The 72,089-nt window shown below is 36.8% G+C and overlaps 2 protein-coding genes and 3 pseudogenes across 2 annotated transcripts; 1 reads left to right on the top strand and 4 right to left on the bottom strand.

Moving 5' to 3' along the window:
* Positions 1-2,742: 2,742 nt before the first annotated feature.
* LOC121133574 lies at positions 2,743-2,862 on the bottom strand (annotated as a pseudogene).
* Positions 2,863-4,372: 1,510 nt separating this feature from the next.
* On the bottom strand, positions 4,373-6,095 carry LOC101841172 (annotated as a pseudogene).
* A 5,198-nt stretch (positions 6,096-11,293) lies between these two features.
* On the bottom strand, positions 11,294-11,934 carry LOC101840903 (annotated as a pseudogene).
* Positions 11,935-29,028: 17,094 nt separating this feature from the next.
* LOC121133486 (olfactory receptor 8B3-like) lies at positions 29,029-29,961 on the top strand. Its single transcript, XM_040730113.1, has one exon. The coding sequence runs from the start codon at positions 29,029-29,031 to the stop codon at positions 29,959-29,961; it is 933 nt and encodes a 310-aa protein (XP_040586047.1).
* Positions 29,962-43,959: 13,998 nt separating this feature from the next.
* LOC106021093 (von Willebrand factor A domain-containing protein 5A-like) lies at positions 43,960-63,859 on the bottom strand. The gene is made up of 6 exons (XM_040730247.1): positions 63,701-63,859; positions 63,367-63,455; positions 63,031-63,175; positions 46,731-46,874; positions 44,521-44,647; positions 43,960-44,039 (listed from the first exon to the last, which is right to left on the bottom strand). Exons 1-6 carry the CDS (start codon positions 63,857-63,859, stop codon positions 43,960-43,962), a joined length of 744 nt encoding a protein of 247 aa, XP_040586181.1.
* Between the last annotated feature and the right edge of the window lie 8,230 nt (positions 63,860-72,089).

The raw sequence follows: 72,089 nt of genomic DNA, 5'->3' as shown, positions 1-72,089 counted from the left end.
TCATGCTGGAACTATCTATAAATATTAAATACCAGAAATGGATGTTGAACTGGTATTAGTTATTCAAATAAAACTCATTTTGAAACACACTTGCAGCATCAACTAAATTGTAGAAGGAATACATATGAAAAATGTCATCCAATGTTTTACATTCATGTATTTGTTATTCACAAAGCCTGTTGTGTGAGTCAGAACCTTATTATATTAATATTGCATATGGTTTACATATGGGCATCCACAGTCTGTCAATATTCGGTGTATTGAATAAAATGTATTAAAAATTCTGTTAAGCCAGTAGCAAATTCTCATAATTCCAGCTCTCAGGAGGTTAAGGTCAGAAGGTCATAATTTCCAGGACAGTTTACCTTAAATACCAACTATATTTTTTAACTAGTGCTCAACTTAGTTAGCAATAAAATTTCCGGACACTGGAAATAGAACCCAACCATGTTACTGGCCTGGACAAGCAGGTTCAGTAACAAGGTCCTGAGGGGGGAGAATCATAAGATTAAAATATAAAGAAAAAATTTAAAAAGCATCCAATATCCCCATCCTTACTTTTTCTTACTTTCATGGCCTACTTTTTCACTGGTTGTTGTTACATGCACAAATATATATGTCTATGTACATATATTCCTAAATATAACTGGGCCAGCATGCCTAATGTTACTTTACAAATGTATTTTCAGGGCTGACCATTCAATATTGGATATCCAATTTGTTTGCTCTCCTCTGAAGAAAATGATTTCTTCTACTTTCAGTATTCTTTAGTTAACTATCTTGTGGACTTTTTCCCATTTAATTTATATTTTATGAATTGTAACTAGACTATATCATGTTATGAAAATTAGTGTGTATATCTTTGTCTCAGTTTGTGTTTGTTGGTAGTAAACAAGGTATAACTAAACGTTGTTAGGCACTTAAACACTATAAAATTTGCTAAAACACTATAAAATTTTTGTCTATGTTGTATGTATAAGTTTTAAAAAATCTGTTTAGATATGTAAATGAGTGAATGAATCAATATATACACCCTCATGGCATAATCAATAAATTTCTCCTTCAGAGCCCAGAAATTCAAATAAGATCTCCCTATAACTAAATGTGCTTGCACAGTTAAGAAGCAGGGCCACAGACCATATAATTATGCTATATACTCATCGAATAACAACAGGAATTGAAATCAGTGTGTGTATTCGCGTCTGCAGCATAGCATGGCAATTCAGATAGATTTAATTGAGTTAATCTTACACTAAGGTGGAGAAAATTAAAAAATAATGCTGAACACACTGTAATGCCTGTTCTGACTTCATCAGTCTTCCTGAGGAGTGCATGCCCTCATAGCCATTGCAATAAACACTGTCTCAGAGGAGCAGTAGCAGCTTGCTTATGGAAGTGGTCAATTAATTAAATTCAGTGTTTTACTAAGAAACTTACTTTGCTGCCATTTTTTTAGGAGACTCGCTTTTTGTTACGGGTTTAAAATTTAAAGCAGATTATCAATTTCCTAATACTCCAGCCAAAGTAGATAACATGGCTTCCAGTGCAACTCATATTTGTGACCACATCAGTAACATTATCTTCTTTTCATATATATTCTGTAGTCATTTGTACAGTATTCAAACAAATACAAACTTTGTTTTACAATAATTGACAGACTAAAGTAGACAGGTGACAGATACAAGACCTCAAGTCTGCACAATGAACACAGGCAAATAAACAGTGTTGAGAGCAGAAACTCTGAAAACATATATACAAGTAAAATTATACAGACATACAGGTTGCATATATATGTATGTAAGAGCAATTAATGAAAAAAATGACATGTATTAGGAAGAGATCAAGGAAGGTATATGAAAGGGTTTGGAGAGATGAAACGGATGTTTGAAAGGATATGATATGTAATCTCAAAAAGTAAAACGTATGTGTAAAAACATCATTTTGTTGTAAAATGGTAAGAGTAGGAAATGGTTGGAAAATATGACAATTGAGTGAATGCTTTTTGAGAAATACAAATACGTGAATAAAAATTAATTTAAGTGTTAAATCCAGTAAGTTTCTTTCCTTTAAACATTTCTCCATTTGATATTTACAAAAATCATTTATACTTCCAAAGGTGAATTTTATAAAGAAAATGAAAATATGAAACAAAATTATAGAATTAATTGATCTTCTCTAAAAAAGCAATTGACACTGTTTTTAGGGCATTTTGTATTTTTGTACTGTATATTTTCAAAAGAGAGTTATTACCCTGTTAACGTCACATTTGATAACTGAATAATAATGAATTCCATCAAGATTTCCCCCTATGATTAGTGTTGCAAGTCTCAATGACTTGGGACTGATCCAGACCCCCTGAATGTGGGTGTCAGTGAGGAGGCCTAGGCGATCTATGGGGCCTTGGGTAGTAGATCTATATTTATCCCTGGCATACAAATGGACTTTGGGTGCCCATCTTACAATGAGAGATGCTCTCTCAGCCTGGACTGTTGCGGGAGGGCCTAGGCCCTACCCTGGATGACATGACAGACTATGGAGATCCTCCATGAAGGTACTCACCCTCCCTGGTGAAAGGAATGGGGATAGGGGAAGGGGGAAGGGAGGCATTGATGGGAGGGTGTCGGAGGAAGGGAGGGAGAGGGACCTGGGATTGACATGTGAAGCAACCTTGTTTCCAATTTAAATTTAAAAATAAGAAAGACATAAAAATGCACATTTATTCAACTAAGTAAACAATTATACAAAAGGTATGATATATAAAAGCAAAAAAAAACCTGCTTCCAAGTCAACTGTTTTGCAAATGGATTAAACTTGAAAGAACAGACACTTCAGTTGATCTAAGCTAAAAGGTCAAGAAGCTATAACTTAAGAATTACCATAACTCCTTCAATAAAAACTAAGCATACAGTAGGAGTCATTTAAGGAAGCAAGTGACTAGTGATGTACTTCTTAAAATTAGCCATGCTTGATATTTGAACAAGGCAATTAAGAAAACAAATTACTTAGGATCAATTTTATAAAACTAAAAGTAATTGAAACAGTACATGTTGCTACAATCATAAAAGGAAGGACTTAGTATGGAATGGCATCAAATCAGTATTTCTAGGTTCAGTCATGTTTTGTCTGTATTTTTGTTATTTTTTGTTTGGTTTGTGTTTTTGTTTTTGGTTTGATCCATGGGAAATATTTTTTGTTTGTTTTGTTTGTATTTGGTTTGCTTTGTTTTGACTTGGTTTTATCCATCAGAAACACTAACATCCCTGTTGATTTTTATTAGTTTATCATGGAAAGCTTAACCAAAGCTTCCTCAACACTTAAGGGGTTTTAAGTGATTAAAGCTCTATAAAGCAAAATTACATCTGATAAACTTTCTGTGTGATTTTAATGGATAATTTCCACACTGACATGTCTTGTTTATTTAACATGTCTTGTATCCTTTGACATATCCCAATACCAGAAACCTCTCAAAAAAGAACTCAGATATGTTTTTATTTAAAGACATCAGTCCTACTTTGATACAATCATTACCTAAACATTCAGGCACTAAAGACATGCTCCTCTTAAAAAAAACAACAACAGCAAGAGTATATTTTAACAAATATTGAAGCTGCAACACACTTGCACTCAGTTTATCTATCATTAAGAACCAAGGACAGACAAACCAAAAATTTAAAATTCTACTCTTTTTTCTTTAAGGAAATAATAGTAATAGCATAGACAGAAATACAGAGAAAATGATGATAGGCGTAAAAGAGTGAAGGTTTTTTTTAAAAAATGATAGTCATTGGAAAATATGCGCACTATCAATCTAGCTGAGTTTCAACACATTATTTGTGTTGGAAATTTATTTTAAAAATACAACTGAGCTTATTTATACTCAGATTAAATATCAAACAACCGAGAGATAAATGTGTACTGCATATTCTTTACAGATGTGCTGTTTATTATATTCAATAGCAGATACAGGAATAGCTATGTGTGTTAAACAATGGCTTCGGAAACCTGTGTGATTGTGTTAAGAGGCTGTAAATACAACTGAATATAGAATGCTGGAACCTTATGTCACTCGAATATTGATTGTGACCTTCCCTCCACAAAGATCTGTGAGCACTCTATTAAAGCTATAATCAATGATATATATATATATGCATATATATATGATTTGAAAAGCAAAGTGATTGGAAGAAAAACTGTGTGTAGTAAGGAAAAATAAAATAACTATACAAACCTAGGAAATAAAATTTAATCCTTGTGGCAAGAATGAAATACAGCAAAAGAACTCCATCTGAACACATACTACTCACAGGATCACTCAGTGGTCTAACAAGCACAAAGAGGGTTAATGTCTGAACAAAAACTCCTTCTCAGTATTTTACTTTAACATCTTTGTTTTTCAACTGTAGATGAAATGGTTCATCATGGGAACCACAATTGTGTAAAAGGTGGAAAAGATTTTTCCCTCGCCCAGAGACCCTGTTCTGGAACGCTTAAGATACATGACTGCATATGATCCAAACAACAGCAAGAGAGCAAGTGTGTGTGAATGCTGGTGCTGAAAGCTTTAGACCTGCTCTCAGTGGAGTTTAGTTGGAAGACACTGGAGAGAACAAAACCATGTGAGGTAAAGAAAGATGATTGCAGAAAAACTTGTTTGTCCCTACAATGTAAACCTCTATCTCACTGACACTTGTGCTGGTGTAAGAGAGCTGGAACAGAAGCTGGAGGTCACAGAAATAATGATTGATGGTGTTTCTGCTGCAGAGGACGATCTCTGAACACATCTTGTATGGATCATGGCATCAGAAAACCCCATCAAATATGACCCAGACATAAGATAGGACCACACCTTACAGGATATGGCAACGTTATACTCGAGTGGATTGCAGATAGCCACATAGTGATCATAAGCCATTCATGTTACCACATAACATTTAAAAATGGCAAAAACTAGAGAAATAGAGCTGAGTCATGCCTCCCATATAAGAGATAATATTCTTCGGTAATATGAAGTTCATCAGCATTTTGGGTGTAATAACAGAAGAGAAACAGAAGTCAATGAAGGAAAGATAAAGAGGAAGAAGTACATGGGGGTGGGTATGTGAGAATTTAACACAATTAGAATGATCAAAGCCAAATTGCCCAATGAAGTTATAATATACATTACAAGGAAGAGTATGAAAAGGGAGTATTTGTAACCCAGGCTTGAATGTAAAACCCAAGAGAACAAATTCCATTACCATAGAGTCATTTGCCAGAGCAAATTTTTGGTAAGAGAATCTTCAGAAGTGGGAAAATTTATGCTGAAATTAGAGGAACACACAGAGCATTCAATAATTACTTTTTCATATACAATCTTGAAGAACATACTGAGAATGTCTAGAAATAACCCACATGAAATAAGTGATTCTGTTTCTTGCTCTAGTGTAATATGGAGTTAAAATGTCTCCCCACTGGAGTCTCTGGTCGAAATACATGTGAAGAATACCACAAACCTGTGTATGTTCATAATCTTATATTCTCATACCCCAGCAGATATCTTTAACAACTGAACAGGGGGGATTTCTTTATTGCTTCATCCTGTGCCAAAAATAGAGAAAAGCAAGACACATGTGTTAAGAAAATTGATACATGTAGAAAAATTTGGTATCTGTCCATTGAGAGGCAGATTTTGTTGAAATGTGATGTCCAGTGACTCTGAACATTCTCTGCCTGGTTGTATGGTATATTCTTCTGTTAAATACAAATATCAGCACAGAATAAAATGTGGAGAAAAGATGAAATGAAGAAACCTAAGAGTCACACCAATGTGAAGTCACTATGCAAGTCAGAAAGCAGCAATATTAAGAGGAAACACGTCATTATCACCATATACGTTTGATTTAATAGGATATATTTGACACAAGCAGACCTGATATTGGCTGGTGGGAATTATGAGAAAGTAAATCGGGTGATATGTCCAAGGTGAAGAAGAAAATCATGTTGATTCCTTAATGTAGTTATTTTACTCTTCTGAAGGCAAACAGCATGTTCCAATCCTTTTTCTTTGCTTCTAAAAGAAGGTTGCTCAGGTTGGTTTTCTGAAACCACTCAGACATACCTCTAAGCTCTTCCTCATAGGCTGAAATGCTGCTCTTTTCCAACGGCTTTCTTTTTATCACACTGAGCACTTCTGTGACTTCAGAAGCTTCAAATGAGTTTAATTTTATGATGCACTTTGAGTATGAAAGATTGAAGCTGTCTGTGTCTCCTCCAAGGGTGCAGATCTTTGAAAGGAAAACTTAATGAGGGGACATGTGCTTGCTAGAACACGATATCTTTATTTGCATGTCCTTCTCTTTGGGGCCATACAGCCTTTGTTCTTAAGCTAATATTGAACTCCTATTTCTTAATCATCTTCATCTCTTCAGGAAAATCAATTATTTATGTCTTTACTCATTCCCACACTTTAAATGTTGCTATTCTGTAGAAATTACCCCCAGACTTTCTAATTAGTTTATTAAAAATTGTTCAAGGAGCTCATCAACATATTTCAGATATTAATCTCTCTTGATGTTTCTATAAGCAATTACAAATCATTTTTTTCTTGTTATAAGGAGGAATCTCAAGATCTTACATACATTATGTCAAACAGATTTTTCCATCTCCCCCAAAATTTCTTTTTGACGGGTTGTATCTCTTCTATGCTTTTACCATTACTTGATACTGTGCCTATGTGTTTTAATTCTTAAAACCAATATGCTTAGAAATAAGGTAAGTATTTTATACACTTGCCTTAGAAAAATGGAGACTAAAGTTCTGGGGACATTTTTTTTTCAAACCTTATCCAACACTTCCAGTGTGTGTGTGTGTGTGTGTGTGTGTGTGTGTGTGTGTGTTTGCAAAATTTATTTAACATGTGAGCAACTAAATTCTTCTTTGTAAAATATGGATAGTAAATGAAGCATGTATTTATTGGATTATTGTTATAAATGGAAAAGAAAAATAGAATTAGATAAAATAATAAAATAACTTTCTTTAAATTAGAAATAATAAACTATTATCTGTGAGTACAAGTATTCTTGCACTTATGAAAGGATTTTGTCTAGTTTCATTCATCATAAGTTGGAAAAAGACTAAGGGAGACAAGAGAATATAGCTGACTAAATCAACTAAGTAGGGGTTATATGGGCTCACAGAGACTGAAGCAGCAAGCATACAGCCTGCATGGGTGTATACTAGGTCCTCTGTGTATATGTTATGGTTGTTACCTTGGTGTTTTTGTGAGATGCCTAACAGGAGCAGCAGATGTATCTCTGACTTTTTGTCTCCTCTTGAGACTCTTTTCTTCCTATTGAGTTGTCTTACCCATCTTAGATATGAGAGCTTTCACCTTGTCTTATTGCATATTATTTTGTCCTGTTTGATGTTGTCTCATGGAGAACTGCTTTTTTTTGCTGTTGTTTATTTCAAGAGCAAACTGAGGTAGTGTGGATATGGGTAAGAGGGGACATGTGGCAGAACTGGGAGAAGCGATAGGAGGGGAAACCGAAGTTGGGATGCATTGTATCAGAGAAGAATCTGTTTTCGATAAAAAAGAAAAACAACTTGAACTGAAAGTATATTTTTAAAACAGTGACCAAAAAAATTGCTACTCCAGCCTGGCGTTGGTCGTGCACGCCTTTAATCCCACCACTTGGGAGGTAGAAGCAGGCGGGTCTTTGTGAGTTCAAGGCCAGCCTGGTCTACAAGAGCTAGTTCCAGGACAGCCTCCAAAGCCACAGAGAAACCCTGTCTTAAAAAACAAAAAAACAAAAATCAAAAAGAATATTGCAACTCCAGACATTACTGAATGAAGAAGGATGTGCTGTAAATGTGTAAGGTTCTTCTATTGGGCCAATCCATCAAGATCATGGATGTTATACTTGTTTTAGTTTTAAGTGAGATTTACTTGGACATATACATATAAAATATTCTCCATTGCAGAAACGTATCTATCTGATGTTGCTCTCTCTTCTTCTTCGTCTTCTTTTTTTTTTTTTTTTTTTTTTTTTGGTTTTTACGAGACAGGGTTTCTCTGTATTGTTTTGGAGGCTATCGGTCCAGCCCAGCTTCGAACTCACAGAGATCCGCCTGCCTCTGCCTCCCGAGTGCTGGGATTAAAGGCATGCGCCACCACCACCCGGCCTGCTCTCTCTTCTTTACCTAGATTTATTTTTATTCTCAATACATGAATAAACAAATTCTGGACCTGCATTATTTGAATATTGATTATTGATTGCATATGAATATTCCAGTACCTTAAGTGTTTTAGCATACTGAGTGTCTCTTCTAAAAAACTGTATCAAGCATAGTTTAGCAAGCAGAACATTCCTATGTTATGCCTATATGCTACAGCAACTAATTTGTGAATGCGACCATGGTCAGCCACTTTCAGCCAAATCTTCTTCACAGTGATGTACACTCAAAGACTTGAGAAGAGAGAAACAAATTAAAAATTAATTATCCATTGAAACTAGGGTTGTTTCATAAATTACAGGGACTAGTGACTAAAACGATTGCTGGCAAAAGTATTGATTAAGCATGATTATCTAAAGAATATATACATGCCATCTTCGCTAATGCTTGTGAGAGAGCAGAAATAATATTTGAGCCAGAAGAAAGTGGTGGAAGACAGTGAAATTTTACATTCTGAAAAAGTCATATCTATTGAAAATACAAACTCATAGCATATGTAGACAGTGGAATTGAATCTACACACACACACACACACACACACACACACACACACACAGAAGTTCACATTAGCAGCCTGGCATGGATGGAAGCAGGGTCAATAAACACTATCTTTCATTGCTAAACAATGTGCTAAAAATAGATTGTGGAAGATGGGGAAACAGTCCCTATAATTGTGTAGTTTCTGGCAGCCCCACTAGGTTACAGTTGATAGTGCCTATCTAATAAAAGCACGTAGATGGCCCTCATTAAATATCACAAAAAACAACAAACCCAACATCATTAATCTGGGGAAAGTTCTGGTAAACAGAAGGTTTGAGTAATGATGATAGGAATATTAAAATATGAGTGGAAAGAAAAGAGATAAAACAGAGTACATTTTATACATGAATAAAATTGTAAAGGAAACTGTTTTCTTCGTTGTAACAAAAAACCCACCATGCTTTTTAAAAATAACTAGATAGTGAATATTTTTCATTCATGTGACCTTTGTGACTGTATTGCTTAAAGGGGTAGTGCTTTTGGTAATATTATTATTACTTAATAAAAATAAATCAGTGTTTCTAAACCCAAAATACACTTTACTTTTAGAGACTTACAGATAAGTAATATAGATCTTTAGCAGGAAAAATATATGTGACTACGTGATCAAAGACTAACACTGTAGAAGGGGATAAAAGAAAGACAGGTAAATTATAGTTAGTAATTACTTGATGGCCTCTATCATTAACCCAATAAATATTCATAGACATATCACAGCTCTTAAAATTTTGTCACTGAAAAATACCATGTAAATTCACAGTGGCTTTGTAAACAACTGATGAAAACTTATATTTGAAGAATATTTATGAACTGGTTCAAAGTTCTTACATTGGCTTAAAATTGTGCTTCAGAAGAGAAATAGTGTTGTATGATAACAGTTTGGGTTTTATTTTATTAAAGTAGACACCTTCATAACCTATTGTTTAAGCTATGTGGTTACTTTAATGAAAAGTTTATAGCAACTGGCAAAATTAAAAGAAAGAGTGAATCATAGTCCACTAATATAAGGACAGCAAATATACTTAAAGTAAGATATAAAGTTGTTAATAAGAAGTTGAAGTGCAATAAAATACATCTTTTGAAAGCTAAAATGAAAGACACAGCATACCCACACTTTTAAAAACTGCATGGCCATGAAAGCTCCCAGAAATAAGTATATTATTTTATTTGTTCTTTGAGAATTTCATATAATTTGTTTTAGCATAATAATTAGACTTTATAAATCTTTTCTATGCTTGGGAAGAGCATAGACCCTTAAGGGAACAACAAAGTTGTCTCTGTACTCTATCAGGTGAAGAAATGTATTTGAAATGTCTGTGGTAGGAGTATGCAGAAAAACCATTGAGCACTCACGAAGGAGAACAAGTCATCTGCACTGAGTGAAATATCAATGCTTAAATATGTAATTCTTATGCCAATTGTGGCAAGTGATAGGTCTTTTGTTAAGTGCTCAGATTAACTAATAATGAAATATCACAGTGCAGGAAGAAAAAAAGAAAAGCAGTATATCTTACTTATAATACAAAACTGTGTATTAGTTTTCATTACTTAAATATAGTCAATCATCAAAAAAATTTTAACAAGACTTTAAGGTTTTTGCGTGCATGTTGTATGACATGAAAATAAACATGTGCATCTTTCTCTTTGTGTTCCTATTTATGATGGTGAGTTACAGGATACAGGATATTTCTAGAAGTTGCTGGCAACTCTTACAAAGTGCTAAAGTAGTATAATTTTTCTCTATTTTGTGCAGATGGTTGATCAAATATCTAAATGAGTACATGAATCAAAATGCATCTTCCCATGCTACAATCAACAAATATCTATGTCAGAACTCAGAGACTCTGAGAGTGAAAAGAAGAAAAATTATAGGATGTGTTTGTAAGAAACAATATGAAATAATATGAAAGTGATGTTAAACAAAAATTTCACAAGTGCATAGAGATGTAAGTGTATATGTTCATTATGTCTGCACTGTAACATTGAAAGTAAGGCCAAGAGGTGAAGGAAGAATAAATCATACTAAGATCAGAGGATCCATGAATAAAAAAATAGAACACATCTTTCTTAAATAGACATAGAAAATTTTCATGCCTACCTACCAGGATTTTAATATACTGCTGTCTAATATGTGTGTGTGTGTGTGTGTGTGTGTGTGTGTGTGTGTGCGTGCGTGTGCGTGTGTTAGTATTATTTCATAAAATCAGAATGGGTACATTTATACTTTCTTTGTTTACTAGTCCTGTTTTTTTACAATCTGAACATTTGTTTCATGAGTTTTGTAGTTGAGTGAATAGGGTCTAGAGAAAGAAATGATCTTAGTCCAGTCTCAGTTAAAGACTCTTGCTACTTGAGTCTGGCAATCTAAATTCTTGAAAAGGGAGAAGAGTACTGGCTAGACCTTGTACTCTTATCTTCATTATAAATACACACACAAAGCACAGAACACACAGAGAAAATATTATAGTTATGAGGTAAGAAATTATGCACATTATGAGAAAAATTATACTATGAAAATGAATATGTAAACAAAATTGATTCAAATGTATATTCCCCAGTAAGAAGTAAGAATGATGATGGTGGGCACAATGATGTCTTCTCCTCCTGCAATTAACAGTTCTAATTCATTGACACATGTGCTGGTACAGGAAAGCTGGAACAGAGGGAGAAGTTCAGAGAATTTTAGTGGTTGATGTTTGGTGATATTCCTACTACAAAATTTCAATTTCAGCATGCATCCAGGATGAATCATGGCACCCGTAAATCACAACAAATATGCACCAACCATAAGATATATACACACTGAAGGGGACATGACAGTGTTCTACAAAAGCGGTTGCAAATAGCCACAGAGCAGTCAGCACATAACATTCAGAAATGGCCAAAAGAAAAGAAGACCTGGGTCATGCATCACATGTAAGAGATTATGTTCCTTCTAAAGGTAAAGTTCATCACAATCACAGAAGAATAACAGAAGTCTATAAATAACAAATTAAAGAGGAAAAAGTACATAGGGATGTGAAGGTGTGAACTGAGGACAATTAGCATGATCAAATTCCCCAACCTAGTGATCATGTACATTATTAGAAAGAGTAAAATCATTGGTATTTGGATATCAGGCTGGTCTATTAAACTCATGAGAATAAACTTAGGTACTAAAAAGCCATTTAAAGGAGACATTTTCTGTGTGATAATCTGTAGAGTCAGAAAAGGTGAAGTTAGAGAAGAATATAGAACATTCAACAATTATTGTCATCCACAAACTTGAGAAACACACTGAGAATATCGGAAAATTCCCAGCTTGAATCCTTTCATGCTTCCATTAATGAAATTCTGTCCCTCATACTAAAATCTTATCTCCTTAATATGACAAAGAACAGCATCAACATCTTACAAATATGAATCTAGGGCTGTCATAGTCCAGAATGAAAACTGAGAGAAAAAAATTCAGATAGCAAAGACCAGGAACATTTTCTCACCTGTCTTCTTGTTCATTTCTTTATTGCTTCATCTTCTCTCTGATACATGGATAAGCTATAGTACCTGGTGTCATTTCTCATCAAGATTGGACTGCTGTAGGGTTTTTTTTAAGTGAACATCTTTTTGATCAAAAACAAGCAAACAAAGTCAGTCTATGAATGGTTAGAATAATACCAATGCCTCAAGAAAATTCACATATCTAGAAAAATTGGATGTTTCTCAATTGTAAGACAATTACACTTCTCTCTGAGAGTCTACTGGGTCTTGGAATGTTCCTTTTGTACCTTCCTAAGATATTATATGAATATTAGGATTGTTCAAAGTAGAGAGATAATTCGCATTATGTGTTCTAAGTTTTCTTTCTATATGACACCACTATTCAAGTATTTAAAGCAATGTATTTAAAGAGGAACTACTGCATAATCTCCCTATATGTGATATATATATATATATGTGTGTGTGTGTGTGTGTGTGTGTGTGTGTGCGTGCATGTTTGTACCCAGAGGGATGGATGTTCACTGCAGAAAGCAGAAAGCGTAAATCAGGCGATTCTATGTAATGTAAATACGGTTCAATTTTGAAGCATGAATAGATTCCCCAATCTAGTATTCAACACATAAGCTCTATTTCATGCCAGAGCTCGCTTATAAAATACATCTGAAATTATCTTGCTAGCATATGTATACATATTCAAACACTCAAAAGCATAATAATTTTGAGGGGTCCATAGGTAAATTAGCTTCATCATTTGACCTGCTTACAAGGAACATCTTTTTCAAATAGAAATAATATGTATATACACATCATTTTTCATGTTAGTAGCATTGCAATAAATACGCTGAATAAAATATCATAATTAGAATTAGCAAAGTTAGTGTTGAAACTCAACAGGCTTAGATGACAAAAGCTTGGTTATTCCTGTTCACTGTCATTAACTCTTATTTGGAGGGTTGTCATCAGGCTCTTGCCTTTCAGTCGCTTTGATTCTATGAAGATACTGTACTAGGATAGTTTGTCTTAATTCTTACACATCTGTCTAAACAACTGCTCTGAGATAATAAAACTCCATAATTCAGCATCATGATAGTTTCCCCTTTTCACTCTTGATACTTATAAAAACACTAGAGATTTTCACGATTTAATTTTATAATGCATGTGAGACACACAAGGTAGATTTCCCAATCCCTCTGGCATTCACATGATAGACAGCGAAATGCCTGTGCTTCCTTGGGAATTCAAGATTACAGTCATACCTGCCACTCTCTTTTTGATTGTATACCATCTGTGTTTAAGCCATTACTGAAATCCTATCACCTTTATCTCTGCAGAGACATTTATTATTTGTCACTTTTCTTTTCCAAAACTTTAATGGTAATAGCTTCTCTGGGGTTGTACATTGTAGGCTGGTTATCCTTCCCTCTGTCTAATATACACTCATGAGTGAGTATGCACCACGTTTTTTTTTCTGTTTCTAGGTTACCTCACTAGGATAGTTTCTTTTATTTCTATCAATTTGCCTACAAATTTCAAGACGTCATTGTTTTATACCACTGAGTAGAACTCCATTGTAAAATGTACATTTCTTTAACCATTCTTCAGTTGAGGGGCACCTAGGTTGCTTTCAGTGTCTGGCTATTACAAATAATGCTGCTATGAACATAGTTAAACAGATGTCCTTGTTGTATGATTGTGCATCTTGGGTATATGCCCAAGAATAGAGTGCTGGTTCTTGAGGTAGATCAATACCCATTTTACTGAGAAACCACCATACTTTTCCCAAAGAGGTTGTACAAGTTTTCATTCCTGCCATCTCCCTTTTCCACATCCTCTCCAGTACAAGCTGTCGTTGGCTTTTTTGATTTTAGCCGTCCTGACAGGTATAACATGGTATCTCAGATTTGCATTTCCCTGATTGCTAAAGATGTTGAGCAATTCCTTAAGTGCCTTTTGACCATCTGAGTTTCTTCTATTGAGAATTCTTTATTTGGAGCTGTAATCCATTTTTAATTGTGCTTTTTAGTGTTTTGGTAACTAGCTTGTTTTCTTAGTATATTTTGGAGATAACCCTCTGTCAGATGTTGGATTGGTGAAGATCTTTTCCCATTCTATAGGATATGGATTTGTCTTGTTGACTGTGCCCTTTGTCATAGTGACAGATAAGGATCTATCTGTAATCTTCTACATTCTCACATCCAGTTATGCCAGCACCATTCGTTAAAAAGGCTTTCTTTTTTTCTATTGTAAAATTTTATCTTCTTTGAAAAGAATCAGTTTTTGTAGATATATCCATTAATATCAGGGTCTTCAATTAAATTACATTGGTCCATCTGTCTGTTTTGTGCCAATATTAAGCTGTTTTATTACTATAACTCTATAGTAGAGCTTGAAGTCAGGGATGATGAGATCTCTGGAAGTTCCTTTATTGTACAGGATTGTTTTGGCTATCCTGGATTTTTCTTTCAAGTTCAGTATTTTTCTTTCAAGGTCTGTGAAGAATTGTGCTGGTATTTTGATGGGGATTGCATTGAATCTGTAGATTGCTTTTGGAAAGATTAAGATTTTACGATGTTGTTCATATTTATCCAAGATCATGGGAGATCTTTCCATTGTTTAATAGCTTCTTTAGTTTATTTCTTTAAAGACTTAATGTTCTTGTCATACAGATATTTCACTTGTTTGGCTATAGTTACCTGAAGATATTTTATATTTGTAGCTACTATAAAGGTTGATGTTTCACTGATTTCTTTTGCTGTCCATTTATCATTTGAAAATTGGAGGGCTATTGATATTTTTTAGTTATTCTTGTATCCTGCTACCTTACTGAATGTGTTTGTCAGCTGTAGGAGTTCCCTGATAGAATTTTTGGGTCACATATGTAAACTATCATATCATCAGCAAATAGAGAGTGTTTGACTTCTTCCTTTCCAATTTGTATCCCCTTGATATTCTTTTGTTGCCTTTTTGCTCTAACTATAACCTCAAGAACTAACTATATTGAATAGTTATGGAGAGAGGGGACAGCCTTGTCTTCCTAATTTTATTAGATTCACATTGAATATCTCTCCATTTAGTTTGATGTTGGCTGTTGGGTTACGGTATATTGCCTTCATCATGTTTAGGTATATTCCTGTTGTCCCTGATTTCTTAAAGCCCTGTGTTTATGAAGGGGTTTTCAATTTTGTTGAAGTCTTTTTTCAGCATCTAATGAGATGATCATGTGGTTGTTTTTTTCCAGTTTGCTTGTATGGTGGATTACATTGACCTATTTTCTTATGTTGAACCATCCCTGCATCTCTGGGATGATGTCTGCTTGGTCATGATGTGGCCTCACAAAAAGAGTTTGGCAATGTTCCTTTTCTTTCTATTGTGTGTAACAATGTGAGGATTATTGAAGTTAGCTCTTCATTGAAATTCTGATAGAGTTATGGGCTGGAGTGGTTATGGTCTTTTTTTGGGGGGGGGGATAGTTAATTTTAATAACTGCTTCTCTGCTCTATTCCATTGGAGGTTATAGGTATATTTAAATTTTTGATATGATCTTGATTTAATTTTGGTATGTGGAAACTATGTAGAAAACTGTTCATTTCTTTTAGATTTTCCAATTTTTGAGAATAGATTTTTGAAATATGATCTGAAGATTCTCTAGATTTCCTCTGTGTCTGTTGCTGTGTCCCCCTTTTCATTTATGATTTTGTTAATTTGCATATTTTCTCTCTGCTTCTTGGTTAGTTTGGATAAGGGTTTGCCTATCTTGTTGCTTTTCTCAAAGAACCAACTATTTGCTTCATTTATTCTATTTTTCTCTTTGTTTCTATTTTTTATTTTAGCCTTCAATATGATTATTTTTTGTCATCTACTCTTCCAGGGTGAGTTTGCTTCTTTTTGTTCTACAGCTTTCAGATGTTTTGATAATTTTCTAGTGCTTTCATAGTGTCCCAGAAGTTTGGGTATTTTGTTCATTCATTTTCTTTGAATTCTAGGAAATATTTAGTTTCTTTGTTTATTTCTTCCTTTACCCAGAGATGATTCAGTTAGACTTTATTCAGTTTTCAAGAGTTTCTAGGCTTTCCCAAATTTGTGTTTTTGAATTCTAACTTTAAAGATACAGTGTTCTATTTTAGTTTTTTGTTGTCTCTGGTGACTTGATTTATAGCCAAACATGTGGTCAATTTACATAAGGTTCCAAGAGTGCTGAGAGGAAGTGAGAAGAAGGTATATTCTTTTGTGTTTGGGTGGAATTATCTATAGGTTTCTGTTAAGTCCATGTGAGCCATAACATACGTTTAATCCCTTATTTCTCTGTTAATTTTCAGTTTGGCAGACTTTCCATCAGTGAGAGTGGGGTATGAAGTCTTCCACTATTAGTGGTGTTTGATGTGTGATTTAAGCGTTAGCAATGGTTTTTTTTTTTAAATGAATGTGGGTGCCCTTGTATTTGGGGCATATGTGTTCAGGATTGAGACTTGTTTTTGATGGATTTTTCCTGTGATGATGAATATTAAATGCCCTTCATCATTCCTTTGATTACCTTTAGTTTGAAGTCTACTTTTTTATATATTAGGAAAGCTACACCAGCTTGTTTCTTAAGTCCATTTGATTGGCAAGTCTTTTTCCAATCCTTTGCTCTGAGGAAATGTCTGAATTTGAACTTGAGGTAGGTTTCTTGTATGCAGCAGAGGGATGGATCCTGTTTTTATATCCATTCTGTTTGCCTGTATCTTTTCATAGGTGGTTGAGACCATTGATATTAAGGGATATCGCGAACAGTAATTGTTGGTTCCTGTCAATTTTTGGTGGTGGTGTTTGTGTTTCCTTTTTTTTTTATTGCTGGTGTGGGATTATCTCTTGCTTTCTGTAGAGCTGGATTTGTGGGTAGGTATTTTATTTTTCATTTGGCTTTGTCATGGAGTATATATTTTTTCCTCCACGTATGGTGATTGAAAGTTTTGCTGGGCATAGTATTATAGGTTGGCATCCATTGTCTCTTAGATTCTGCATAATGTCTGTCTAGAACCTTCTGACTTTCAGTGTCTCAACTGAGAAGTCAGATATTAGTCTAGTGGATGTGTCTTTACAGATTACTTGACCCTTTTCCTTTCCAGCTCTTGAGATTGTTTCTTTATTCTGTATACTTTGCATTTTGATTTTTATGTGTATTATGTGGTCCAGTCTACTTGGTGTATTGTAAACTTCTTGTATCTTCATAGGCTTTTCCTTCTTCAGGTTGGGAAAGTTTACTTCTGTGATTTTCTTGAATATATATTCTGTGCCTTTGAACTGGTATTCTTCTTCTTCTATCCCAATTATTCTTAGGTTTGGTCTTTTCATGTTGTCTCAGATTTCCTATACATGTGGGTCATGACTTTGCTGCCTTTACTGTCCTCTTTGACTGATGAATGATTTACTGTATTGTATCTTCAATGCCTTAGATTTTCTGTTTCATCTCTTGCATTATGTTTGCATCTATATTTCCTGTCCGTTTGCCCAGATTTTCCAATTCCAGAATTCCTCTGTTTGTGTTTATTTCTTTCCTTTCAATGTTGAAGTCTTGAACTTGTTTGATTGTTTTTCCTTAGCTTTCTTTAAGGGATTTATTGAGTTCTTCTATTTTTTGCTTGTCTTTTAATCCAGTTCTTTCAGTGAGCACTTCATTTCTTCTTTAAAGGTCTCAATCCTCTTCATAAAGTTCTTTTAAGGTCATTTTCTTCTGTTTCTTCTCTTATGGGATGCTCAGGTCTTCCTAATGTAGTACCACTAGGTACTGGCATTGTCATATTTCTCTTTAGGTTGTTGAATGTATTCTTGCATTAATGTCTATCCATTTCTTCTTCTTGTTGGTGCAGGCAGAATCTTTGCCTATTGATCTGATCCTCTTAATCTTCTCTCTCAGTCCTCTCTGTAAAGTAGATGTTTGTGTCCTAGGGGGCTGCATTTAGTCCTCTCTCTCAGTCCTTTCTGTGGAGTAGATATCTGTGCTATACATTGTTCTTAATATTTATTATATTTTTACATTCTCAATATTTTCAAGTTATAGAATTAATACAATTATTAGGAGCATTTAAAAGAGAAAATATGATATATATGTATATGTATATATATATATTGAAAACTAATCTTATATCTTATGTATCACAATACAGGAAATATGAGTCTTGACAAATCTTTTTATGATATGCTGGGAGCAAATCATGAAGTTTCTTGTGACTAAATGTCCAGACATACCAGGAAGCACACAGGATTGTTTTTCCAGTGACAAAGATGAAAAACCTACTCTACCACCCAGAAAATTGATAATTGGCAATGATTAACTGGTTGGTAAGCAGTTATCTGTAGGGCCAGGACGTAACAACCTCCTAGAATCAAGACTGGAAGTGACTAGTAATCTAATTAATAGACATAGTCACAGGCTCACCCAAGTTTCTACCGTCAGAACCAGAGGTGGCTAATAACCAAATGACATGTATACTATCTGTATGGCCCTTAATGTAGGATAGGTAGCCTAACTCTAGAAACCATCTTCTTGGAAGAAATGACATGTACTCTGAGTTGAATTTAAATGTAATGATTTAATGTGCAATGAGAGTTGTATTACACCAGGAAACTCTTTTCCAAAATATACTTGTCATCAATATTATTGTTGTTTTGTAAAAGTTTAAAAATTATAAAAAAAGGAAAGATGGATGAAGTGACCAGTTGGATACAGCATGAGCCACAGAGAACACAAGCTATAGAGAGTTCTTTAACCATATGCTATTACAGTGCTAGGAGAGCAAGAGGGGGAGAGAAAGACATGAGAGAGATGAAGCTGGGGGTGAAGCACAGAACAAGGCAGTGAAGAGTTAGAGGGTAAAGAGTAAGAGTAAAGAGAGAAGAGAGACAAGAATAGAGAGAAGTAAAAGCATGAAGAGGGAAGTAAGAGGGTAGAGGCCTGTCTTTTAAAAGGGGCTTTTGCACCTTGCATGCAGGCTCTAAACATGGAACCCTGGGCTGACCAAAGGGCTGCCTGAGTGCATTCTGCCAAGTAACAGGGTGAGCCAGCATAATGCCTGAACCTTTCATTTTCACCTTTACTTATTATTAAAAAGTTGGGGTGTTTCCGCATCTAGTGAGATGATTATGTGTTTTTTTTCTTTTGCAGTTTGTTTATATGGTGGATTACATTGATATATTATCTAATGTTGAACCATATCACTAGATGCTTAAAAAGCCTTTGACAAAATCCAGCACCCCTTCATGATAAAGGTCCTAGAGAGAGCACGGATTACAGGAACATACCTGAACATAATAAAAGCAATATACAGTAAACCAACAGATAACATCAAACTAAATGGAGAGAAACTCAAAGCAATTCCTCTAAAATCAGGAACAAGACAAGGCTGTCCACTCTCTCCATATTTCTTCAATATTGTACTTGAAGTTGTAACTAGAGCAATAAGACAACAAAAAGATATCAAGGGGATACAAATATGAAAAGAAGAAGTCAAGCTTTCACTATTTGCAGATGATATGATAGTTTACATAAGTGACTTGAAAAACTGTGCAAGGGAACACCTAGAGCTGATAAACACCTTCAGCAAAGTGGCAGGATACAAAGTTAACTCAAAAAGATCAGGGGCCAATTATATACCGATGATAAAGTGGCTGAGAAAGAAATCAGAGAAACATCACCCTTTACAATAGCCATAAACAGCATCAAATATCTCGGGATAATGTTAACGAAAGAAGCGAAAGAACTGTATATGAAGAACTTTGAGTCTCTAAAGAAAGAAATCAAAGAGGATACCAGAAAATGGAAAGATCTTCCATGCTCTTGGATTGGTAGGATCAACATAATAAAAATGTCAATCTTGCCAATAGCAGTCTACAGATTCAATGCAATCCCTATCAAAATTCTGGCAGAATTCTTCACAGACCTTGAAAGAACAATAAAAAGTTTATATGGAAAAACAAAAGACCCAGGATAGCCAAAACAATCCTATACAATAAAGGAACTTCAGGAGGCATCACCATACCTGACTTCAAGCTCTATTATAGAGCTGTTGTCCTGAAAACGGCTTGGTATTGGCACAAAAATAGACAGGTAGAACAATGTAACCAAAATAAAAACCCTGATTTTAACCCACACACCTACGAACACTTGATTTTTTACAAAGAAGCTAAAATTATACAATGGAAAATGAAAGCATCTTCAACAAATGATGCTGGCATAACTGGGTATTGGCATGCAGAAGACTGCAGATAGATCCATGTCTACCACCTTGCACAAAACTTAAGTCAAAATGGATCAAACACCTCAACATAAATCCAGCCACACTGAACCTGTTAGAAGAGAAAGTGTGAGGTACTATTGAAGTAATTGGTACAGGAGACTGCTTCCTTAACATAATACCAGTAGCACAAACACTGAGATCGACAATTAATAAATAGGACCTCCTGAAACTGAGTAGCTTCTGTAAGGCAAAGGTCACAGCCAGCAAGATAAGAAGGCAACCCTCAGATTGGGAAAAGATATTCAATAACCCCACATCTGACAGAGGGCTTATCTCCAAAATTTACAAAGAACTCAAGTAGCTATTCTCCAAAACATCAAAACCCAATTAAAAAGTGGGGACTGAACTAGAGAATTCACAATAGAGGATACTAAAATGGCTGAGAGACACTTGAGAAAGTGCTCAACATACTTAGCCATCAGGGAAATGCAAATCAAAATAACTCTGAGATACCATCTTACTCCTGTCAGAATGGCTAAAATCAAAAACACCGAAGACAATTTATGTTGGAGAGGATGTGGAGAGAGGGGAACACTCCTCCATTGCTGGTGGGAGTGCCAACTCGTATAGCCACTTTGGAAATCAGTATGGAGATTCCTCAGGAAAATGGGAATCAACCTACCACAAGACCCAGCAATTCCACTCTTAGGCATATATCCAAAGGAGGCAAATTCATACAACAAGGACATCTGCTCCACTATGTTCATAGCAGCATTATTTGTAATAGCCAGAACCTGGAAGCAACCTAGATGGCCTTCAACTGAAGAGTGGATAGAGAAAATGTGTTATATTTACACAATAGAGTACTACTCAGCAGAACAAAAAAACAATGGAATCTTGAGATTCACAGGTAAATGGATGGCACTAGAAGAAACCATCCTGAGTGAGATAACCCTATCACAAAAAGACAAACATGGTATGTACTCAGTCATATATGGATTTTAGACATGGATCAGGATAGTGCCAGTCTGCACTCCCACTGACAGAGAGTCTGGGAAACAGGAAAGAACCTACGATAGATATGCATGGTACCACAGAGAAGAAGAATGAGGCAAGATCTTCTGAACAGATTAGAAATAGGGTGAGGGGGGAGTGGGAGCTGGGAAGAAGTGAGGGGGAGAAGAGGAAGAGAGAGTTGGTCATGGGGGAACAGGAAGGTGGTTTGAGGGGTAGAATAGGATGAGAAATACCATAAAAGAGGGAGTCACAGGTTAGAAGACAGATCTGGCACCAGTGAAACCTCTAGTGATCTAAAGGGATGACACCAACTGGCAAGCTAAACAATAGTGGAGAGATCACCTTAAATGCCTATTCCTGAAAATGAGCTTGACATCTACACTATACGCCATCCTAGAACCTTCATCCAGTGACTGATGGAAGCAGAGGTAAACACCCACATTTAAACCCTGAACTGAACGCATGGAATCCAGAGAGAGAGGAGCGATGAGCAAATTGGCAAAGAATGGGCTAGCAAAACCAGCAGAGACACCTGATCTGAACAAGGGGGTGCTCTTGGATCCCAGACCGACAGCTGGGAGGCCAGCATGGGACTGATCCAGACCCCCTGAGTGTGAGAGTCCATGAGGAGGCCTGGGCACCACCCTATGGGGCCGTGGACTGTAGATCAGTGTTTATCCCTGGCATACAGACGGACTTCGTGTGTCCATAACACAAAGAGGGATGCTCTCTTAGCCTGAACTCTTAGGGGAGTGCCTGGACCCTGCCCTGAGTAAACTGACAGACTCTGGATATCTCCTATGTGGAAGGAAGTGGGGATAGGGTGGAAGGCTGGGGGCAATGACGGGGGGGGTAGTTGCGGTAGGAGGGGAGAGAGAGGGAACTGGGATTGACATGTGAAGCAAGCTATTTAAAATTAAAGTAATACAAAATAGAAAAATAAGGTGGAGCGTTAGACATGGGAGGTTAGGAAACAAAGGCGTCAACTTCTCAAGACTGCTTCCTGCTGACGTGGGGGGCACTGCCCATCTTTGAGGAAACTGGGATGCTGCCATGTTCTGGTGTGGTTGGTTGCTCCATGGCAGTCCAGGTTGTATGGAACTCTGGTCCATCTTAGACTTGGCTAGATCTTAGCAGAGTAGTGGACAAGGTTAAGTTGAGAAAAAAATTGTTAGGTCCTAGCATTTGAGGGGAAGATTGTAGGATGAGGGAGGGGTTCTCCGGGGTCCCAAGATGAGGAGAGGGAATCTTGGGACAGGGGAAGAGGTTGAATGTTTATTTGGAGTGAACATGACCTGTTTGGATGGGTCAAATTCGGCTACCTGGAACTTTCAAGAATTCTTTGAGTTTGTGAAAACATAAATTTTAGACACATTAGCAGCATATTTATGTTAAAAATTACAGATATTTTAGCATAATAAAAAGTACCTTAATCTTGATCTTGCTGTTTGATTGTAGAGTGATATTGTAACTTGTTTAGTACCCTATCAGAGTTGGATTAATAACATCAAAACTTTATTGATTAATGTTAAGACTATGAACAGTAGCATAATGAATGAGAGAAATCTGGAACATATTTCGTTCTTTTTAATGTCTCAACTTATGTTATTTGTCATCACTTAAGTCTTTTTATCCTCATACCTTTATAAGTTTAATTTATACAACTTATATTACTATCTTATACCAACCTGAAAATACCTGTTCCTGAAATTTGTTTTGTGACAGTTAGAGCCTTGGCTGTTGCTTTAAGCTGACAAAGCTATCAAAAGAATCGCAGTTCTTGAGAAGGATAAAATTGTACCTGAGTTAATGATTAGAGAATGAGATAGACTTACAAGCTGGCTGCATGTACAGTCACACTCATGATATTCTATGTTTGCCCAGGGCAAAGGCCTTTGAGAACACCTGCTGATAGAGTGATATCTGTGGACCAGGAATTGTAGGAAGTCTTGCCTGCCGATAATGACTCAGTACGAGCTCAGAAATAGCCTGAGAATGTGGTCAAGGGCAGGAAAGAGCCTGAACAGTCTAGAGGACACAGAAGCCTGAAAGGCCATGAAACCAACAAAGGCTTAAAGCCAAAACACAATGCTCAGAGAATGCAGTGAAAGATATCATCTCTGGGAAGCGCACCGACTGGGAGAAAGGGTGTCTAACTGAGTCACAGTGAATTGGCTGTTGGAAAAGGGGGGTTGTCAGCTCTAGAGAAGGATCCCCATGTCTCCAGCATCTGATTCATGGCAACAAATGTTGGGTTTTTTTAATTTAAAAATTAGGTGAGATGGACAAAGAGACCAGAGGATTACAGCAAGAGCCATAGAGAGCATGAGGCATAGAAAGTACATTGTCCATAGTTTATTACAGTGGCGGGAGAACAAGAGGAGGAGAGAAAGACATGAGAGACATGAAGGGGGATGAAGGGCAGAGCAGGAGAGTAAAGAGTTAGAGGGCAAAGAGTAAGAGTGAGGAGAGTAGAGAGGTAAGAGTGAAGAGAGGGAAGTAAGAGCATGGAGAGGGAAGTAAGAGGGCAAGGTCTATCTTTTAAAGGAGTCCTTTGAACCTACATGCAGGCTGTACTCATAGAAACCAGGGCTAACCAGAGTGCTGCCTTAGTGAATTCTGCCAATTAACTGGGCCGGCCAGTGTAGTGCCTGAACCTTTCAAATACATATGGTATAAGCCACCTGTTATTAGACATGCCCCTTCAAGGCTAATTCAGCTTGACAAAAGTCATGTTCCACCAGGTTTTCATTCTCGTCTCTGTGTGTGGTTTTCTTCCCTATATGACACCTACTGGGAGAACATCAATGATTCTTCTGGTGTGTGTCTCTTTTCTTCTAGACTGTTTATATAACGCTCTGTGCCAGTGATATGCCATATCTAAGAAAAATTATAAATAAAAACTTGATTGTATTCCTACCATAATTATAAACTTATATTTCTTTCTCTAGTAATAAAAATAAGTCCTGCACATGGCCAGGTAAAACAACACTAGTGTGGTGTTTGCCATTATGTGTGCGGTTTCTCATTTACTTTGTAATGTGTCTCTGAAACAATTATCAGAACTGATGTCCCTTCTTTCTGTACACCTTCAATCAATGTCAATATATTTCCTTCAATTTTTATTGCCACATATATGAAGACTTCTTTTTAAAAACATTTCATTCAATTTTTTTGAGAATATAATGCAATTTCTTGATTTCCCTTTCACATTCTTTTCTCAAAATCTCACTATAAACCCCCTTACACTCTTTCAAATTTGTGTCCTCTTTTTCATTAGCTGTTGTTACATACCCATTTGTCTATACATGTACAAACTCATTCCCGAACACATACATACAATGTACTTAATCTGTTTAATGCTACTTGCTATTTCTATGTATTCAGGGCTGATAGTACGATCTTTGATGACCAATCAGTATGCTATTCATTGGGGAAGACTGTTTGTCCCATTGTCAGCATCCTTAGTTGCCTATAGTTCTTTGTGTTAGGATGTCTATTGTTGTCCTTGTATAGCTCATGTTTAGGCAGGCAGTTATTTTGGAGAGATTTTATGGGTGCGGATTCTTTATTCTCTGGCTCTTACAATATTTACTCCTCCTTTCACCCCATTATTCCCTTAAGTTTGATATACTGTAGACGTATATGTATGGACTGCTCTCCACAACTCTACATAGTGATTTGCAGTGTGATTCTTTAATCATATATACCTTTTGAAAAGAAATGCTTCCTTGATGACTGAGGACTGCACTTATCTGTGGGTATAATGAAAATGTTAGTAATGTAATTAGGGATTAGGCTGCTTTAGAAAAGTGGTAGATGAAGGTTCTCCTACTTGATCAATGACTTCTTTTTCCCTGGGTAATTCACTAGGTTTTCATAACCAGGCATGATTTCTGTCTTGATATATGGATCTAAATCTGATTAGATAACTGTTGGTTACTACCAAGGTATATATGCCACTATGGTACTCTAGGGTTACTGGGATATATTTTTTAATTTATTTTATTTTTTGATATTATGTTGTTTTTATTTTCTTCTTTTCTCTATTCTCTCCAAACCAACCAATGCCATCCCCTCTTTCTGTCATATTTGTGTACTGCATGTCTGTATGTTTATAAATATGTTAAGGGGGTTCTTGTAGAGTCCAGAATATCACACAGTAGCCCCTCCTAAATCTAGAAATATAGAGAATTTTGAGTCACTTGAATTGGGTGCTAGTGACCAAAGCCTGTTCTTCTAGAATACCAGAAAATGCTCTTAGACATTGAGCCACCTTATTATTCTCCACTTTTGCTATTTTCACTCAACATGCTCTGAGTAGTTCTAGATGGGGCCACTGGGCAGGAAAACAGAAGATTTCAAATTATAAAGTATGAAATATAGTGATATTTTTTACTGAGGATGTGTTATTATATAGTGATTCCTAATGATTCAACAAAATTGCATACAATTAGCTAGTGAATTTCATAATGTTGTCCTGAGAAAAACCTTGACAATGTGAATGGTTTAACTAGATACATGGGTCTTTATGCCTGTACATTTGGGTGTAAGTATAATCTCTATTTAGTTAACACATTTGATTGACATCTCTGTATTCTCCTTTTTCTTCTTGGAAAATTTTATATTTGTTAATTTAAAAATATCAGTTTATTGAACTGACCAAAAATATTACCAGAGAAAGTCAAAATTCAGTATGATGTACTTAAATGCGTGTATATTTGTGTCTGTCTTTTTTCATCATGTTATGAGACTGAAATTAATGGATGGAAACCATAGAAGGTACCTGTATCCTGTTCTCAAGCAATTAAATGATTTTTCTGCATTTTTCCTCACTGGCCAAGAGCTACTTGAATTAGAGAAATGGTTTCTTGGTCTTACAGTTCACAGTATCTCATCGAGTCAATCAAAGATAAGGACATGTAAGTTGAAATAAAGCAGAGAAAAATAAAAGAATTCTCAGTGTCATGCTTTGTAAAGGCTTGCTCTGCTTATACCTGCATAGAAATATTAGTCCATAAAATGGCTTGGATCCTCCCACAAAAGTCATATACCAGAAAATTGCTCTCAAAGTCAAGATCTCAGGCCAATTCAAAGGAACTAATCTCTCAATTGAAGGTCTGTCTTCCCAGATGACTTCTGTTTGTTTCAAGTTGGCAAAATTAACCAGTATATTTGAATTACAATATTATAGATTCATCGTACAACCAGGACATAGACTGTAGATTCTTAAATTTTCACTTTGCAATCTTGTTTTAACTAAGAAGTTTTTTACAAAACCATAGACATATAAGTACATAAAACATATAACAAAAGAAGAATTGCAATAAATTTAAAGAAATGTATTTTAATATGATTTTCTCTTCTTTGTATGTGTTTGTAGTGTATGGGGTTTGAGAGAGAAAAACAAAGTGTGTGTGTGTGTGTGTGTGTGTGTGTGTGTACCACAAAGTGCATGTGGAAATTAGGGATAAGATATCTTCTTGTTAACTAATGTGTTTCCCATGTTACTAGCCAATTTATTTCAGAGAATTCAACTATTCTGTCCCCTTAGAAATATTGAAATGTCAGAACTGAACGATACATCCTTCCCATGGACACCCCTTTGCTCTTCTGAAATTCATGGCATCTACTTCCTTAATTATTGTTATATATTCATATATATTCCTACACATATATTAAAACCTCTCCATTCATATAATGTTACTTCTTTGTGTGAGTTCATGGTAGACCCCTTGATATTGCATGGCTATTTGGAGCCGGTTTATTCCCTTTAAGAAACTATTTATAGCATTTCCAGCATTTTTCATTTGTCGTCAGTACTTTATCAGGTGTTGGGATCCATTGAGATTTCCTCCTTCTATGTTACCATGACTCCTAGTACAATTTTGTCCCGAAATTTATTTTTAAAAATAGCAACAGTGATGTTTCTGGCAGCACAGCACTGAAGGTGACTTCCTACAACACTACAACATTCAGACACAGAATTTGATTAGTCAGAAACAAGACCTGTGGGCAATTATCATTTAGCTGCATTAAGCTAAAGAGCAAGAACCCCAAACTCAGATTTCCCTTCAGATCTCAAGATAATTGTGGAGGCCAGAGTCTGTCTCTCTCTGCACTGGGGATGGACTTTCTCTAGAGTGAATGGAAAGGATGAGTATAATTGTGGGTCCCTCAGGAAATCAGGATCATGATCGAGGGTGTAATACAGTTTCCCCAGCTCCTTCTTCAATATAAATCCTCTCCTCTGAGGAAGAGCCTGGACATTCTTCTGCCCTGTATACATCCTGTAGTTCAAAGGTGTTTCTCTGCCGCTAAAAAAGACTCAAGTTCTTTTTTTATAGTTATTATTTTCATTTGTTTGGATACAAGTTGCTTTTTTATTTCCCCCTTCTGTGTGCCTTCAATAATTCTTTTTTTGTTTGCTTTTTATCATTATTTATTTTTAAATTAGAAACAAGGTTGCTTCACAAGTCAGTTCCAGGCCCCTCTCCGTTTCCCTCCCCTCCTCCCGTGCCCTGCCTCAACCCCCCTAATATCCCCTCATTTCCCCAGGGAGGCTGAGGCCCTCCTTGGGGGTGTCCATAAGACTCAAGTTCTTAGTTACAAATAATGTTCTGCAATTCAGAAGCTGGCCCAGGAGAATTAATTCTGGAGTATATATTCTTTAAATTGAAAGATCTGAAACCTTTGAATCTGAAATATTTTTGGGTAAACAGGTAAGTAGGAAAATGATACTGCCTAAGGTTAGGACTGGAAATTGTGAGCTCTGAATTCCAGGTTTACTAAGAGCCCCCTTCTTTCCTCTGACTTTTTAAAAAATGAATAAACATTATTTTTACTTTATTGAAGAGATTTTTAAAATACGATATTTTTTGCTGTTTCTTGTTCCCCAACTCTTCTAAGATCCTCCCCAACACCTCCTCCATCTGAACATAGATCCTTTATATCTCATAGTATATGATGTGCTTCAGCATGTGTCTCCCTTTTCCTGTGAAAATGAGACTCAAGTGAAACCGGCACACAAAAGCGTTCAGAGGGATCAGAGAGTGTTAGGAGGGATTGACCATTGGAGTTGCAGCATCTATGGTGAGGTTTTCCTATGTGGTCAGAACCTTCCAGACTCATGACTTTCTGAAAGGGGCCTGGAAACTTTCTCTCAATGGCTTTCTGGTGTTCTTTTAGTTTCAGAATAGTCACATGTTTTACATTCATACCATATCAAAGGTGAATCTACAAAAGGCATCAGCACTGCAATGTGTAGGCATCTGCTTACAATTTTAATGTTGTAGGGAGGGCTCTAGTGAAGGAATATTGAATCCTTCTTAGTACATTCTTTTTCTTCATCTTGTGATATTTTTCAGAAGTCATTATGGAATTTGAAACCAATTGCTTTCTGACTGAAGATAATTTCATTGTGACTATAACAGTCAATTTTATATAGTCGGTCTGCGCTAGGAGAAACTTTCCCAACCATCAAATTACAGGTGGGAAGGATGCATGGCTAGTGTGGGCCATCCTCTAATAATCTATTTTCTGTGTCCACAGATTTCCTTAGAGAAAAATGGACTCAGTAAATGTCTCTTTGGTGGCTGAATTCATTCTGGCAGGATTAACAAACAAGCTTGAACTTCAACTACCGTTGTTCTTTGTGTTTCTAGCAATTTATCTGATCACTACATTGGGAAATTTGTGTCTGATAATTCTGACTGTACTGAATTCTAACCTCCACACCCCTATGTATTTCTTTCTGTTTAATTTGTCATTTATAGACCTTTGCTATAGTTCTGTGTTCACCCCAAAAATGCTGATGAATTTTATAATAAGGAAGAATATAATTTCTTATATGGAATGTATGACTCAAATCTATTTCTTTTCCTTCTTTGTTATTTCTGAGTGTTATGTATTGACTTCAATGGCCTATGATCGCTACATGGCCATCTGTAATCCACTATTGTATAATGTTGTCATGTCTCCTAAATTATGCTTGAATCTGATGTTTGGTTCCTATCTTATTGCATTTTCTAATGCTGTGGCTCACACTGCATGCATGCTGAGACTGACCTTCTGTGATGCCAACACCATCAACCACTACTTCTGTGATATTCCTCCTTTGCTCCAGCTCTCCTGCACGAGCACATACGTCAATGAACTTGTAATTTTTGTTCTTGGGGGTATCAATATCATTATTTATTCATTAACTATCTTTATCTCCTATGGTTTCATCCTTTCCAGCATCTTGCACATTAGTTCCTCTGAGGGCAGATTCAAAGCCTTCAGCACCTGCAGCTCTCACATCATTGTTGTTTCTCTGTTCTCTGGTTCAAGTGCACTTGAGTATTTCAAACCCTCCTCAGGTGACTCTATGAATGATGGGAAAATCTCTTCTGTCTTTTATACCAATGTGGTTCCCATGATGAATCCCTTAATCTATAGCTTGAGAAACAAAGATATTAAAGTTGCCCTTAAAAAAACCTTGACCACCAGGATCTTTTGATTGCACTTGAATGTCTTTATGCCTTTTATTTGGGGAACACAGATAGGTTCTCTTTATGGGTAATATTTCAGGAGAAGACTTTACCTTTTTTCCCATAGAAAATATTGTACTTTTTATGTTTATTTCTATTTTTTTATTTATTTTGTTTTTGTTGTTGTTGGATTAGTTTTTAAACAGGCAAAAGTTCCTGGTTTAATCAGAAAAACCCATCTGTTCTCTTTTGTATCATAAAGTAAATTTGAATACTGTAGATTTGATTTTAATATTTTCCAAGTTTGTTTGTCATTTTTCTCAGTTCCACCATTATCTATTGTTTATTATTAAAAATTCTGTCACAGAAAGTACTTGTAGATTGCCTCCCCAATTTATTACAATTATTCACTTCTGTTTGTAATATTCTTTCTATCATATTCTTTTGACATCAAAATAGTTCTTACAAATGAAGCAACATTAGGATCGCAGGTTCACTGCGTTTGAGTTTCTCATTTCGAATGTATATCTTTTGTAATTCAGACACCAGATTCTGTTCTTTTCTGTATATCTTCCATTGGAAAGCAATATAACTCTTTCAACTTCCAATATGACATATATTATTTATTGGTAATCAATAGCTTAATGAAAATTCTAGAAGTACCTAATGGTCCCATGTGTCAGGCATTTTATTAGGTCATATTCCTTTTGCATATAGAAAATATTAACTTAAGCATATAGTACAGACATGAATCTTTGTAATTGTTTGTCTGTTGGAAGCACCTGTGTCTAGAGTTGTAGTGGTCACTTTATTTTATATTATTCCATTTTTATTATTGTTCTGTTTGTCTGGTTTTTGTTTGTTTTGCAGTAGGAGATGAGTTCATTTAAAAGTGGAATAATTTGAGTGTTTTAAGTGCCTAAGAATTTCAAGTAAAGAAGATCTGGGACAAAAAGTGTATCAACTAAAGTCACTAAGTGAGGAAACAAGAAGACAGACAGTGAGTAACCAAAAGCCTTCCCCTGCAAACACTCACTGAGGAGTTCTTAATATCATATTACCATCTGAAACTTAACTTTCTTCTGTAAATCATTGCAAATAATTCATTTGCTTTATTAATCTCACATTATTTATCACACCTACAATGTTTATGCATTAATATGTTTTGAAAAATAAAGATTGCTTTATTGAGAAATGAAGATGACTACATATCTTTGTATTCAATTGAGTGAGGACAGCCAAGTCAAGGAGTAAAGTGTGAGTGGTCTTTGAGACATTAGTTAGGAAGGCGGCTTCAGACAGTTCTAGTGCAGCCAAAGGAAACCTCTTTCTATAGCCTTTTTTTTTATCTTTTCTGGAACTTCTTGAAAATATTGTGAGGATTAAAAGATCACTATGGATAGGTTAAATGTTTAAGTTAATGGACAGGAAAAAATGTAGCCCAAAGGAAGGCTAGAAGACAAGTAAATCATTCCACCATATTTGACTTTCATATGGGATTTCCCAATGGAATTTCTTGGCAAAATGAACAAATTATCACTAAATTTGACCTTGTTAGCATAATCAAGGTATCAATGACAAGCACATTATTAACATATAACTGATGAAAGCACTAGTTTTTTCTCTTCTGTGAATGAATGTGAGTTGAAAATTGTTTACAATATTAAAAAAAGAGAAAAATGTGTTATCTGTGGAAAGACTTTCTATTATAGATAGAGGCTGTCATATACAGTGTATGGGTTGGCAGTTGATCCTGTGAATTTTTTACAAAAAAGTCTCTATCAAAAGGGAATGTTGACATCTCACATATCAACGTATTATTATGAACAGTAGCATTTTGATTCAAATGCTTATGACAGCAGGTAGAAATGACTGTGTACTCTTCAGCAAAACTGATGTTTGTCAGAGGTTGTTGTAGTTAGGTGCCCCAGGGCAGGTAAAGACAAAACACTCACCATTCTAATACATATTGTGCACTTCCCATCTTTTGTTTGCCCTTATTTGAGCAATATGGAGATAATGAGGCCTCACTTAGATCATTCAGCTATAAAGGGAGCCAGGAAATCATTTCAATATAGTCAGGATAAGAGATTGATAGATAGAACAATCATCAAAAAGTGTGTGTATCCATCCTTGAAGGAGCAAGCACCAATATGGGTAATTTAGCAAAATATATATAAAAAGGCAGAGGGAAAATGTCAGCATTGAGTGCTTGCTTAATATGTGTTAACCCTTGGGGTATAATCACAGTACCCCCCCCTACACACACAAAGGAGGAATAATGATATTACTAGCCATATTTTGTTACATAATCATGTGACAACTATAAATTACCCATTTCATCAAAATAGTATTTTCTTTACAGATAATATTTATATACTCATATATAGATCCTGTTTACACCATTAAATGTTTCTACAAAACTTTGATTGGAGTGTTATTTATATGAACAGTGAACAAACTTAAGCATACATAAAGGAAAAAATGACCAAGTGTGTGTGATCAATCTTTATAGTACAAAATGGATCTCATTTAAGTGAACCTACAGAGGCAATACAAAATCATAGAGCAATCTGAACTCACCCAGGGCTGAGACAACCTATTCGCCATAACTAAATATTAGTTTTCATTTATGCCTATTAAAGAATCGAAGGCTGTGTTCAGTCAGCTTGTAAAAATTTGTGAAGTGCAATAAAATTATTCTAATAGTATATTTTTCATTCCATTTAAGAAATCCATTTAAGCATCTTCTGTTATCTAATCCAAGTCTTCAAAACATCAAAGGACACAATTAAAAAGTGGGCTGCAGAACTAAATAGAGAGTTTTAAATAGAGGAGTCTAGAATGGCTGAGAGGCACTTGAGAAAGTGCTCAACATCCTTAGCCATCCAGGAAATGCAAATCAAAACAACTCTGAGATACCATCTCACTCCTGTCAGAATGGCTAAAATCAAAAACACCAATGACAATTTATGCTGGAGAGGATGTGGTGAAAGGGGGACACTCCTCCATTGCTGGTGGGAGTGCCAACTGGTTCAGCCACTTTGGAAATCAGTATGGAGATTCCTCAGAAAAATGGGAATAAACCTACCACAAGACCCAGCAACTCCACTCTTAGGCATATATCCAAAAGATGCCCATTCATACAACAAAGATGTCTGTTCCACTATGTTCATAGCAGCTTTATTTGTAATAGCCAGTACTTGGAAGCAACCTAGATGTCCCTCACCCGAAGAGTGGATAGAGAAAATGTGGTACATCTACACAATGGAGTACTATTCAGCAGAAAAAAATAATGGAATCATGAGATTCGCAGGCAAATGGAAGAAACCATCCTGAGTGAGGTAACCCAGTCACAAAAAGATAAACATGGCATATACTCTCTCATATATGGATTTTAGACATAGATCTGGGGAGTGCCAGCCTACAATCCTATGGCCAGAGAGTATGGGAAACAGAAACTTCATTTAGTGGCTGATCGAAGAGGCAGACTCCCTTGGTTAAGTACTGAGCTGAACTCAAGAAAGCCAGTAACAGAGAGGGAGGACTGATGATCAAAGGGATTAAGACTGGGCTGGTTTAACCCCCAGCAACAGCTGACCACACAAAGGTTAACTCTTGAATCCCAGGCATCAGCCTGGGAATCCAGCATGGGACTGATCAAGACCCCCTGAATCTGGGTGACAGTGAGGAGGCCTAGGTAATCTATTGAGCCTTGGGCAGCAGATCAGTACCCATCCCGAGTATACAAACGGACTTTGGACTCCCATCCAACAATGTGAGGTGCACTCTTACCCTAAACTCTTGGGGAAGGGTCTAGGCCCTGCCCTGTATGAAATGACAGACTATGGACACCCCCATGGAGGGCCTCACCCTCCCTGGGGGAATGAGGGGATAACGGGGGGGATTGGGGAGAGGGCACGGGAGGAGGGGAGGGAAAGGGAGAGAGACCTGGAACTGACTTGTGAATCAACCTTGTTTCTTATCTAAATTTAAACTGGAAAATAAAATAAAATAAAAATAAAATAAAAATTTAAAAAAGTACTTTACATATATTGCCCCTCAAAAACAAACAGCCACCAATATCCAGATATCAAGGAGAAAATTCAAGATTATATAGACACGGGAGATGAGATTGGAAAAAAAATCTTCTGTTATCTAATCCAAGTCTTCTCCCAATTAAATCCTTGAAATACTTCTTCTTTTTTTTTTTTTTTTTTTTTTTTGGAAAAAGAGGAACACTCCTCCAATGCTTGTGGGAGTGCAATTTCTTTATTTATTTCTTTATTTCTTTTTTCTTTATTTCTTTCTTTCTTAGTAATTCCATATGCCAAAATATACCAAATTATAAAACACTGAAAAATTACTGTTATATTCATAATCAAAGTCCTGAAAGTTTCATACAATGAGAATGGCCTAACTTTTCTAAAAGAAATGGATGCCTAAATACATAAAACATCCTTTTCTCATAGCTTAGACATTCCTTGGTTTATATCTTGCTTTCGCAGTCATGTAAGTACAGGCACATATGCCCTTGCACACTTGTGTGCCTGTATACACTCGTGCACTCACACTCATTGGAATATACACATCCCCCCGCAAAGTAAATACAGAAGAATTGACCACAGAACTGAAATGTGTGTTGGAAAAAACCAAAAAAAAATGCTTAAAGAAATTAATGAGATATAACGATCCAGAAGCACAACCTTTATTAATTGTTCATTCCACAGATGGATAGTCCCAAATAAACACACAGAGACTTTATTAATTTTAAACTGTTTAGCTGATGGATTAGACTTCTTGTTGGCTATCTCTGCCTTAAATATTAATCCATAACTATTAATCTATATATTTCTACATGGCCTTGTCTCCTATCTTCCCAGTATTTGCATTGTATCTCTCTAGTGGCCTCTCTCTGCCTCTTTTCTTCCTAGAACTCTTCTCTGATTGCCTTGCGTATAGCTCCTGACTGGCTACTTGCCAATCAGTGTTTTATTCATCAACTAATGAGAGAAACATACATTATCAGCATACAGAAGGACATCAGCTAATACTTTATAAAGCCAAAGATAGCTATCACTGTCTCTTCAGTGACATTTATTAATTTATTTTAAACATAATTTTTTATTTATTCTTTGGGAATGTTACATCATTGACTTCAATTTTGCTCACTTCCAAGTCCCTCCATATCTGTACCTCACCCCTTCATCATGCCCCCCAAACTGATCAAAACCACAACAAATGAAGAAAAACAAGCTCACTCGTCTGTCTTTCCAACCCCTCTTCATTTGTCATAGTGGTATCAGAGAAGCTGTAAAAAGTATACATTTTTAACCAGTCAGTCCCTCACCGAAAATGTTCATTCTAATGTGCCATGTTCTTATTAAAGACCTCTGGCACATCATCTTCATTGAACCTTCCCTGAAACTCCTCTTGGCTATGCTGCTGTTGCTCAGAGCCATGGAGATCTTGCCTTAAATGCTCAGCAGGACCAGTCCATTCACATACTCTCGCAGGTCATAATTGGGTATACTGTTAGGGTGGGTGAACCCAAGGCTCAGGATATGCTTCTGCATGATAACTGAGCTGGAGAGCCACTAGGACAGCCTCATCAGCTGAGGAGTAGAGCCCTGTCTTCTAGGCCCATGCCATCAGGGCCAGTTCTTTGATGCCTGCGGCGAGGCGTGGGGCCATCTTTCCAAAATGTATGTCAGGAAGCATTCTCTTGGTGGAATAGGGTCAGCTCTCCTGCTGCAGCATTCAGTGAGTGCCGCTCAATTATCCCAGGGCAAGTCAGGGTTGGGGCCAGCACACCAAGTCCCTTGGATTTCAACACACATGGTTCTTATTATCCCCTGTGAACCATGGGACACGGACTTCATCACAGACTGTAGGAACAGCACAGACAAGACATAGACATGTCCTTAGGTGCAGCTTGAGCAGCTTGGGCTCTGACATCACCATGTCCCTGGTGGCAGCATAGGCCACTGGGATCAGTATAGTCCCATTGGCAGCCAGGATCTCAGACATCCATATAATCTTAGGTGACTGTCCATACCCCAGGATTCCACTCAGGTCCAAGTGGCAGCAGGAGGCATGCAAATCAACCAAGACCCTGGCTGCTGGTGTGCCATGGACACAGACATGGCCCACAGCAGCAGTCTAGTCCCACACAACACCATGGCCCCATGGGGCAGTGCAGACCACCTTGATAGTCATGACCCTGAAAGCAGCACAGCTCCCAGACACCAACAGAGCCACAGGTTGCAGTTCACACCCAGAGCATTCATGTGGCCTTTGGTGGTACCATGGACCATGGACACCAACAGAGAATCTGACTGGGGTAGGAGCAGGGAAACTAGTATGGGTCTTGGAACTTGCTTGTACTTGAATGTCACTATGACCCTAGGTGGCAATACAGACTATTTAGATTGGCATGGTCCCTGTTATGGAACACAGACTTCTGATTTGAGAGATTACATACTTCAGGGGTTTTCCCATCAGAAATTCATGTTTTTTGGAGATATAGAGCACTTTTGGCAAGGCTATGAGGAATATTGTCACCAGAGATGCACAATGATGGAGTTATCTTTTTTAGCAAGGCAAAAATGTATACTGCCTTCTGAATGTGTTAAGCTGCCCTCAATGTAGACTTCTTGTGTGAAGAACTCTTTCCCTTACGTTACAACTTGGGGATTTTTCCTACAACACTACAGTGTGTTAATTGTTTACTGAACACAAATTTTCCTATACTGTGATATATTGGATGACCACTCACAGATATTATAAAATAATTTACAATTAACCCTACAAGGTTTTTAAAATAGTTATCAATTGGCCATAAATATTACTAATTATTAATTATAGATATGCATTATTGATTATAAATATACATGATACATATAAATACTGATTAAATATCAATATGAATTATTGACTATTAATTTCAAATTATTATCGCACTTCCAATCATCTTCGGACTTTTAATTACCCACATTACTCTCTGCCCTAGAGAAATTTATGTGTTTCTTAAACAAAAAATGGGCAGATGTCAGGGGCCATGAGAGATACAGCATGTTAACTAGTGTTTAACTAGTTGATCCACCAGATGCATGATTCCTGAGGGGGTAGCCCCTCTTGGAAAGGTTACTGACTATTGAAACCGGTTGCTCCTGTCTCACTTTTCCCTTATGAGTCAATTCCTTCTTCCCTAAGAACTTTTCCTTAGAATAGCTGCCTGTGTGTTTATCTCATGAAAGCATTCCATATGTTGGGCCAATATCTGTGGGTGATCTAGAAGATGACTTTTCTTTGGCTATATAATTTGATATGCCAAATATATACTGGGGCATGCCTCATAACCAGATCAATTTGTACCATATGGACTGTGGATACTTAGTAACCTGTCTTGTTGTCTTACTCAGAATAACTGCACATAAATAACACACTTTAACTTCAGAACCAGGTCAAGCTAAAAGCCTTTTGTAAATAGATCATATATTTAAAACCTTACAGCTATTGTACAAGGTCAGAACCACAGATTTCAAACCAAGGGTACTAAGGAAAGCAAAGCATTCCGATTCTTCCCTTACCAGTGTACTAATAATAGATCTGTGTCTTAAAGTTATCATTGGGCAGTATGTCTTCCATGTCTGGTTGCAGTTTTGCTCCTATAGTCTTGGAACATGGCAATGGCTCTGCCTTTATCACTTAGCTTAAGAATGTGTTCCTGACCAATGAAAAAATTAACTCTCTAATTCTTATCTTTTGGTTCAAGTCTCTTGGGGGGGGGATTTGGTAGAGGAGACTATAGAGGTAGTAGCTGGTTGAAGAAGCTGGCAGAAATTATCAGAAATGTAAAAGGATAAGAATATAGAAGGAATAAGTAAGTAGGAAAATGAAGAAGAAAAAGAAAAAATTAAATAGAGAATTAGAATTGACACTGATAATTAAATCTAAGACATTATAGATAATTAGGATAAAGAATTAGAATAGAGAACAGCAAAGAGAGTACAATAAAGAGCCCATGCATAAAATGAATGTGGTATGAGATGATTGTGTTATATAACCCTCAGACTTAGATGCTACACTTAGATCCTACACTTATATTGGCATCTGTTTTTGAACCATGAGTAAAAGTCTTAAGGCAAACACCTTTACAGTTTCCAATAACTCACCATGAAAGGGGACAAATAAAACTGTGAGGATCCCAACTGCCCTGTGAGAATTTTTTTCAATTTTCCCTTGTATCATTTGTTTTCTTTTTCAAAAATTGTGGTGATTCATTATTTATGATGGTTTCCTGAAAATTCAGAAAGCAAAATCATCCTCATGCTATAGAGATCAGGCAGTGGTGGTACACTCAGAACTCAGAATTAAGAGGCAGATGGATTTCTCTGAATTCAAGTCAACCCAGGGCTACATGAAATTGAATCAATTTTAAAAAGTAACAGAGCACATGCCTTTAATCCCAACACTAGAGAGGTAAAAAACATAGGAGTGAGGTCTTCAGTAGTTAGTCCGAGGAGTTTCTAGCCACATTAAAGAAAGCATAGCACTATAAGTGAATCTGAGGGGCAGGATAGTCGGGAGCAGTTAGAGAATCCTCCTTGGTCTAAGCTGAGGTAGAAGCAAGAACTAGTGACTAGCTGCTTTGCTCTTCTGAAAGCTTAGGCAAGAGTTAATAAATTACAAATGATATATCACCACAAATGTATCAGGTGTCCAAAAGTGTGAGGATTTCTATCTGGGTCTTTGATTGTATTCCATGGATCCACCTGTCTGTTTTTGTGACAATAACAAGCAGTTTATTATTATAGCCCTGTAGTAGAACTTGAAATCAGGGATAGTGAAACATACAGAAGTTATTTTATTATTTATCTGCCCTGTATTTTTTTGTATATTTTTCCACATGAATGTCTGTAATGATTGTATGGGGATCTCAAAGGGAAATTGCATTGAATATGTAGATTGCTTTTGGTGAGATGGCTATATTTACTATGGTAATCCTACCAATCCATGAGTATGGGAGACCTTTCCATCTTCTGATATATTCTCTATTTTTTTCAGACTGTATGAAGTTCTTGTCATACAGGTCTTTCACTTGCTTATTTAGAATCACACCAAGATATTTTATATATTATTTGTGGCTATTGTGAAGGATGTTGTTTCCCTGTTCTTTCTTTCTTTCTTTTTTTTTCTGAGACAGGGTTTCTCTGTATTGTTTTGGAGGCTGTCCTGGAACTCGTTCTCTAGACCAGGCTGGCCTTGAACTCACAGAGATATGCCTGCCTCTGCCTCCTGATTGCTGGTATTAAAGGCTTATGACACCAATGCCTGGCTTTCACTATTCTTTCTAACCCCATTTATGATTTGTATATAAAGGGCTACTGAATTTTTTAGTTAATAGTGTCTCTGGCCACACAACTGAAGGTGTTTATCAGCTGTAGGAGTTCCCTGTTAGAAATTTTGTTATTACTTGTGTATATTATCATATCATGTGCAAATAGTCATAATTTCATTTCTAAATTTCCAAATAGTATCTCCTTTAGTTTTCTTGTTGTTCTAGCCAAAACTTCAAGTACTGTATTAAATGCATATGGAGAGAGTGACCATTCTTGTCTTGTCCATTTTTTGGTGTAATTGTTTTGAGTTTCTCTCCTTTTAATTTGATGTTTGATATTGGATAGTTATATAGTGATTTTATTATGCTTAGTCATCTGTTATATCTCTGATCTCTCTAAGACTTCTATCATGAAGGCGTGCTGGATATTGTCAAAGACTTTTCCAGAATCTAATGAGATGATAATGTTATTTTTTCCTTTCAGTTTGTTTATGTGGTGGATTACATTGACAGATTTTCATATGATTAACCATCCCTGCATCCCTGGGATGAAACCTACTTGATCATGATGAATGATGTGTTTGATATTTTCTTGATTCAGTTTGACAGCGTTTCATTGAGTATTTTTGCATCAATATACACGAGTGAAATTGTTCGTTAATTCTCTTTCTCTGTTGAGTCTATATGTGGTTTGTGTGTTAAGAGAAGCTTTTTCTTTGAGAAAAGCCTTCCCGCCCGCCTGGTTCTAGATCCGCATCAGTCCCAAATAAGCACACAGGAGGCTATATTAATTATGAAGCTGCTGGCCTTGCTTGTTTCTTACTGGCTAGCTCTGACTTAAGTAATTACCCCATAATTGTTAATCTAAGTATTTCTCTTACCGGAGAATAGTTCCGGGCTTACTACCTCCACGGCATTACATCTTGACTCTCTTGTGTTTCTCCTTCCCAGAGTTCTCCTGGACTCCTAGTCCCTCCTATCTTGATTCCCTATAGGCCAGACAGTGCTTTATTGACAAATGCACAGGACCTCCCCAACATTTGTGTATTAAGGTGACTGTGGTATCGTAAAATTAATTTGGCAATGATCTGTTTCTATTTTGTGAAACAATTTGAGGAGTATTGGTATTAGTGCTTCTTTGAAAGTCTGATAGAATTCTGTGATTAAACCAGCTAGCCCTGGACTTTTATTTTTTGGTTGTGAGATTTTTAATGATTGCTTCTATTTTCTATGGTATAGGTCTATTTTAATTGTTTCCCTGATCTTGAGTAACCTCATTAATTGGTATATATCAAGAAGATTGTCCATTTTTTAGATATTCCAATTTTGTGGAGTGTAGGTTTTTGAAATATAACCTAATGATTCTCTGTATTTCCCCAGTTTTTTGTTTTCACGCCCCCTCTAAATGTCAAATTTTGTCAATTTGGATGCTCTCTTTCAGCTTTTTAGTTTGGATAGGGCTTTTTCTATTATTTTGTGTTTCTCATGAACCAACTCTTATTTTCTTTGATTATTTGTATTATTTTCTTTGTTTTTATTCTGTTGATTTCAGCTCTCACTTTATTTCCTACAGTCGACTCCACATTCTTTATGGAGGTACTTAGTGCTATGAACTTTCTTCTTAGCATTGCTCTCAGTGTGTCATGTAGGCTTGGGTATGTTGTGTATCCATGTTCATTGAATTCTAGAATGTCTTTAATTTCTTTATTTATGCCTTGTCACAGAGGTTATTCAGTAGGGAATGTTCAAGTTCCATGAGTTTGTAGGCTCTGTTGTTTTTGTTGTTGAAATCCAACTTCAATTCATGGTGGTCTGCTACGCTATAGAGAGTCATTTTAATATATGTTTAGACTTTCTTTCTGACTGAGTATGTGGTTAATTTTGGAGAATGTTGTGTGAGGTGCTGAGAAGAAGTTGAAATTTTTTTGTTTGGATGAAATGTTCTGTTGATATCTGTTAGATGTACATAGTTCATAATGACAGTTAAATCCAATACCTCTCTACTTTTTGTTTAGATGATTTGTCATTGCTGCTGGTGAGTTATTGATGTCGCCCACTATAAAAGTGTGAGGGTTGATATAAGATTTAAGCTTTAGTAATGGTTCCTTTTCAAATCTGGATGCCCTTGTGATTGGGGCACAGATGTTAAGAATTGAAAACTCATCTTGTTGGAATTTCCTTTGATGAGTATGAAGTGTAGTTCTCTATTACTTTTGATTAACTTTGGTATAAAGCATATTTTGTTAGATATTAAAATTGATACACTAGCTTGTTTCTTAGGGCCACTTACTTGGAAAACCTTTTACTCTGAGGTAATGTTTATCTTTGATGTTGAGGTGTGTTTCTTGTATCAGCAAAAGGATGAATCCTGTTTTTGCATGCATTTTGTAAGTCTGTGTCCTTTAGTTGAGTATTGAGTCCATTAATATTGAGTGATATAAAAGACCAATAAGTGTTAAACCCTGCTATTAGGTTTGTGGTGGTGGTAGTGTGTGTGTGTGTGTATATGTGTGTGTGTGTGTGTGTGTGTGTGTGTGTGTGTTTGTAGATTTTAGGGTTTTTCTGTTGTGAGATTATTTATTGCCTGCGTTTTCATTGGTGTAGTTAAAATCCTTGGATTGGAAGTTTCCTTATAGATCCTTCTATAGGAATTAATTTGTGCACAGATATGTTTAAATTTGACATTCTTTTTAAATATCTAGTTTTCTAGCTATGGCGATTGAAATTTATATTGGGTATAGTAATCTTAGCTGGCACCTCTTATTGCTTAGCATTAGTAGGACATCAGCCCAGTTCCTTGTGGCTTTTAGAGTATCTTTGTTCAATTGGGGGAATTCTAATAGTCTGCCTTCATATATTACTTGGCTTATTCCTTTGTAACCTTTAATGTCATCTCCTTGTTCTGTGTGTTTAGTGCTTTGATTATTATTTCTTTTCTGATCTTATTTATTTCATTACTTTAAGCTTCTTGTACTTCTGTAGGAATGTCCTTCTTTAGGTTAGGAATTTTTTCTATGAGACTCAAAGAACAAGATGGACTGCCAATATAAAAATTAGCACTGTTTATCTCCTGTCCTCCAAGATTCCTTTGGCAGAGTTAAGGCAGAAGACAGGAGAAGAACCCCAAACAGCTAAGTATCCAAAAATCAATGGGAATCTGAGAACATGTACATTATGAATCCTTTACTATCTGGGTTACTGTTCTTTATCCCATGATATAAAATGCCTGCATGGAGAAGGAAACACTGGAAGCTCTTTGAAAGATAGTCTTGTGGGGACCACTGGATCAGGAACTCCAGCATGACTTTTAGCAAGGCCTCTCTAGTCATTTCACTCAGACACTGTAAACACCCATCTTATGGATATATTTCTGTCTATCTTATACCTTAATTTAGGGCTTTTTCTTAGCAAATTTACCCAAGGGGATGCTGTGCTCTGCCCAGGGTTATACAGGAGGAACTCTAGCTTGCTGGCTCGACTATGCTTGTCTAGTCACTTCTGAAAGATGTTGCAAGTTCCAGATTTGAAGATATTTTGCTGCCTACATGCTGTCTGCTAATTGTTTTTAACTTTTCCCATTTTTCCCGTTGCAGACTTACCAAGCTCATTAATTTGCAATTTATAGTAGTACTCCCATTGGTAACTGCTTATAAAAGAACTGGTGTCTCCTTCTATTCCTCTCTGTTTACTTGGGAATCAGTGTTTATCACTTAGTTTGCAGCTCACCAATAGTCTAGATGGGCTGGTTGGTGAGTTCCTGGGATCGTCTCTCTGGGTCTGCAAGAGCTGCCAGAGTCTATCTTACTATGGACTCTGGGGCTCCAATCTCAAGTCATCAGTCTAGTAAATATGCAGTTTACTCACTGGGTAAAATTTTTTTCCTGGAGTTAATTTTCTCTAGTGTTTTATCACAGTGACAAAAGAGAAAAAGAAAAAAAACATTGATAGACATAATCAGTTTTATTCTAGCTGCTCTCCTCTAACACTTCTGTTGAATCTGGTTAGGAAACTCATAACACAGCTAAGTTTGAGGACTTGCAGCCATCTCATAATTTGTTTACAGATTATGTAGAAATATTAATATCATATCATTTACTAAACAATGTTACTTAGGAAATGGAAATAAACATATGTAGTCATTTTGACATGTACTCATTTAGACATGGAGTCAAAAAATTCGCAGAATCTATTCAAGATATCCATAGCCATTCTACAATAGTGCAATGTATACATTTTGTGTATGTTTTTTGAGCTTTCACTTATCATTATGTTGCTTTTCAGATTTCATTGTAATTTCTATTCCTTCAAATAGAAAGCATATCACCTTGTTTCTTATGATCCTGTTACAACAAAGAGAGTAGATTACAATAATGCAGATTATTAAATCGGGCATGGCCCAGGATTGATGTCATAGTTCTTATTCAAGATTTCATGCCACTTATTTCATTGCAATTTCTCTGTAAAACTTCAAGTTTCACTCTGTATAAGACATGATGGGAGATGTGGGGAGAGAAGCTCAGATGCAATGGGATCTGGAGTAGATTAAGAAGACTGTACAGATAGCCTTTATTGTTATTAGAGGAGTGAAAATGTTAAAGATAAAATCCAAATGCTATTTCAGCCAAGGAACAAGGGAGGGACTTAGTCATAGCCAGAAAATATTTTTGTTTCATAGGTTGCATTCTCAGAAGAAAAAGACATCAGGAGTCACAGACAATTTCAGGAATCTATTTGCAGCTTGAACTAGCCTGAGGATGGAGCATTCTGTGAAGAAGGAAAACAAGAGTCAGATCTGTGCTACAGGAGAAGAGGGGGATGATTTTTCATGAGCCTTCCACAATTATTCCTTTCATCCCCCTTAGCCATGATTTAGTTTCCTGCAGTACCCTCTTTGCTACTTTTCTTGTTCTGAGTCTCCTTTAGTCTTTTCTGTCCACAGGAACCCAGCAATAAGGATAGAATAAACATTCAGGAGTACTGGCTCCATGTCTAGTGTTATTCTGTCTCAGCTAAGTATCCACATCTATGTTCCTTCCCTCTGATCAGCTATTCCCAAACAACAACTACGTATTTCATCCTAATCCTGACGAGGAAGGATTAGCTGAGAGGACAGAAAATGCTCAGAGATACCATGGTAGGGGCAACTATGGGGGTTTTCTTGTACTTATCCTCTGATACACTTACAGGCACAGCTGTGATCCCAACCTGGAAAGGGGAGAGGGAGGGAGGGAGGATGTGCTCCTACCTGCATGGTCATGAAGCCAGGCCACTGCCTTCCTTTCCAGAATCTCCCATTCACATTTCAAGCCCTTGCCATTAGCATGCAGCCAGAGCACAGCCAGCACTGTGGCCCAGGCTGAGAGGTCCCCATCCTGCAAAACAGATTGAAACTTCTGTGATGTTCCAGGCAGGGCAGGAAGCCACTCTGCCTCTCAAGTGCTGGGATTAAAAGGCGTGTGCCACCAATGCCTGGATTATAGTTGACTTCTTTTAAGGCATTGTATTCATTAATTTTTCTCTGTATCCTCACATGCCACAAAATAACTCCCCACAAATAAACAAAGCTAAACAACACAACAACAAATTGGCATAACAAAGAATTAAAAGCACATTTCAAAACATAAATGCAAGTAATACAAAAGATAAAATTTTTTCTGACTTAGTTCTTTAGTAATGATGGATATTGGTATATATGCCCAATATTAGATATCACTCATATTTCTGTGAGGGTTGCTTAAGTTGGGATACTAAAAATACGAAAGCATGTTGCTCAAGACTACATGCAAAGCCCATTTTGAGTTTTAAAACGTAGCTCTTGAGTGGTCTCAGCTTAGGAGAGATGACTTATGAATATCTACAATCCTAGCCCAAGAATGAAGCCGTCCTGAGGTGTCCTGGGTCAGATCTTTTGCTTCACATTCTTGTGGCCACACGACTCCTCTGTGTTCAGCGTGCAACGGTTTTCAAGTCAGTTTGTCTGTCTTCTACTCATATAGCACAGGGTTAAGAAATAAAAGTAATTTTTGACTTTTATTTATGTCATATAGTTTTTTTTGTTAGTGTTCTTATTTTTCATGAAAACTTAAAACTCATGATCAGAGATTTTAAGGTACTTGATTCTCCTATTTATCACTGTTTCTTTCTGTTTTATCATCTACCAATTGAAAAACTTTATTCTGTATCTTCATAAATATCAGCAAATAAACATTCAGAGCTTAGTGGCTTCAAAATTATATTTCTATTTTGACACCAATTTCTTATTCAGCAGTATTATTTATAAGTAATCTACATTCAATCAGAGTATCTATCATTTTAAATTTTCAAATTTCCAATTGAAATTCAGATATCAACATGTGCTATTTATTCAACTTCATTTTACTTTTTTACTAGATTCAGTTCATGACATCTTATATTCTAAAGCTATGTTCTTCTGGTGAACAATGTCTCTAGCTAGTACCAAACCATACTTTAAAAAATGTTAAAAGAAATTATCATATTGTCAAGCAGCCAATGTGAAACAATTTTGATGAAATATTTCCATAGTTTCATCCCAAATGTTTAAGTCAGCTTGTATTTTACAGCATATATACCTCTGTTGACTAAAAAAATTACATCTCATTTGTATTCACCACATTTCATAGACTTAATAGCCAGGCTTGACTTGAACATGAAGTACAAGTAGTACAACTATAGAATATGTGATGTACATTTAATAATATAACACATTTTAGTAACTCAGAACTGCACTTTATTGAAGAGTTTTTAAAAAAAATATTATTAGAAGATCCAGAAGGTAAACTACAAACTCTGGATAAGGTCTATCACTTATGTAGCATACTTGAGAATGTTAAAAAAGCAATACTGGGGCTGTTATTGGAGTCTTTGCAGACAGGGTGTCCTAGCACTAAATCTAGTTCTGCACTGGCTAGTGCAGAGTATTCATGTTCTTACTGTTGTATTTCCTCATCTATACATAGGTGTATAAATAGAACCTGCCTTAATTGACTGAATTGTGAAAAAGTGAACATATTCATACTAAGTGCTTTAAAATTACCTGGTACAGTATGAATATAAAATGTTTGTTTTCACAAATATATATAAGGGAAATATGATTAACCCAGAAGAGCACTTAATTTCCCATTGATGTCCATCTGTCTGACCATGCCTTACAGCACCTAATCTAGTAATTCCAAGTTCCTTATGCTCCAACTTAGGTGTATTTCACATTAATTTCACCTATGCATTATCCATATTCTTTTTTTATTTTTCTGTTTTCTTTTTTGTTTTTGTTTTTAAATTTAAATTAGAAACAAGGTTGATTCACATGTCAATCCCAGTTCCCTCTTCTTATCTATATTCTTATTTCTCAACTTGACCCTTGCTTTTTTTTCAGTTCTAATTATGTTCCTACAATCATGAAGCACACTGTTTCCTTTGCTACACTTTGCTTCTCACCTTGGCAGGATTTGCAGCCTTCATGTCTTTCAGCCTAGTGCCCAGGATCTGAGTCAGATCCTTATTCAGCTCCCAGGAGCCATTTGCCTTTTGGAGGGAAATCAGGTGCAGAACAGCATTTTTTTCCAGCAACTTTGTGAAAAACTGAAAGATATATAACATGGGAAATTATGGATCACAGCCCATCTGAGGCAGTCTCCTGAAACAGGAGGCTGTAGTGAGGGTTCTGCAGGATGTCCATTGACTGTTTCTAATCTGTGATTAGTGACCACTTGCTCTAGATTCTGAACAAAACAGCAGCAGAGTCTGCTGGGGTCAAGCAATGATGACAGGTGGACTGTGTAGACAGAGATTGACAAGGGAACTCAAAGAACTAGAGGCTACTCAATCACAGTAGGTTAGAGGGTACCAAGTGCTATATTGCAGATTATTGAAGCTAGACTCATTCTGGCAAATGCACGGTGATGTCAAATCTCACATACTTCTTACTGCCTTATGTAAGTCACCCCATAGGTAGAGAAAGGTCTAAGATGAAGAACATGGAATGTTAGTTTACGGCTACGATACGTCAGAGACACAATCTGAGGTCTGATTCACCTTTGTGCTCATTTTTCGAGTTGGTTTTCTTGATGAAAGATTTTGAGGTTTTCTTCTTGCTCATGAATTCTTCATCTCCCAGGCTATCATATTGTAAATATCGAACAACTGTGACAAAAAAAACATTGTTAAGGAAATTTTTCTTAGAAAGAAACTGCCTTAGACTGTAGAGCATGTCTTCATAACCTCTAGGGATGCTAACCATACAGTGAATCAACTGCACATAGTGCCATTCTTGAGGGAAATGATGGCCTATAGCCTGAAAAAAACAAATGCACAGTGAGACTACAACATCCTCTGTGTTCTGCACCAGTCGAAGATTTTTTAAGTGAGGATTAGAGACATCCACTCCCCATCCATTTAGCCTCACTCACTAACCACAATGCTATATTCCAGTATGGCCTCTTCCAATGCAGACGCTTACCCTCGGAACCCTCTTTCTACTTCTATTGAATCTTCTGGAACCCCTGACATGAGCTGAGCAGGCACAGCAGCAGCTCACCTACAGTACAGGAGATTCTTCCAGATACATGTAAATGTAAAGAGATCTTTTTCTGTCTCACAAAGCTACTTTATTTTTGTTCATTTTAAAAGAAGCTCAACTGCATCCTAAGCATCCAGGTTCAGAATGTTAGGTTGGCAATATTACCTTCTCTCTCACCTGGATTATCTTCCATATGTCCTTACTACGATCAACCATCAATTACTTAAGTCACCTCCTACCAGTAATCAAAGTACACAAAAGCCATACTACAGGCTTCCAGTGCACTCTAATGTCTTTCATAAATTTGAGAATTTTTATTATCCATGTCAGTAGACCACACAATATCTTTTTTTAAATCATTTTTTTATTTTAATTTTAAATAGCTTGTTTTACATGTCAATCCCAGTTCCCTCTCCCTCCCCTCCTCCCGCACTCCCCTTCCTCCCCACCCTCCCAACCTATTGCCAAATCCTTCCACATAGGGGATATCTAGAGTCTGTCATTTTACTCTGGGTAGGGTCCAGGCACTCCCCTAAGAGTCCAGCTGAGAGAGCATCCCTCTTTGTGCTATAGGCACACGAAGACTGTTTGTATACCAGGGATAAACACTGATCCACAGCTCAGGGCCCCATAGGTTGCCCAGGCCTTCTCACTGACACTCACATTTGGGGAGTCCAGATCAGTCCCAGACCCCACTGTCGGTGTAGGGTCCAAGAGCTCTGCCCTGTTCAGATCAGCTGTCTCTGCTGGTTTTGCCAGCCCATTCTTTGCCAATTTGCGCATCACTCCTCTCTCTCCGTCACTGGGTTCCTTGGGTTCAGTTCAGTGATTAATTGTGTGTTTGCCTCTGCTTCCATCAGTCACAGGATGAAGGCTCCCGGATGGTTATAGACATCAAGTTCATTATCAGGAATGGGCATTTGACGTGGTCTCTCCACTATTGCTTAGCTTGCCAATTGGTGTTATCCCTTTAGATCACTCGAGGTCGCTCTGGTGCCTGGGTGCCTGATCTGTATTCGATCCTATGATTCCCTCTTCCCCCTATTCTACCCCCACCCCCTCAACTTCCTGTTCCCCCATGACCAACTCTTCACCCCCTCTCTTCTTCCCAGGTCTCACCCCCCCCCAACCCTCGCCGTGTTCCCCATCCATTCAGAGGATCTTGTCTCAATCCTCTTCTCTTGGGTACTATGCATATATGCATATCTTTTAGGTTCTTTCCTGTTTCCCAGACTCTCTATCAGTGGATATGCAGACTGGCACTATCCTGATCCATGTCTAAAATCCATATATGAGTGAGTACATACCATGTTTGTCTTTTTGCGACTGGGTTACCTCACTCAGGATGGTTTCTTCCAGTGCTATCCATTTCCCTGCGAATTTCAAGATTCCATTGTTTTTTTCTGCTGAGTAATACTCCATTGTGTAAATGTACCACATTTTCTCTATCCACTCTTCAGTTGAGGGGCATCTAGGTTGCTTCCAGGTTCTGGCTATTACAAATAATGCTGCTATGAACATAGTGGAACAGATGCCCTTGTTGTATGAACTTGCCTCATTTGGATATATGCCTAAGAGTGGAATTGCTGGGTCTAGTGGTAGATTAATTCCCATTTTCCTGAGGAATCTCCATACTGATTTCCAAAGAGGCTGTATGAGTCGGCACTCCCACCAACAGTGGAGGAGTGTTCCTCTCTCTCCACATCCTCTCCAGCATAAACTGTCTTCGGTGTTTTTGATTTTAGCCATTCTGATAGGAGTAAGATGGTATCTCAGAGTTGTTTTGATTTGCATTTCCCTGATGGCTAAGGATGTTGAGCACTTTCTTAAGTGTCTCTTGGCCATTTTAGCCTCCTCTACTGAGAATTCTCTATTTAGCTCTGTACCCCACCTTTTAATTGGATCCTTTGGTGTTTTGGAGACTTATTTCTTGAGTTCTTTGTAAATTTTGGAGATTAGTCCTCTGTCAGATGTAAGCTTAGTGAATATCTTTTCCCATTCTGTGGCCTGCCTTTTTGTCTTTTTGACTGTGTCCTTTGCCTTACAGAAGCTTTTTAGTTTCAGAAGGTCCCATTTGTTAATTGTTGATCTCAGTGCCTGTGCCACTGGTGTTATGTTTAGGAAGTGGTCTCCTGTACCAACTCGTTGAAGAGTATCTCCCACTTTCTCTTCTAAAAGTTTCAGTGTGGCTGGATTTATGTTGAGATCTTTGATCCATTTGGACTTAAGTTTTGTACAAGGCGATAAACATGGATCTATCTGCAGTCTTCTGCATACCAGTACCCAGTTATGCCAGCACCATTTGTTGAAGATGCTTTCTTTTTTCCATTGTACAGTTTTAGCTTCTTTGTAAAAAATCAAGTGTTCATAGGTGTGTGGGTTAAAATTAGGGCTTTTGATTCGGTTCCATTGGTCTACCTGCCTATTTTTGTGCCAATAACAAGCTGTTTTCAGGACTATAGCTCTATAATAGAGCTTGAAGCCAGGTATGGTGATGCCTCCTGAAGTTCCTTTATTGTATAGGGATGTTTTGGCTATCCTGGGCCTTTTGTTTTTCCATATAAAGTTGATTAATGTTCTTTCCAGGTCCTTGAAGAATTGTGATGGAATTTTGATAGGGATTGCATTGAATCTGTAGACTGCTTTTGGCAAGGTTGCCATTTTTATTATGTTGATCCTACCAATCCAAGAGCATGGGAGATCTTTCCATTTTCTGGTATCTTCTTTGATTTCTTTCTTTAAAGACACAAAGTTCTTGATATACAGGTCTTTACCTTGGTTAACATTATCCCCAGATATTTGATGCTGTTTTTGGCTATTGTAAAGGGTGATGTTTCTCTGATTTCTTTCTCAGTCACTTCATCATCTGTATATAATAGGGCCACTGATTTTTTTGAGTTTACCTTATATCCTGCCACATTGCTGAAGGTGTTTATCAGCTCTAGGAGTAACCTTGCGGAGTTTTTTGGGTCACTTATGTAAACTATCATATCATCTGCAAATAGTGAAAGTTTGTCTTCTTCTTTTCCTATTTGTATTCCCTTTATCTCCTTTTGTTGTGTTATTGGTGTAGCTAGAACTTCAAGTACAATATTGAAGAGATATGGAGAGAGTGGACAGCCTTGTCTTGTTCCTGATTTTAGAGGAATTGCTTTGAGTTTCTCTCCATTTAGTTTGATGTTAGCTGTTGGTTTACTGTATATTGCTTTTATTATATTCAGGTACGTTCCTGTTATCCCTGATCTCTCTAGGACCTTTATCATGACGGGGTGCTGGATTTTGTCAAAGGCTTTTTCAGCATCTAGTGAGATGATCATGTGGTTTTTCTTTTGCAGTTTGTCAATATGGTGGATTACATTGATAGATTTTCTAATGTTGAACCATCCCTGCATTCCTGGGATGAAGCCTACTTGATCGTGGTGGATGATTTTTCTGATGTGTTCTTGAATCCGGTTTGCGTGTATTTTATTGAGTATTTTTGCATCAATGTTCATGAGGGAAATTGGTCTATAGTTCTCTTTCTTAGTTGTGTCTTTGTGTGGCTTGGGTATCAAGGTAATTGTAGCCTCGTAGAAAGAGTTTGGCAGTGAGCCTCCTGCTTCTATTGTATGGAATACTTTGAGGAGTATTGGAATTAGCTCTTCTTTGAATTTCTGGTAGAAATACACTGAAGCCATCTGGGCCTGGGCTTTTTTTGTTTGGGAGACTTTTGATGACTGCTTCTATTTCATTAGGGGTTATAGGTCTGTTTAGAATGTTTGTCTGTTCTTGATTTAGTTTTGGCAAGTGATATCTATCCTGGAAATTGTCCATTTCCTTTAAATTTTCAAATTTTGTGGAGTACAGATTTTCAAAGTATGCCCTGATGATTCTCTGGATTTCCTCAGAGTCTGTTGTTATGTCCCCTTTTTCATCCCTGATTTTGTTAATTAGCATGCTCTCCCTCTGTCTTTTGGTTAGTTTGGACAGAGGTTTATCTATTTTGTTGATTTTCTCAAAGAACCAACTCTTTGTTTCATTGATTCTTCTCAGTGTTTTTCTGGTTTCTACTTGATTGATTTTAGCCCTCAATTTGATTATTTCCTGGCATCTGCTCCTCCTGGGGGACTTTGCTTCTTTTTGTTCTAGAACATTCCGCTGTGCTATTAATTCTCTAGTATGACTGTTCTCCAGTTTTTTCATGTGGGCACTTAGTGCTATAAACTTTCCTCTTAGCACTGCTTTCAAAGTGTCCCATAAGTTTGTGTATGTTGTGTCTTCATTCTCATTGAAATCGAGGAAGTCTTTAATTTCTTTTTTTATTTGTTCCTTTACCCATGGATGGTGCAATTGTGCATTGTTCCCTTAGCATTTGTAGGACATCTGTCCAGGATCTTCTGGTTTTCATCGTTTCCATTGAGAAGTCAGGTGTAATTCGGATAGGTCTGCCTTTGTATGTTACTTGGCCTTTTTCTTTAGCTGCTCTTAATATTTTCCATTTACTCTGTAGGTTTGATGTTTTGATTATTATATGGCGAGGTGACTTCTTTTTCTGGTCGAGCCTATTTGGTGTTCTGTAAGATTCTTGTACTTTCATAGGCATATCTTTCTTTAGGTTAGGGAAGTTTTCTCTATGATTTTGTTGAATATGTTTTCTGTAGCTTTAAGTTGAATTTCTTCACCTTCTTCTATACCTATTATTCTCAGGTTTGGCTTCTTCATGGTGTCCCATATTTCCTGGATATTTTGTGTTAAGGATTTGTTGGTTTTGAGATTTTCTTTGGTTGAGGACTCTATATCCTCTAATGAGTCTTCAACACCTATTGGTGATACTTGCATCTGTAGTTCCTGATCATTTACCCAGCTTTTCTATTTCCAGCATCCCTTCATTCTATGTTTTCTTTATCGTTTCTATTTCAGCTTTCAATCCTTCAACTGTTTGAGTTGTTTCCTTAATTTTTTTGGTTGTTCTTTCTTGGTGCTCTTTAGATTCTTTGAGAGATTTGTTTATTTCTTTAATTTTTCCTCCATTTCATGGATTTGTTTGTTTGTTTTTTCTTCTATTTCTTTAAGGGATTTCCTTGTTTCTTCTTTGAGGGTCTCCATCATCTTCATGAAATAATTTTTAAGGTCTGTCTCCTCTTCTTCGTCTATGTAGTGCTTTTCAGGTCTTGCTGGTGTTGGATCCCTGGATTCTGGTGGGGCCATGTTGGTGTTTCTATTGCTGAGTGATCTCTTATTCTGTCTTCTTCCCATCTCTTCTTTCAGTGGGTGCTGGTGGGATCTTTCCGTCTCCACTGGTCTCCTTCCTTCCTGCAGCTGAAGCTGGGAATGCTGACACAGAGTTTGGGTCCTGTTAGGGCTGATGTCTTTCCTGAAGCTGGTCTCACTGGGGTTGGGGTCTTGGAATTGTTGACTTCTTTGCTGTGTGGGCAGGTCTCCTGAAGCTGGACTTGCTGGGGTTGGTGTCTTGGAAGGGCTGATGTCTTTCCTGAAGCTGGAGTCGCTGGGGTTGGGGTCTTGGAGGGACTGATGTCTTTCCTGTGTGGGCGGGTCTTCTAATTGCCAGTAGTGGTCCGGAAGATCAAGGGTGATGGGTGATGGGTGGGTGGTCCCCGCTGGAGATCCAATCTCACCTGAAGCTGGACTCACTGGGGTTGGGGTATTGGAGGGGCTGATGTCTTTCCTGTGTGCACACAATATCTTAATGCAAAGATCATGCCTTTCTGAGTTCCAGTGACTATGGCTTTAACACCCCTCTCCCATACTCTCAAGTCATTGGTATCATTCAGAGTTGTTTATCAGAAATATTTTAATGTTATTTTTAAAATACAACACCTATATTTCTAGTGTTTTAATTTAGGGTTTCCAGTTTTAAAACTGGTTATTCCCATGAAGTATACTTTCTAAGTCATCTATTTTTTTCTAATATATTACCTTCCTTCATCTTTATTTTTCAGTCAACCTAAATCTCAATCAAGAAAATCACCCCCTTCAACAATATCTTCTATCATAGCCATAATTTCTAATCATCAGAACTGTTTCAAAATCCTACATTAGAAATCAATTGAGTACTCTACCTCTTTATTCCACTCTTCAGTTTAAGTTGATGAAACTTGATGTAATTATTCGAAAATTCAGTCTTCTAATAATTTCTTATGCTTACTGAGAAAAGGCACCAAATACAAATGGACCCTCTGCCATCCCAGAAAATTATGCTAATTTTTGTTTGCTTTGTTTTCATTTCCTAGTAACCCCCTGTAATTCTTTCAGATCTTCAAGACTTTTGCAAATCCACTCTTATAACACTAACATTATCAGATGCAGTCTAGCCATCTACTATTTATTTAGCTGCTGACTAACCATCAAGAACAGAAACTAAATTTAAATTAAATGATTTGATTATTCAACATTCATAGATGCTTCTTTATCATAATGTGTCCTGGTGTTCTTCTGCATTTCTATAATAAATCTCTATCCTGGATGGACACAATCAACTTCTATAGAAAATTTAAGGCAAGTCATACATTCTAGTTGCAGAAAGATGAAGAAAACATAGAAAATTTAAGAAGTGTAATTAAATTTAAACTCATGACATTCTGAAACTTATCATTGTTTATATTATGCATTTAGATATCTAAGAATCATTATCCGTAAATTTAAATTCTAATAAAACTTACCAGACCCATAATGACATATGATAGGCGAATTGTTTATATTATGCATTTAGATATCTAAGAATCATTATCCGTAAATTTAAATTCTAATAAAACTTACCAGACCCATAATGACATATGATAGGCGAATTTGGAAAAGTTACTGGCCTTGGGATCACTCTGTGAGCCAAAGGCCCCTGCACTGGCTGGTTGAGTTCCTTGTTTACAGCAATGAAAGTTGTGAAGGAGCTGAGGACTCCAGACTGAATGCTGATGTTCAACACATTGTCTTTTTCTGCTTTTGATGTCTCATGGGAGCCCAAGTCCTTCATCTGAATCAGGCTTTATTTCTATGAAGTTTTCAGAAACGCTTAACACAATTTAATGTCACAAGACTTTTATGGAGAAAGACCTTCATGTTGTGAATGAAGATCTAGGGCTCAGAGTATTTGAAAAATATATTATATTTAATTTTACCTATGAATTTCCTCGAGTAAAATATATAATAGCCAGGTAGAGATATGAAGATATAAATATTTTTCAAAATTTAAATAGTCAAAATTTAAATAGTCACTGACACTTTTCCTGATACATTCAGTATCCGTGGACTTTTCATTAATATGAGTTATCAGCCACAAATCCTGTGACATGTGACCTTAGAATTAGTGTATTCAGTATATAAGCATGAGGGCCAAAGTTTATATTGCAATTTTATCTCCTCTTAATAACGTATAGAACCGTCACTATTTGTTTTAGCATTTTAAGTTGATTGATAAGACAAAGAGATTAGTGGTGTTTCCATGATTTGGTCATGCAGATAGTCTGGAGTTGAAATACATATATTCTTAGATTTTGATATTAAAGAACTTATACACAAGGTTCAAACAAAACACTGTAAGTTCTACTCACAGAAATACTAGATTAGATTATTAAAATCAGGAATAATTAGATATCTATAAGCAATAATTTTAATAACTTATGTAAAAGCAGAAAAATACCAAGACTAAAAGCTCCAATGACTGCTCAGAGAATATGAAGTTAGAATCCAAGACTGGAAAATGTAGAGAAGAAAAGAGTACAGAGGCTGCATATGCTGTTCACATGCCATTTGAAGGATGTGCCATGTGTGGATGGCTGAACAGCTAGGCAGTCTCAGAGTAGTAGGAAAACTGTAGAGTTTTTAGCTTTGTCAGTGGTAGTTATTCCTGAAAACTAATGAGAATTTTTCACATTTTTCACTCTGTCTGAAAAGCACATTGGCCACTCCTAGTAAATAATTAAGAAATAGGTTTTTCGTAAAGTAGGAAAAGAGCATAATTTTTGATGCCAGGTGTGCATAGATACCCAAACTTCACAATATAAAATTCATGGGATTTCCTTCCCATTAATAAATATTCAATATCCTAAGCCATGTGGCACAACTGAATTCCAGAATATGTTGCAGACGTTGATAATCAATAGTGAGATGGGTTAGCCCAAAAATGGCAAGGTGGGACTATGATACAGCAATATTCATTATTTCTATGTAAGATAATAAAGGACAAAATCACCACCTACCTCAACAAGTAGATGAAGTTCATTTGTTGAAATTCAACGGTCATTTATTCATCACAAGCACATACTCCAGGAGTTCACATTTTGAGTACACACACACACACATACACACACACACATTCTATTTTGGCAACAAAAATAGTAAGACATTTTCAATAACATCAAAACAGACAATTAATCCTTACAACAATCATTATACTCAATGGTATAATTTTTAATGTAAGGTAAAAAATCAATAATGATGACTGTTATGATTATTTCCATTCTAATTCTTTGTGTTTCTTTTTTGGGCAACTCTGAAGAGGAGGGACAGGAAAATATAAGAACTTGGAAAATGAGTACAAGGAAACTGAAAAAATTATAGGATATGTAAATGTAAGTAATCATGAAGGCACACACCTATAATCTCAGGATTTGAGGAGCTCACACAGCTTAAAAGACATAGGCCCTAGGCTTTATAGAAAAGTAATGGCTCAAAATGCCTGATCAAAAAAGGACAGCTGGAATTTTGGAGCATGATGGAATCTTAGCACTGGTAAGCTGAGGTCAAAAGGTAAATTTAATTTCAGTCTATCCTGCATAGCATAATTGAGCCAGACAGGTTTATGATATGAGTGTCAAGAAAGAAAGAGAGCTGAGGGTGGAAGAGGGAGGAAGAGAGGGAGAGACAATGGGAGGGAAGAAATCTAGAAGTATTTTCAAATTCTTCCTTGAATTGACATATTCACTATGTAAAGCCAATGACCAGAAGCTCAACGGAAAAATAAAAGCTTAGGAATTAATTTTTGTGCAGACATAAATACCTGGCAAATAGTGTAAATATACTGCTAAATATAGATAATAATTATAGATTATCCATTTCAAAGTACAAGAAGTTGTTTTTAATGTCACTCTCTTCTGCTTAATTTGTGTTGGGGTGTTCAAGTCTTGCTGGTGTAGGGGCTTTGGACTCTGGTGGTGTCTCCTTCCCATCTGCAGTGGGTTCCAGAAGGGGCCTTTTCCTCTCCTAGTGGGTGTGGGACCAGGGTTCCCTTCTGGTGGGTGTAGGCAAGTACAATGTTCTGGCAGCTCTCAGCTTCCTGGTCTCGTGGGTAGAGAAATGGAATAGGATGCTGGGGTGTTTTGGATCTCTTTGGGATGGATGGGAGCCCGAGTGGTAGACCGCAGGCACAGGAAGGCAGCCCAGAGATGGGCCCTGGTTTAGCTAGTCCCTAGTCCTATGAGTTGAGCAGGAGACTAGGGTGCTGGCCTGCCTTGGCTCCTGCCGCTGGTTAGAAGCCTTAGCAGCAGACCCCAAGCACAAGAAGCCGACCTACTCCCGTGGGTGGAGCAGGAGTCTAGGGTGCCTTGGCTCCCACCGCTGGGGTGGTAACCACAGTGGTAGACCCCAAGCACATTTCAAATTATAAGAAAAGAATTTTGAAAGGATATATAGATACTTGAAGATACAAATATTTTTAACCTGATCTAAATATCTCTAAATCAATGATGTGTATGAAGCCTGATGCAATTTTCCATGAATGATACAATTTCACGTTTTGTCAGCTATTTTTTTTTGCTATAGCATAGAAGGAGGGAAAACTAATGAAAATATCTACATAAAATTTTGAAAAAGTTCCAAGGGATTCTGAATATTCTGCTAGATAAGGAAATAAGGGAAATTGCAGAAGCCATGGAAAGCAGGACTCTCATTAAGAAGGAAGAAATTCAGATAAAAACCCTATTTTGTTGCCTTGGAAACATAGGAATCATTAAAATTTGCAGTATTTTTTAAATTTTCCCATTATGTATGCTAACAATCTTGCAATTAATCACATCCCTTAGTCAGGAGCTCTGTGTAATCTAAACACTAAGATTTGCTTACACACAGTATAAGGCTACTTTTAGAAATGTCTTACTACAGGGTCACAAAGTATTGATAAGAGTAAACATTTTTTTTATTCTTCTCTCATATATTATATCTAGACCCTCCACTCCACCAAGTTTTTTCCTATTCTCTATCTCCCCCAGATCCATTCTTCCTCCATTTCCTTTCAGAAAAGAACAGATCTCTTAACATGGCAAAACAAGATAAAATAAAATTAAGTACAATTTAGAGGACATAAAAAGTTAACGTGGACCCCAGACTGATGATTGGGGGGCCAGCATGGGATTGATCCAGACATCCTCCCACTGAACCTGGGTGATAGAGAGGAGGCCTTGGCAATCTGTGGGACTTTGGGGAGTGGAGCAGTGTTTATTCCTGGCACACAAAGGCACTCTGGGAACCCATGCCATGTGGAGGGATGTTCTCTCAGCCTGGACACATGGGGAAGAACCTGGGCCATTCCTGGGATGATGTGACAGACTCTGGAAATCCCTCATGGAGGTCCTTGCCTTCCCTGGGGAGTGGAGTGGGGATGGAGTGGGGGTAAGGGGTTGGGAGGATTGGGAGGTGGGGGAGGAGGGGAGGGGGTGGGAACTGAAAGTGACATGCGTAAAAAGTTAAATAAAAATATGGAAGAAAGTTAAATTGTTACAAAGCATGAAAGAACATAAAAATGTGTTCTAGTTTCTAAACTAGTCAGCATGAGTATCTTGTAGCCTTAGGCAAATTTGGCAGTGTCATAACAGTGTCAGAAAGTAATGCAAGAACCAGGGAGAACATAAGGAGGGAAGGAAGGACCATGACATGCTTTCCTTTGCAAACAGTGAATTTATAAACCACTATGTGGCTGGGAGATTCATCTCTGAGTAGGGCTATCAAGGACTCAATATTAAGTCATCAGCACCACAGCAGAATAAAAGACAATAAGAAGAGGAGGAGTATGAGGAAGACAAGGACAAGAGGGAGGCCGAGGATGCTGAGGAGGTAGACAAGAAGGAAGACAAGGAGGATCAGTCAGTAATCATTTTTTTCTACTTAAGTAATTACTGATTTGAGTAATCAAGTGTGAAATTTAAGGATACTAAAAAAACATTACTTGAGAGAATGTATACACTCTTGTAAATCAGTCTGACAGATGCTGGCCTTTAGATAAGTAGTCAAGGTAACATCACTTGACACATTGCTGATTTTGGAATATTTATGTTAAAAGTAACCTGTATCATCCTAAATATGAATTAAAACTAGGGATTCTGTGAAAATATTTCTAATTCTTCTTGAAAATACAAAGGAGCTATTCCTGTAACAGTTACTAATGTTTAACTCCTAGAACAGAAACAACATTAAACAAATTGCTATGAAATACTTTTGTGGAAAAACTATGAAATGTGGATTCTAGATTGATATTATATGAATATTAAATATAATTTAATGTTTTATGGTGACTACTTAACAGTATATCTTTGTCCTTTGAAGGTGGGAGCATAATTCTTTATCTTGTTTTAATTGACTTCAACTCCATATATTTACATGGATTATATGCACTCAGTATCATTGTCTTTCTAGTGACTCTCCAAACAGACACCTCTAATACAGGAGGCAGATGCAGGAATAAATACATGAGTTTGAAGGCTATCTGCTAGACATAATGAGTTCAAGGAAAACTGAGGTCTACATAGGAAAAACATGACTAAAAGAAAAGGAAGGAAGGGAAGGAGGGAGGGAGGGAAGAAGGAAGGAACAAAGTCCTGAAAATGAGCAGAATGTGTACTCTAGTGTACTGGAAATCAAGAATTATCAAAGAGGTGATTAATTTGTGATGTTAAGTCCTGGAATATATTGTATCAATAGCCAATCAATTGGAACAGACACATCAGAAACAATCTGCATTTTTACCAAGCTCACCATGACAGCCAAAGCACTGAAATACAGTGTCAATAAAAACCCAGTAAAACCAGTACAAGACTACCAAATATCTTTGATGAAAATGAACTTGAAGTATATTTTAGACATTCTAAAAAAAGAAATTATGAATGAAGGCAGGTAATCCTAAATTCTTGGGACTTAAACCAAGAAAAGTGGAAGTTCAAATTCTGCCTGGGCTATACAGAATTCAGGATAAGACTCTATCTCAAAATAAAACACAAATAGAGGCCTGGAATAGAGCTCAGTACTGCAGGTATGTTGGTTTGCTGCATTTCATAATCTTAAATTGGAAGGAAGATAGTCTACTAGCCTGGAAAAGGGTTCTCCTGGAAACTATGGGTTTCTAAGAAAAACCAGGAAATGGATAACCACTTATGAGTTGTTGGTCAAAGAGGCCCAGAAAACAAAATAGAGTCTTGCCATTTCTCATGGTTGCCTACCTAAGAGAGACATTAAGATCTTAATGCTGAAGCCACCACACACCTTGCTTGTATGATATAGAGAAATCAAGACATACTACAAATACTGCTGTAGGAGGAAAGGCATCAATGATTTTTAACCAGCTGTGAGCCCTACAAAATATAATTCAATATACTCAGTGATGCAATATTTGCATGATTATTATGGAAGTAACGCCTTAAGATTTAGAGAAAGGGCAATTCATAACATTCAGTTTATACTTAAGGGTACACCCAACAAGATTCAATGGAAAGTCCCAATCCAGTAGTTACACAGATGGCAGAGAGTGAACAAAATTAGTCCCACTATAAAAAAAGATGTAAATCTAGAAAAAGAACAAGTAGGGAAGGGAAGACTGATGGAGATGGGAGGGAGACAGGAAAGGATGAGGGGAGATAACACCTAGAATTTAAATATACATATATGAAATTGACAAACAACCAATTCGGAGAAAATATCCTTTGATAGGAAAGGGAAAATCATCTGCATAGCTTGCAAAGACAAAAAAGTTAACAGGTCACATGCAAAATTCATAATCCATAAGAGAAACTTTAGAGAATAGAAATTGAAATGGCAATTACTTGAGTCAGGGATAGTAGCCAATGGCTGCAGTCCTAGCACTCTAGAGGCAGAGGCAGGCAGAAGGACACCCATGGAGACCAGCCTGGTCTAGTAAAGGAATTTCATGCTAGTCAGGACTGCTTAAGGAAGCTTATCTTTAAAAAAAAAAAAAAAGCAGTCTTGATAGTGAAAATGTAAGCAACAGAGTAAGGAAATAGTCTTCAGCATATCCATATTCAAAACATAAAACCAAATACAGATCATTAAAAAAGAAAATCTACTAGAGAAAACAATAATAAAAGTATAGAAATTTAAAGAATATAAAAGAGGCTACCTGAAGGCTATTAAATATTTAAAATAGAATGAAGCACAGCTATCAGGAAAATAAAGCTTTAAGCTCTGAGACACATTGGTCCCATGCACAAAAATTGGCTAAATGTTAAGAATAAAAGTTCTTAAATTGTTATTAAAGAAAATAATTGGGAACTATTTTTTAAAGCTGTGTGAGTTAAATTGCTACAACTTGTAAAGCTGTCGTTCCGTAGAAATTGGACAACTATATCTACCTGAGTAACAGTGCATTTGGGTATGTTCATGTTACTGTGTTTTCTTTTATGTGGAGTTGGGGTCCAGGATCCATAGTAAATACATGGTAACATGTGCCTTTACCTTACTCATATCCTCTCATATAAATACAATCTTCAGGAGATGTCTAGTGACATGTAATACAATCACTAAAAGGCTCAAGTAAGTCCATGGTTATGAGCATCAATATAAAATATACTGAACTACTTCATGGAAAAACATACACTTATGAAACTTGTCTAGGGTCAAATGCAAATTATGTGTACATCTAAGCAAACTGGCGAGAAAAAGAATAAAGGTGAGGTAGACAGAAAGACACACATACCAGAAACTCAGTATGATACCAAATCAAGATTTCACATAATCCACAAAAATTACACTTGATTTAGGTTTAATCTAGTGATTGAGAGCAGGAGAACAATAGAAGACTGTAAGATAACTGTCCGGCTCTGATCTGTGATGGACGCAGAGTGCACACTGTGACAGATGATCTGCCCAGATAAAAATGACTTGAGTAACTCTCTATTGTAACTGTCAATTCCTTTATAATGAAAACATTATTCAACATATACTTCAGAGCTTTGGACGAATAAGGAACAATGATCTTGTGGTATCAATGTTAAGTGGAAACTACTTTCTATAATTTTATAGAAATTAAAGTGTCAGCTAGTTAACTGGAAAATGCTTGAGTCACTTTGTCCCTTTAGAAGCATGGCATCCCGTGATACCATGTGAAGCAAGCCATATGTGGTGCTGCTTGGGGTCCAGGCAGCACAATTCTCTCTCATACCTGTGTTTCTTGCTGTTTAACTCAACTTCTTTAATTATGCTAAATGTGTTGCTAACTTCTCCATCTGTGAAGACAAAGAGCTGGAGAAAATATGCATACATTGAGATTGTGTCGAGTTCATCAAAAGACAACAGCATTGGTCCTCATGGCCTAAAACAATTTCTAGTCTTTGTTGCTTCTTCACACAGGGGTGGGGATCACAGTGCTCTGCTCTCATTTGCTCTATGCTGGCACAGAGACTCTTCAGTAGAATGAATTTTATACCCTGGGAAGTTTCACACCCTCCCAATCCACCTTTCATCTTAAACTTTTTTTATTATCATTTTTTATTTTAATTTTAAATAGCTTGTTTTACATGTCAATCCCAGTTCCCTCTCCCTCCCCTCCTCCCGCATTCCCCTTCCCCCCCCACCCTCCCACCCTATTGCCAAATCCTTCCACATAGGGGATATCTAGAGTCTGTCATTTCACTCTGGGTAGGGTCCAGGCACTCCCCTAAGAGTCCAGGCTGAGAGAGCATCCCTCTTTGTGCTATAGGCACACGATGACTGTTTGTATTCCAGGGATAGACACTGACCCACATCTCAACATAAATCCAGCAACACTGAAACTTTTAGAAGAGAAAGTGGGAGATACTCATCCTAAACTTTTGTTGTACCACAAAAGAGGGCTGACTTCCTGCCCCATGGAATAGAGGAAAAATACTGCCTCTGGTTTTTCTCTTCACTGTATGGTATATGACTTAAGTTTACACACTATTTACACAATTGTACATAGGAGAACTAGGGATCAAGTTAGTGGAAAATTTCACTATTTATCCCTATTAGCTTAGTTCCAAAGCTCACCTGTAAGGGATGGTCAGGAATGGAGGGTCCTTTGTAAATGTCAAGGAGTGGTGTCAAGATTTCAGTGCCCCCAAGGTCTGCTTTCAGATCTTTCACTCTTTTCACTGCCTCTTCCATTGTTTTCTGAGTGTACTTCACACTCTCCCTTAGAGAAACAAGCATGTCTAGTCACATGGCAGTAGCACACATTGTTATTCCTATCACAAAAATTACTGTCACAAAAATTGCTGCTGTAAAACCCAATGCACAGGACTACTCTGCAGTAGTCAGATTAAAAGTGAAGACCCTTCTTTAAAGTACATTCTTTCACATTCCATGGTCTTTGAAGAAACTTACGGAAAGAATTTTTCATAGGAAGATCCAAATCCATAGATGTTGAAATAACAACCCATAGGCAAACTCTTCAGCAACAGCAACAGAGTTTCCTGAAGGTGAGAGAAGATGAGGAGATGGACTGAGAGAGAGCTCTACACAGCATACATACTCCAGTCTAGTAACCAATGGTATAAAAAGCCGTCATCTCATGATGTATTTCAAGACTGAGATCAGAGTGGCCATGCTGGTTATTAACCAGATGGAGAACATACCTGAAGCTACAAGTGGGTCCTACTCATGCCCTTTCCAATCATCCAATCCTGGCACTGCTGAAGAATGAAGAATCTGGTTTTACCTTGGCAGCCTCTATGCATGGCTGAGAATCCTGGTAACTCAAGCAGGATCCCATACTTCCAGAGCGGTCCATGAGGAACACAAATTCTCCACATGCCCTTGTGCCCTCCACTTTTGGGAGATCTGGATAGAAGCTCAGCATTGCAGAAGGAGCACCCATCAAGCTATCTGTACAGAAAAGAGAAGAATCCTATAAGCTACAAGGAAACTCAGGTGTCCTGGAGTTCCCAAGACTCAATTACCACTTCAATAGAAAACTGAAAAGTTCAAATATAAAACCCCTTGTTTTCACTTTTTGTGCTCTGTGCACAGAAGTAAATGTGAATTGTCAGCATAAAAGATAAGGAGAACAGAGATGAGAGGAAGGTAAACAGGGTAGGAGCTAACAGACAATAACACAGTATCTGTGTGTGCAAATTTTAGGTATCTAAGCAATTTAATAGGACACATCAGCTTAGCTGCATGAGCTAAAGATACTGCTAAGATTACAAACAGGAAAATCTCTTTAAACCTTATGAATGTGAAAGTGATCACATGGGTCACTGATTTCATCTTCAGTTAGATCCTTAGGAGAAACCGATGCTCATATTTTTAATGCTTAAAATGACAAATTCCAAGAGCAGGTTACTCAGGAACATTGCCTTAGAAAACTGAGTGAAATCATTTTAAATTGAACCCGATCCCAATATTTAGACATACAGCTTATGGAACAGCAATATTATTTTTAATGTGTAGAGTAGATTTCTTCCCACTCTGAGAGACAGGTGGTTATCATGGCATTAGCACAATTTGGAGAAGCCAGAAGACCATGAGATCAGTGGGAATGTATGTCCACACAGTTTAGAACAAGGTCCTGTAGGTCGTGGTATGCACTCCATGTATGGTGTCTACTATTTCTTTCAAAGCAATTCAAGTGATTTCACTTTCATAAATCAGAGATTCGTTCTTTATAAATGACCACCTCTACTTTTTAACCTCAGCTTCCTCTTCTCTCTTACAAAGATGATAATTCCTACTACATGGTTATTGTAAGGTTAGGTGATACGATATGCTTACTGAATATAGGTCAGGGCTTAACTTACACTGAGCTGTAAACTATAATTGTATACAGTATTCTATTTAAATTTTGTGTTATTATACATGCTAAAATTAATATATCATTTAGTTTATGCATTTCTGTGTATCATGATTACATTAAATGATTTCAGTGAGTTAAGCTGTGCCTTAAGCTTCCCTTGTGCTTATGAAGGAAGTCATCTAGAAAAATATGTGCCTTGGAAAGCAGGAACTAGGAATCAAAGAGGAAAGGAATTACCAAGACTGAGATATGACCATCTTTGTCCCCTAATAGCCAGCAAATCTGGTCATAGAAATTAGATGAGAAAATCTTCATGGACCCAAGAAAATGTCACAGAAACCTAAAAAGCTGAGACCCAACTTATTACATATTAAGTTGCAGAATCTTAAGGTTCTATATCATGAATAAAAAATATTCCTAACTTAAGACCATGTCTGAGTTTGAATATTTCATGACACTCAAATAAAGTTTGAAAAATCAACAAAAAATACAGAGCATAGAGCAACAGGGAGTTGAGGAAGTTAACAGAAACCCAGGGAAGCTGGAATTCCCCTTAGTGACCTCATTGTCTATACAGTGAGGGAAGAAGAATCAGGACTTACATGTGGTTCTGTATGAAGTCACCTTTGTCAAATATTGATAATATTATATTGATGGGAGTTACATATGGAAACCCAGTTTCATGGTAAATTCCTCACAGTGTTTACAATTCCAGCAGCAAAGCACAAGCCCAGATGTCACACTGTGAATACGATTGGCCCACAAGGAGCTTCCATGCATCCACTGAAAATGAATAGTTGTAGTGCCTTTCTTGGGTTGGGTGATGATCCCTGCAACCAAGTGCAGAATGGGCAAGAAAAGCCAACTAAAGCAAAACATGCATTTGAGCTGTGCAGCTTTTTAAAAGTTAAGTATACATATAAGGAAATGTTTTAAATGACAATAACTAGATGAGGATAAGAAACACATCTTAATGGAAAGCAAGGTTTAGTCTAAGAAAAAGTCAAGTGGGCTACAAACAAAGAGTGTGTGCTGGATTCTTGTGATTGTTTCAAAGATCAATTTCTACAGGACACAGGAAACCTAAAACTAATTCTGTGATAAATTTGACCTTGAGTGTGTGCTGGATTCTTGTGATTGTTTCAAAGATCAATTTCTACAGGACACAGGAAACCTAAAACTAATTCTGTGATAAATTTGACCATTATTGGTCATAGAACAAAAAGTTAAGAACTGGCAGCAAGATTACATCCAGTTGTAATGAATTAACCAATAAAACATATTTACTTAGAGTGAAATTATCATTCATGTAGAAAAATGACTATTTGAATATTGCCTATAATTATAATACAGTTGTTTTCCTAATCCAACTATTATTTTATAGTGCTATTAGGAATTATAACTACTCTTCCTTTCCATTATTTAGAGACTGTCTATCTAAAATCACCAGTTTGTTAATGTACATTATTGTAATAATAACATCATAACTCCCCATGTAACTGATGACACAAATAATGACTACATTACATGTTTTCATCATTTACTAATATTGGATACCATTATAATATCAGTCAATATCATCTGCATATTATGTAGACATTTATATTTATTTCAGAAGAAATGTTATAAATATTAGAATTGTCAAAATGAGTATTTACTATTTGCAGTCCAAATTCTTTCAAAACACTTGAAACAAACTGATTTGTTACAACACATCTGACAGTGTGAAGTCACCACAGCATGTAAAGGATGAGACTTTATATGTTACTTGGCCTTTTTCTTTAGCTGCTCTTAAAAAGAGAAACATGGCATGTATTCTCTCATATATGGATTTTAGACATAGATCTGGGGAGTGCCAGCCTACAATCCCATGGCCATTGAGTCTGGGAAACAGAACCTTCATTCAGTGGCTGATGGAAGAAGAGGCAGACACCCACGGCTAAACACTGAGCTGAACTCAAGAAAGCCAGTAACAGAGAGGGAGGACTGATGAGCAAACGGGTTAAGACTGGGCTGGTTTAACCCCCAGAAACACCTGACCTGACAAGGGTTAACTCTTGAATCCCAGGCATCAGCCTGGGAATCCAGCATGGGACTGATCAAGACCCCCCTAATAGGGGTGTCAGTGAGGAGGCCTAGGTAATCTATTGAGCCTTGGGCAGTAGATCAATATTTATCCCTGGTATACAAATGGACTTTGGACTCCCATCCAACAATGAGAAATGCACTCTCACCCTGAACTCTTGGGGAAGGGTCCAGTCCCTGCCCTGGATGAAATGACAGACTATGGACACCCCCATGGAGGGCCTCACCCTCCCTGGTGAAATGAGGGGATATTGGAGGGGTTGAGGGAGGGCATGGGAGGAGGGGAGGGACACGGAAAGGGACCTGGAATTGACATGTGAAGCAACCTTGTTTCTAATCTAAATTTAAATAAAAAAAAAAACAAAAAGAAAAGGAACTAAAGAAAAGCTTTGAGCCAGGTGTGTTGGTGCGTTCCTTTAATTACAGCACTGGGAAAACAGAGACTGGTGAATCTCTGAGTTTGAGGCCAGCCTGGTATACAGAGCAAGTTCAAGAAAAAAAAAGGAGAAGATTTTATCAGATTTGGACATCACTGATCCTAGGAAAGTAGAAATATTCACTGGATTATTCTATTTGCCATTTTGGTAAGACCAGTCATTGTCACGTGTTAATACCAGGCTGCATATTTTCTTGTGAATTATGTGGTCATACTTTCCTTTTAATTATGTACTAATATATGTAAATTAGTCTATAGGACATAATCACCTGTTTACCTATTAAGCCTTGTCATTTTTCCATGTGTAAGTGAAAAGTCAAAGGGCTAACCTTGTGTCCTATTGGTGGTGTCCTTTGCCTTACAGAAGCTTTTCAGTTTCATGAGGTCCCATTTATTAATTATTGATTGTTCAGGAGAAAGATTTCTCTGTAATTCTCTCTTTATTACATCTTCCATTTCGGTTTTAGGGTAACTGTGGCCTCATAAACAGATTTTGGCAATATTTCATCTGTTTCTATTGTGTGGAACAATTTGAGGAGTATAGTTTTAGCTCTTTGAAATTCTGATAAAATTGTGTTTTTAAAAACATCAGGCCTTGGGTTTTTTTTGGTGGGGGAATTTTAATGACTGTTTCTCTTCCCTTAGGGGTTATAGATCTATTTAAACTGTTTATCTTGTCTTGATTTAATTTTGGTATCTGGTTTCCAATTTTGTGGAATAAAGGTTTTGATGACTTAATGATTCTCTGTATATCCTGTGAGTCTATTTATGTACTACCCTTCTTTTCTGATTTTGTTAATTTGGATATTATCTCTGCCTTTTAATTAATTTGGATAAGGGTTTGTCTATCTTGTTGATTTTCTCAAAGAACCAACTCTTTGTTTCTTTGAATATTTGTGTTGTTTTATTTCTTCCAGTTTTATTGATTTCAGTCCCGTATTTGATTATTTCCTTCTGTCTACTCCTGGCTGAGTTTGTTTCTTTTTATACTAGAGTTTTCAGGTATGTTGTTCAGTCTATTTTGTTAGTTCTTACTGATAGCTACACCAGCTTGCTTCTTGGTTCCATTTCTTTTCTTTTCTTTCTCTTTTTTTTGAAAATCTTTTCCCAACCTTTTACTCTGAGGCCATGTTTGTCTTTGAGGTTGATGTGTTTTTCTTGTAAGCAGCAGAAGGATGGATCCTGTTTTCCCATCCATTCTGTTAGCCTGTCTCTTTTTATTGGAAATTGAGTCCATTGATATTAAGAGATGTTATTGACCAGAGATTGTTAATTCCTGATGATTTTTGGTTTGGTGGTGGTGATAGTAGTGTGTGTTTTCCCTTCTTTGGGTTTTGCTATTTGAGGTTTTCTATTGCCTGTGTAATTAAGTTCCTTGGGTTGTTTTTTTCCGTCTAGTACTGTCTGTAGTGCTAGATTTGTGAATAGGTATTCTTTAAATATGGTTTTGTCATGTTTTGTTTTCTCCATCTATGGTGATTGAAAGCTTTGCTACATATAGTAGTCTGGGATGGTATCCATATTCCGTTAGTGTCCTTAAAACATTTGTCCAGGACCTTCTGGGTTTGAGAGTCTCCATTGAGAAGTTTATGTAATTCTGATATGTCTGCCTTTACACATTACTTGGCCTATTTTCGTTTGCAGCTCCTAAAATTCTTTTTTTTTTCATATTGTTAGTGTTTTGATTATTATTATTATGTGGCAAGGGGACTTTTGTGTTTTGTTTTTTTGTTTTTTGTTTTTCTTGTTTTTTTTTTTTTTTTTTTGGTTCATCTTGTTCCGTGTCCTGTGTCTTTTACCTTTATAGGCATGTCCTTCTTTAGGTATGGAAAGTTTTCTTCTGTGATTTTGTTGAATATATTTTCTCTGCCTTTCAGCCAGGATTCGCCTTCTCATATCCCTATTATTCTTAGCTTTGGTCTTTTCATTATGTCCCACATTTCCTGGATGTTTTGTCTTAGGGATTGATTTGATTTAAAACTTTATTTGACTGATGAATCTATTTCCTTTGTTATACCTCTTGTATGCTAGCAGTGATGTTTTATCTATAGTTCCTGTTTGCTTCCCCAGAATTTCCATTTCCGGATTTTCTTAGAATTGTGTTTTTATTTCAGTTTTCATGTTGTGTACCATTTCCTTCACCTGTTTCACTGTTTTTTCTTGGCTTTCTTTATTTCTCTGCAAGATTTATTGATTTCTTCCAAATTTTTGTTTCTCTTTTCTTTGACTTCTTTAAGAGAATTTTTCATTTCTTCTTTAAGAGCATCTATCATCTTCATAAAGTAATTTTTAAGTTCGTTTTCTTGTGTTTCAGGTGAATTGGAATGTTAAGGTCTTGTTGTGGTAGGATCATTGGGTTCTGGTGGTGCCATATTGCTCTTTCCATTGTTGAATGTATTCTTACACCATAATTTACTCATCTGTGACTTGTACCAGTGCCTGTTCTTTCAACTGATGTGGTTTGCACCTGTGCCTATGTAGTCTGCTGGAGTTGCAGGTGAGGGCTGGCCATAAAGAAAGTGTTTAGCTTCCTAAGTATCATCTGCTGAGGATTACACCACAGTAGTAGAGTTTGACCAGAGGTGGGGGCAGGGTACACCAGGTGCTGGGATGGTATAGGGAGGTGCAAGGGATATGCCCTGTAGGTTAGTTAGGGTTTGAATTCTGGGGCAGTCCTTCTGGAAGGTGGGTTGTTCAACTGTTTTAACAACGGTTGTGGTTTGCAACTAAGTCTCTGTAATCTGCTGAGACTGGCCATGAGAGGATGTTCAGGTGTGTGGGATTGGGTGGCAGAGTGGGTCTCAGAGAGACAGAGTCTAGTGGATGGCAGGGGTGGGGAAGAGCCTAGAGGCAGGACTTTCATCTGCTTGCTGGATGGCAGGGACTGCATCAGAACAATGGAGTTCAACCAGAGGTGGGCCAGGGTTCAGCTGGCATTGCTAGTGGTGGAATGGAAAAGGGAGGAGCACAGGATGTGCCCAGGGGATTAGTTAAGGTTTGGACTTTGGAGCAGTCCACCTGGGAGGCCAGTGTCACCTGTTTTTCCAATTGGGATGGTTTGCACCTGTGCCTATGAAGTCTGGTGTAGCTGGGAAGGGCTAGACACTGGAAGGATATTCAAGTGTATGGAGTTGGGTGCTAGACAGGGTCTTGGAGGAACAGGGTCAGTGGGTGGTGGAGGTGTGGGTAACAAGATTTCTTTTCTTTATTTAGAAGGATAGATATACATTTTAATATTTCCTACATTTTATGTACTTCATATTTTTCAATTTAGTGAATTGTCAAATACTTCTGAAAGTGTTATATGTACCAGGAATAATTTTATCAAAATTTAAAACATAAAAATATAACTTCCTTTCCTTGAAGTATGAGGCATGTGTACATGTTCACTGTGTATAGGGACACGTTTTCAGTCATATGTTAATAATTTATGTGTGTTTGTAGTGAGCTAAGCATCATTAATACAGACATTTTCTACTCTCAGTTACTACATTATAGTTTACATCACAAACCACATTCCTAATCTTTAACTTTCCGGTTCAGGAAAACAAGTCACCATCCCTCACTGTGCATTATTTTATTTGTGCATTCATATTCTGTGGTTATAGTTCACTCAGAATTTTCTTCCTGTACCATTATGGAAAGTAACTCCATGTGTAGTATATTACACAGCCTAAAATGATCACAGAAGTTTACTGTGTTTTTTATTTCTGATTCTCCATTTGTTTCCAAATTTATTTACATCATCATGGTTTTCTCCTGACTTTTCTTGAAGAAACTCTGAAAACAGAAATTACACATGAAAAGAGTGATATTTAATAACAGTTACAAAAATCACTATTTCTCCAAGCCTTAAATAAGCAGAAAAATATTGACCTGGCTTCAAATATTTTTAGTTTGAAAGTGAGTGTTATATATGCTTCATGGAGACATGTCCACTAGGACTTAGCATCTAGCCTTAACCTAAAGAGAACTACTATTTCAAAATAGTGAAAATTACACACTAGGGAGAGTGTCACATTGGGAATAGAATAGGGAATTTTAATTGCTTTTAACTCACCTCCCTTAACTCTACACAGCTCACACTAATGATAAGAAATCTTGAGAGAATATATCCATATGCCATATATATTTATCTATTTATGATATCCCTTATTTATCAAAATTACCCTAAATTCATTCCCATCAGTGGTTTGTGAAGCTAGTACCTTAATCCTGGTATTTGATTTATAATACATGAATTACTTAGAGGTTGAGATCTGTGTGCCTATTCACTAAGTCAAAGAGAGTGGGGAGTTATTTTGAACTATCATTATCTACTACAGAACTATCTCATGTGAAGGTTGATGGCTCTAAAACTCACACAGAACAGAGACAGAAGTTTCCAAGGAGAGAAAAGGTGAGTACCTGAAATTAACAGTTTCTTTTAGCACTGTTCCACATCAGAATGAGACAGACTTTCTGAAATCCAGTCTCTAGACACTATAAGAAAGTAGCTCAAAATCCTCATTCATATTTTGAGAAGACATATCAAAAGTCAGGAAAAAATTGTTTAAATCCAACATTTCCAGTTAAGTTTAAAGGTTAAATTGCTTTTGATGTTAACACAAAACCTATCTAATTGGCTGCACTATGTCCTCTGAGGCAACAAAATAAATGCAATCCCCCTTATGTGGTTCCAGTCAGGTACATACTAGGTATAACTAACTTTAATATAGACATTCAATTTTCCTTTATAGGTTTGACTTATAATATTCTACCTAAAACACACCTCCAAATTAGCACAATGCA

Source organism: Mesocricetus auratus, unplaced genomic scaffold, assembly GCF_017639785.1.
Source record: "Mesocricetus auratus isolate SY011 unplaced genomic scaffold, BCM_Maur_2.0 Super-Scaffold_100022, whole genome shotgun sequence".
Taxonomy (NCBI): Eukaryota; Metazoa; Chordata; class Mammalia; order Rodentia; family Cricetidae; genus Mesocricetus; species Mesocricetus auratus.
Note: the sequence above shows the minus strand (reverse complement) of the source record. Positions and strands in the feature narration are given on the sequence as shown.

Coding starts and splice junctions, on each gene's coding strand:
- LOC106021093 (XM_040730247.1), bottom strand. CDS start 63,859: ATGGGTGCTCCTTCTGCAATGCTGAGCTTCTATCCAGATCTCCCAAAA. Junction 63,176..63,366: donor TCCTATGAAAAATTCTTTCC/GTAAGTTTCTTC, acceptor TGTTTCTCTAAG/GGAGAGTGTGAAGTACACTC. Junction 44,648..46,730: donor AGGCTGCAAATCCTGCCAAG/GTGAGAAGCAAA, acceptor TCTGTTTTGCAG/GATGGGGACCTCTCAGCCTG.
- LOC121133486 (XM_040730113.1), top strand. CDS start 29,029: ATGGACTCAGTAAATGTCTCTTTGGTGGCTGAATTCATTCTGGCAGGA.